At 43.0% G+C, this 72,089-nt stretch overlaps 2 long non-coding RNA genes across 3 annotated transcripts; both read left to right on the top strand.

Moving 5' to 3' along the window:
- The first annotated feature begins 3,204 nt into the window (after positions 1 to 3,204).
- LOC110197353 (uncharacterized) lies at positions 3,205 to 32,797 on the top strand. 2 transcript variants are annotated; one of them, XR_002321464.2, is made up of 4 exons: positions 3,205 to 3,321; positions 16,983 to 17,144; positions 21,259 to 21,409; positions 30,530 to 32,797. It is a non-coding gene; the product is annotated as an uncharacterized LOC110197353 (long non-coding RNA). The 2 variants fall into 2 exon arrangements; XR_002321463.2 differs by lacking the exon at positions 3,205 to 3,321 and adding an exon at positions 13,499 to 13,838.
- Positions 32,798 to 60,023: 27,226 nt separating this feature from the next.
- On the top strand, positions 60,024 to 64,176 carry LOC110197370 (uncharacterized). The gene is made up of 3 exons (XR_002321468.2): positions 60,024 to 60,120; positions 62,567 to 62,777; positions 63,620 to 64,176. It is a non-coding gene; the product is annotated as an uncharacterized LOC110197370 (long non-coding RNA).
- Positions 64,177 to 72,089: the final 7,913 nt, after the last annotated feature.

Genomic DNA, 72,089 nt, shown 5'->3' on the forward strand with positions numbered 1-72,089 from the left:
TATGACAAACAAAACTGAGTTTATCATTTCCCCCCATGAGCTTGCCCCTCCTCCTAACTTCCTTATTTCTGCCAATAGCACCTCCCAGTCACCCAGGCTTGAACCCTCAAAGTCATTCTTGCCTCTTCCCTTTTCCCTACCTCCTACATCCAAGCAATCACCAAGACCTATCAGCCTACTTCCGGAGAGGCTGACGCCTCCTCTCCGCTGCCCCTCCCAAAGCCACAGCCAGCTCAGTTCAGGCTCTTAGTACCTCTCGTTTGTATTATTTCACTAGGCTAACAGGTAATGTGCTCACAGCTTTTAGAAATGGGGGGGGACGGGGGGACGGACCTTATAGAGACCATCAAATGCAAGGCCTGCGGATATAGAGCCCTGAAGAGAAGGAATTAGCTGGACGTCACACCAGGCTCTAGGAAGCCGCGCTGGGATTCAAATTCTGGGTTCTTTCCCTTACCTAAGATACCTTACCTAGTAACAGGTCTCCCTGCCTCGCGTCTTCTCTTTTCCAATCTAATCAGTTAGTCGACAAGCACAGGGTTGGCATTTAATCAGTGTTTATTGACAGCATATAAAGCCTTGATTAAACACTTACTATGTGCCTAGCTGGGAGAGTGGGGAATTTAAAAAGTATGCATAATTGACCTGGACGCCCTTTCTTAAAATAGAGGTTCCAGAACGAGATGATTAATCAGACAAAAGGGACCAAAAGGCCGGGGGGGGGGGGAGGAGGCGGGGGCGGTCTTGCAGGGTGAGAAGACTCCTGAGACACGGTGAGGAAAGAAGTCCAGACAGTCAGAGACCGGGCCCAGAGAGATCCATTACGCCAGATGAGTCTCTCTAAAGCACCAGCTTTCATTAGTTCTCTCCCCTACTCAAAATCCTTCAGGGCTTCCCCATCGCCTCTTGAACTAAATTCCTCCCCTACCTGCCAATCAGATCTTGTAACCTTTTGTTGTAATCTTTCCACCCCCTCCCTTTTATTCACCCTTTGCTTTAGCTAAACTAGGCAGCTACACACCGAGCACCTATCATTGCTCCCATCATTCCCTACCTATACACCTCTGTCTCTTCATCTTATTCATCATTCAATGCTCAGCTTAAATGCCCCCTCCTCCATGAAGCCTTCCCTGATTTCCATCCCCCAGCACCCCCCAAAAAAATAGTATATGCCCTTTTTCTGGACTTCCTTAGCAGATGTTTGTATTTTTCAAGGTCCTCACATTCATCCTCATAGAAGAATGTGTTTACCCTATATATGTTTGTGTTCATATGTCCTGTTTCCCCACTAAACTATAAGCTTCCTCATCTCATTTCACTACCATTTCCAGATTTCACAGCCTCTGCTTCACTCTGGACTTTATCTCTACCTCTCTGCCATTTGGACTCTAGCCCCCCAGAACCACCTTGGACTCCAAAAGATGGACTCTTACTTTATCTTGCCCATATCCAGGCCTTCAGTTCATTTCCTGGCCATCTCCACATGCCACAGTGTGTGAAACATTCCCCCTTTCCAGTATTCTTTTATGTATTTTCTTTTCCTCATAGACTATAAGCTCCTTGAGGGTAGGGATTCTTGTTTCCTTATATTCATATCTCAAGCTCTTAGCACAGTCCCTGGTTAAGTACTAAATCTCTCTCTCTCTCTCTCTCTCTCTCTCTCTCTCTCTCTCTCTCTCTCTCTCTTTCTCTCTCTCTCTCTCTCTTCCTTCCTTCCTTCCCCTCCCCCACATCTATCTATCCAACTGTAACTACACGTCTTTTTCTTTCATCCGTGTACCTTAGAGGAAAGGTGGTACATTACAGCAGGAGAACCAGGGTTGAATCCCAACTCTGATGCCCCCTGTCTTTGTGACTCTGGGCAATTTGGTCTATGTCTCTGATCTGGTTTCATCATCTGTATAAAGGGAATAATAATACTTACACTACCCTCACAGGGTTTCCCAGCTATGTGCTTAGGGAAAGACTGAAGAGGAGGATGCCCTTTCTGGAGTCTGCAGGCCCCCCCCCCATTAAGTCCTCTTCCTAAATGAGTGGTCTTCTACACACACATCCTGGGTCTGCTGTTCTAATAGGGACAGTGTGGCCAGAGCAGGTCTGGATATCTAACAAGTACTCTCCAAGAGACAGGGACCTCTTGCCGGTCCCCTGCAGCATAACGATTGGTCAAAGAGAGAGATGGCCTGTTTCCCTGGAACACTTCCAACTTCGGCAGCTAATGTGACCTAAGGGCTTCAGGCTGCCCGGGCATGCCACCCACCAGCAAGCTTTGCCAAGTCAGTACCCTGCAATAATACCCCAGCTTGCAGTTATCTGGAGGTGGATTTCCTACAGCCCATTTTTAGCCATAATGATACTTTGACTTTTATACAATATTTTTTATCTTCTTTTCAAACTCATCTCATAGCATTTTAACTGGAGGAAAAATGCTTCACTCCCAGAGAAGTTCCAAGACATCTCCTCCTACCATGTGACTCATAGGAGCTCAGGGAATGCAAATTAAAATGCCCTGGGCTGGGAATCAGGACACCTGGATTCAATTACCACCTCTGCCACTAACTCATTTTGTTACCATGCACACGCCTTTTGCCTTTTCTGGGCCTTGGTTTCCCCATCTGTAAAACAAGGTCATTAGACTAATGATCCCAGCCCCCAAATTCTACATTCTAGCTCTGCCAGGCAGCACTGCTTCCCCCCCCCCCCCGGACATTTTATATTCTACCATTCTATCAGGCCTCTTCCTGCCCTTCTAGGTTGTCTACTTCTAAAGGCCCCTCAAAGATCTAACACTCAGTAAAGCTATGACGGAGCTCAGTAGGCTAAGGAAACTGGCCCTTTGTTTTTTAAGCCCTCAATGTCCCCAAATTCTAAATGCCTCATAGAAAGGACATGCTGGTGCTCGGAAGCCCAGGGGATGCTCTGAAACTGTGGGTGTGGCCAAGTCAGGTTTCCAGACCACTGGCCCAGGTTCCTTGCAGTCAAAGCCTGCTGTTGGCAGCTGCGCACATCCCCAGAGGAAGCGCTCCCAAGGCCTCCAGGGGTGTGGGCGACTGTCTAGGCACTGACGAACAAGCAACTCATTTTCCCAGGTTCCAAGCAGGAGCTCAAATACTGAGTCATTGCCTGAGCCACGCCCAGAAAGTCACAATTACCTGCTGCCCTGAGCCCGAGGGTGGGGTGGGGTGGAGGAGGGGGCAGGCCATTCTGAGCTGGATCATGGGATCAAAGACTTGGGAGTTGGAAGGGAGCTCAAGGGTGATTTAGTCCTAAGCCCTAGTTTTACAAGTGAGAAAACTGAGGCCCAGAGAAGACTTGCTCAAGGTCAGACACGTGGTAAATAGCAAAGCTGGGAAGCAGGCCCAAACCCTCTCACTTCAGTCTGCTCTCTCCAATGCATGCTGCTTTCCTGAGAGTCGGGAGCTGGGCTCTCTAGTCCTGGCTCCACCTCTAAAGTGCTGGATGAATTTGGCAAGTGTATGAGACAGGGAATCTGTGGAAAACAGGGTGAATAAAGGCACTCTCTCTCTCCATTCCCTCCCCCTCTCCCTTTCTTTTCCCTTTCTCCTTCCCCTCTGTCCCCTTTTTTCTTTCTCTCTTCCTCTCTCTATCTCCCTCCTCTCTCTCTCTCTCTCTCTCTCTCTCTCTCTCTCTCTCTCTCTCTCTCTCTCTCTCTCTCTCTCTTTCTCTCTCCATTCTCTCCCTCTCTCCCTTCCTTTTCCCTTTCTCCTTCCCCTCTGTCCCCCTTTTTTCTTTCTCTCCTCTATCTCCCTCCTCTCTCTCTCTCCCTCTTTCCCTTTTTCACCTCTCTCTCTCCATTCCCTCCCTCTCTCCCTTCCTTTTCCCTTTCTCCTTCCCCTCTGTCCCCCTTTTCTTTCTCTCCTCTATCTCCCTCCTCTCTCTCTCTCCCTCTTTCCCTTTTTCACCTCTCTCTCTCCATTCCCTCCCTCTCTCCCTTCCTTTTCCCTTTCTCCTTCCCCTCTGTCCCCCTTTTTTCTTTCTCTCCTCTATCTCCCTCCTCTCTCTCTCTCTCTCTCTCTCTCTCTCTCTCTCTCTCTCTCTCTCCTCTTTCTCTTTTTCACCTCTCTCTCCCTCTTTCTCTTTTTCACCTCTCTCTCCCTCTTTCTCTTTTTCACCTCTCTCTCTCTCTCTCTCTCTCTTTGTAACTTCCTATGAAACCTATGACTTTCTAGCTTGCATACCTAAGGGCATCCTGAATAAAAGGAACTGCATTTATAGGCTTCCTTAAGCCTCCCTCTGGATTGAGTCAGTGATGCTGGAGAGATGTCCCTTTAACAGGGATTTTGCTGGAGTTTCCTCTTGGTGCTGGAAACCCAAGATCCTCCATTTAACCTTCCATCACCCTAGCAATATTATGCTTCTGCTCCTGCTGCTCCTGCAATTCAAATCCAGGTCCTCTTCAGGCAACAACAAATCCCTAACCCCTCTCCAGGCTGAGAAGACTGGACTAGATGAGTGATGTAAGACATCTGTGCAGCTGTACCTTATTTTATTGCACATCACTTTATTGCCCTTCACAGATATTGCATTTTTACAAATCGAGGGTTTGTGAAAGCCCCTCGTTGAGCAAGTCTCTGGGCACCATTTTTCCAACAGCATGTGCTCACATCCTGCCTCTGTGTCACATTTTGATAATTCTCGCAGTGTTTCAAACTTTTTCATTATATCTGCTATGATGATCTGTGAACAGAGATTTTTGACGTTACTATTGTAATTGTTTTGGGGTACCACCCACAAACTGCACCCATATAAGATGGCAAACTTAATCCACAAATGTGTGTGTTCTGGCTGCTCTGCTGATCAGCTATCACAGCCTCTATCCTCCTCCTTGGGCCTCCTTATTCCCTGAGACATAATAATATTGAAATTAGGCCAATTAATAACCCTATATTGGCCTCTAAGTGTTAAAGTGAAAGGAAGAGTCCATAGATGGGCAAACTTCATTGTTGTCTTATTTTAAGAAATTGCCACAGCCATCCCAACCTTCAGCAGCCCCCATCCTGATCAGTTAGCAGCCATCAACATTGAGGCAAGACCTTCTACCAGCAAAATGATTATGACTCACTGGAGACTCAGATGATGGTTAGCATTTTTTTTTTTGCAGTAAAGTATTTTTTAATTGAAGTATGCACATTTTTTTTGGATATACTATTGCCCATTTAATAGACTACAGTACACTGTAAACATAACTTTCATATGCACTGGCAAACCAAAAAAATCTGTGTGACTCACTTTATTAAAGCAATACCTGCTTTATTGTGGTGGTCTGGAACTGAACCCACAATATTTCTGAAGCATGCCTGTAGAATGTAAGCTCCCTAAGGACAGGGGCTGTTTAATTTTTGCCTTTGTACCCCCAGTTCACAGCATTGTGCCCGGCAAACTTAAAAGGGATAGGTATTGGAACAGTATTTCATTGCTAGAGGCAACTCCCAGGTGAGGAAACTCACTCTACCAAAGCAGATTAGCATGTTCTCTGCCTGGATTCTGAGAAAAGGTCAACACAGATAACATGTGTCAGAGGTGAGACTTGAACCTGGGTCTTCTTGGCTTCCAAGCTGGTTGGACTTTTCTCTAAAAATGCTCCCAGCTCTGATAGTCTACAGTCCTAAGATTCTTCATTTGAGGGGCTCAGTTGTGGAAGTTAATAATGACATACTATGCTGGTGCTATTGTATAGGGCATTATGCTCCGGGCTCTGGGAGATATAAAACCACACAAGAGCACCTTTACGATCAAGTAAGTCACAGGTCAGTAGGGTGAATAGGATCACACCCTGATGCATGTAAGGCAAATTAGGACATGATGAGGGGTTGGGGGGTACTATGTTATGGCATCTTAGAGCTGAAGGCCCTGACCTCTGAGGCTCTGGGGTTATTTAGTCCAACCTGACCTGATGAACTTAGTGGTCATCTACTTAAAAACTTCCAATAAGGTCTTCTCACTATCTCCCATTCCACTTTGGGGTAGATCTAATTTCTCAGGAGTTTTCCTTGCATTGAGGTGGAATGTGTTTCATGGCAACTTCTATCCATGGCTCCTGATTTTGTCCTCAAAGACCAAATCCGATCCTTCTTCCATGGAACCCTTCAAATATTCAAAAATGGTTATCGTGTCCTCCCAAAATCTTCTATTCTTTATGAGAAAGGGGACAGCATTTATTAAGTACTATTTTGTGCCACACTTTGTGATAAGCACTTTACAAATACGATCTCGTTTGACCTTCACAACAATCCTATAAGGCCGGTGCTATTCCCATTTTACAGTGGAGGAAACTGAGGCAGATAGGGGTTAAGTGACTTGCCTGGGGTCACACAGCTAGTAAGTATATGAGGCCATATTTAAACTCAAGCCTCCCTGACCTCAGGCCCAACACTCTATTCACCTAATTCACCAATTCCACTGAACCATCCCCAGTTCCTTAAGCCATTTTTCACACAGCATGTCTCAAGACCTTTCACCATCTTTGTTGCCCTTTGTCAGGACTATCCTTCCCTGAGTCATCATATCTCATTTAAAAAGATACTAGTTTTTTTTAAAAAAACTTCCACATCACATTGTTCATTCTTGGGTTGGCATCCCTAGGTCTTTTTCAAAATATTATATAACTTGATTACTCTATCATGTACTTGTGAAGTGGTTTTTTTTTCAAACTCAAGTGTAAATTTGTCCATTTATCCCTATTAAATTTCATCTAATTAGATTTATTTAGCCCAGTCTCCTAGCCTGTCAAGATCTCTTTGTATACAAATTCCATCATCCAGCATGTTAGCTATGCCTCCCAGTTTGTTAATATTTTCAAAAATGTTTTTTAATTATGAATTTGACAAATACCAACAAACAAGAAAATTTCTATATACAAAGAAAGACAGAAAAAGAAGATTGTACATGAAATCTCTATTATATGCAACTTATTTTTTAGAAGTAAATAATAACTTTTCACAGTAACACCAATACTTCCCTGCTTGTCTATGTTATCTTTTGAACTTCCTTCCGCTCTGTTCTGTGTATTTTAAAAATATTTCCTTGACATTCTTCTTTTCTTCTGTTTTGGCATCATTATCACTACCTCCTTTCTTCCCATAATTCTCCTCATTACCAAAATAAAAGCCCTTCCTTGTAACAAATAACTATAGTAACAAAATATAATTGGTTGCATCACAAAATGCATGTCTCGATCTTTGTTGCCTGCTAGGCAATCATTTCTTTGCCAAGGGGCAGGAAATATGCTTCATAATCAGTCTTCTGGCTTCATAGCTGGTCATTTGTACCTTTTCACCTGCTGCTGTATCCTGCACATGGATCCTTCTCTCCTCCTCTCCTGCTTTCCAGCTCCCTTATAAATATTACCTTCTCCCACATTAGAATATAAGCTTCTCTGTATGACCCTGGGCAAGTCATTTAATCCCAATTGCCTAAAAAAAAAAAGAATATAAGCTTCTAATAAATTTTTTAAAAGAATGTAATGTCTAATGTAAGTTACAGTGAATAGTCAATAAACATTTATTAAGCAGCCCCAATTTTTTTTCTGTCAAATAAACAAATAATAAAAAGGAAAAAGAACACAAGTTTCTGGAGGATAAGGACCATCTTTTTTGCTTGTTTTTGTGTCCCCAGCACTTGGCACAATACCTGGCACATTGTAAATGCCTTAGTGAATAATCTATCTGTTTGTCTGTCTGTCTGTCTGTCTATTTATCTAGTGACCAGGGTTCAAATCTAGGCTCTGTTACCTAGTACCTGTTTGATGATGGAAAAACCACTTCCTTTCTCTGGACTTCAACCTCTGTATAAAATGAAAGGGTTGGACTAATACTCGATGGGTCTCTAAGGCTCCTTCTTGCCCTAACATTCTCTTGTTCTATGATTCTAAAGTCCTTTCTACCACTTCTAATATTCCATAATGTTCCAGATGTGATACTCTGTGTTCTAGGTCTTCTCTCGTTGCTGTCGTTCAGTTGTGTCCCACTCTTTGTGACCCCATTTGGTTTTTTTTTTCTTTTTGGGGGAAAGATATTGAAGTGAGTTTGCCATTTCCTTCTCCAGCTCATTTTGCAGGTGAAGAAACTGAGGCAAACAGGGTTGAGTGACTTGCCCAGGGTCGAACGGTAAGTTTATGAGGCCAGATTTGAACTCAGATCTTCCTGACTCCAGGCCCAGAACTCTATTCATCACATCACCTAGCTGACCCAGGTCTTATCTTATCTTTCATATAGGTTCTGAAATTCCTTCCAGTTTTGACATTCTTTGATCAATGATCAATTGATCAATTACCTCTGTTTGGGCTTTGAATACTTCGGTGACAGATACAGAAGCTCTAGCTTCACTCTCTCAGGGACAGGCCTATTACATCACACCTCTCCAGTTCTCTGCTATCCCAAAGGGGTTGATGTATCTCTTTTTCTACTCTTTTCAGCTTCAGCTTTAGCTATGCTTTGTCCATTTATAACGGGGCCAGTTCCAATAAACCATTCAATACTAGGTAGCTTTTACAAAGAGATATTTACTTCAAAGACATGGCCAGGACAAAATACAAACCTGTCAAAACCTGAGGACGTAATTCCCTGCCCACCCCCCTCAATCCCCACACATACATCTCAATCTTATGGCGGGGAAGAGATTAGGTTCAAAACTTAGGTCAGGCCGTACATAGCAGTGGTCCCACTAAGTTCACATCCAAAGGCAGCATCTCTGTGAGCTTCTGCTGGGCTGGAGTCCTGGCCCTGTGCTCCTCAGGGCATCAATACCAGCCTAGCTGCAATATTCTACCTGGATTCCTAGACTCCAAGATACCTATGCAGGAGACTCCATCCCCTGTACCCAGAAAGAAAAAAGAATAAACAAAAAGGCTAAGAACACTGTTTTTAGGGGAACCATATGGCCTTAGGGAGAGAGGAGGCAAGAAGGCCCTCTTTCCTAACCACATGGTCTCATATACCATGATCAAGAATCACTTTGCTCCCTCAGACTCTAATATAGCAAAGAAAGACAGCAAGAACTGTGGCAGGCCCTTTTGAACACACTATTTGGGCAAGGGAAAAAGATTCTAAGCCAACTGGAACCTGTTACAGATATTCCATACGTGCACGTCTCTCACACGTCATCCTGGTTTCCCTGGAAGGAGTTCCCTTTCATCTTCCAACTTAGCATACTGATGAAGTCTATACATATGCCCAATTCTCATTACACTGTTCTAGCAGAGACATCCAATGGTGCACGCTGGTTCCAATCTACCATGTCGGTACTCTGAGGCTTGCTTCTGGTTAGGTGATGGCCCAGCCCTGGGAGGATGTGGCATTTTGGCATGACATGACAAGCCTGAGTAGTCCTTTAGGCCTCTCCCCACTCCAAAAAACTTAAGAGAAGAGCAGTTTCTGGCCTGGCCTCTTGCTTTAACCACCATTTAGCAGGTTAAGGAACTGTCTCTAGGCCCCCAGTGAAGGGAGGTGGGGTGTTGGGTGGCACCCTTTCCCTCCAGCTCAACACTGCTTCTGCAAGGAGTATGGACTGAATTAAGCAGGCTTGAACCTGGCCCTGTAGGCTTCCTTTTCTGTTTTGTGTTTCCTTTCTGAGTAGTTGATTGAAATTCATTCTCAGGGCACATGTGTTTAGACTTGGAGGAGTCCTTGTGAAGTGGCATGGTCCAGAGTAAGGGATTTGTTCTGTGAAGTTTGGATTCAGCTGAAGGGCAGCACTTGAGGACCTAGAGGGCCACAGGTGGCCTTGAGGCCACAGGTTTGCCATCCCCGGTCCAGAGGCTCTGTGGATCACTTTGGGTTGGAGCTGGTTGGAAGCAAGGGTAGTCCCTGTGGAAGAGAACAGCGAAGATGGGCCCAAGTCTAGGTGCTGTGCTGGCAAACATGTCCTGAAAATTACTTGGACAGTGAAAAGCTGAAGGGAAATGTAAAATGCCTAATTAGCAGCCCTACAAACTACTTTTTGTTCTGATGAGGTTTAAGGATCAGCCTCCCAACAGATTGTAACAGTAGTTATAAGTTAAGTTACTTAATCCCATTTAAGTCATTCTTTCCATTAATGCATGCTGTGAGTCCTGTATGTTGCGTGTAGGAATAAATTACCTGTACCGTACCTGATTGATATTCATATTTACTAAGTACCTTTTTCTTTCCCCTTTTTTGGGGAATCCCTGGACTTGAGCCAACATCTAAGCTTCAAATAATTTATCCCCAGGATTCCAGGGAAGGGTTTTAATGAGCTGATGAGTGTGAGAAAGGGGAGCCTAATGACTCTGTTTAGGAGCAGACTCCCCCAGGCCTGAACCTGGTCCAACCAAATACCTAGATCCAGAGTAGAGGGGCCCCATGAATGGAGAAGGGAGTGCTGAAGCCCCTCAGCCCTGTGGGACCAGCAGAGTTTCTCTGAAGTTAGACTCTGAATTTATAAGTTGGTTGTGGGGGCAGAGGGCCAAGAGTCCCCATATAAGCAGAAGGTTGTAGAAGATGCCCACCCAAGGTCTGGAGATGTCAGTTTCCAAGCTGGACACAGAAGGAATTTCTTACTGGATGGAACCTCCCAGAAGTGAGATGCTGGAAAGGAACAGGAAGGTAATTCTCCCTTCAGAAGGAAATCCTAATATTTCAGAAGGAAATCTTAATATTATTGGGAAATAGGGTTTATAGATCGACACAAAAAGACCGTTTCAGATACTGAAAGAAGCAACATCAGCTGGTTCAACTACCTTACTTTATCAAGAGGCAATATGGCAGAGAAATAGGAACTGGTCACAGAGGCAAAGGACCTGAAGTCAATGCTCTTCCACTTGCTATACGGCCTTGTCACCTATGCTACCTCTCTAAGCCTCGGCTGTCAGATCGGTAGAATGAGAGTAACAATGTTCTGCTGTTGTTCAGTCATGTCCCTATTTGGGTTTTCTTCATGACCCTATTTGGGTTTTCTTGGCAAAGATACTGGCGCAGTTTGCCATTTCCTTCTCCAGCTCATTTTGTAGATAAAGAAACTGAGGCAAACAGGGTCAAGTGACTTGCCCAGGGTCACAGAGCTACTAAGTGTCTGAGGTCACATTGGAACGCAGGTCTTCCTGACTCTAGGTCCGCTGCTCTATCCACTGTGCCACCTACCTACCCTGAGAGTAATAATAATTGAACCATTTGCTGTATAAATTACTATGAGGAAAGCTACAAAGTGCTATGTATATTAAATAGTTATGATTATCACTATAAGGTTAGATGTAGTTGGTGGCTGCATTAATACATAGAAATGCTGCTCAAAGCTAAGAACAGAGGAGGGCCCAGGTGGCACCACCAGCAGCACACCTGGGGTTGGAGGAGGCATGGTCCAGGACTGCCGAGGCTGGGTAATCTACCTTCTAGTCTCCAAGAGGAGCCTTGGGTTAATATTCTATCTATCTTCCACCTTTCAAATATCTCTAGTCTAGCAGTACAAGTCTGGCTTCAGAACAAAAGGCACTCTCTGGTCTCTCTCCAGGGGGAAGGTAGCCCTTAGCTGAACTCCATAGCTTAGCCTCTTCCTACCAGAGACTCATTACACAAAAGACCATCATAGGCAGCAAATAATGAGTAAAACCATTTATCCTAGAAAAACATTAAACAGAAATTGGAGAAGTTTTTACTGTGTGACAGAGAAGTCATATGGTATAGGTCAATCAATCTACCAGTATTTATTGGGTACCTGACATACAAAACTGAAACAGTCTCTGTCACACAAACTTCATGTTCTATTGGGGAGAAAAATATATATATATATAATATACATACACATACACATATACATATATACATATACAATATAACATATACATATACACAATATATTATATGTGTATGCTGTGTATATTTTATATACATATATGTATATTATATGTATATTGTGAGATATAGGTATACATACACACACATACACACATACAGGCCTGAGGCTCTATCTACTGAGCCACCTACTTGCCTAGATATATAGATGGGCCTAGAGCCAAGAAGAAGATTCTTCTTCCTGAGTTTGAATCTGGCCTTAGATACTTACTAGCTATGTGACCTTGGGCAAGTCACTTAAGCCTGTTTGTCTCAGTTTCCTCCTCTGTAAAACGAGCTGGAGAAGGAAATGGCAAACCATTCCAGTATCTTTGCCAAGAAAACCCCAAATGGGGTCAAAAAGAGTTGGACATGCTTAAAAACACACACACACACACATATACATATACATACACATGCACGTGTACATATATACATGTTTAGGTACATATATAACATGTAAGTATACATGAAATAGCTACAAGGTGGTTTTGTGGGAAAGGGACTAGTAACTATGATCAGGAAAAACTTTGTAAAAGCTGGTAACTGAACTGAGTCTTGAGGGAACTAGATTCTTCGAGACAGAGTTGAGGAGAAAGAACATTGCAGTCAGAGGAGAGAGCCAGCAGAAGCTCTAATACATAGGTAGGAGATGGGTGATCGTGTCTGAGTAAGAAGGCCCGTTTGAAAGGAATATGGCGTTCCTGGGGAAAAGTAGGTTGGGGTAAGTCTGTGAAGGTCTCCCAAAAAAGAGGGATTTATATTTGATCCTGGAAGTAATAGGGGGCTCTATGGGAGTGTGGGAGGTGGGAGTGGGTGATATGGTCAGACTTGTGCTTTAATTAAGTTCCTTGGCAGTGATTTAGAGTATGAACTGGAATGTGGAAAGACTTGAATCAGGGAGACCAATTAGGACTCAATTGTAAGCATGTAGGCAAGTGATGATGAGGGCCCGAGGTTATCTCCAATTTATCCTGTCTATATCTTGTTTGTATATGGTTATGTGCTTTCTCCCCCATTAGATGATGAGTGGCCTGAGAGCTGGAACTGTTTTTGCCTTTCTTTGTACCCCCAGAGCTTAGCACAGTGCCTGGCACACAATAGGCACTTAATAAATGTTTGTTAACCTGATTTGAACTCGGGTGGTGACTGTATGAGTGAAGAGGGGGACAGATGGAAGAGATGCTATGGAGGTAGATTTGGCAACTGAGTCGGTATCTTTGCCAAGAAAACCCTAAATGGAATCATGAAGAGCGGACACAGCTGAACAACAAATTGTGTGGACTTGGAGGGTGATGCCTGGGAAAACCCTGACATGGAGAACCTTTTTGGTAACTATGGAGCAATGAAACATTGCTTATCTGTTCTGGGTTTAACAGTAATGTGAATTCTGATTTCTCACTCTGCGGCACAGGTGAGTCACTTCACACCAGGGGACCCTGCAGGAATCACTGAGAGGCTAGAATGAGTAACTGAAGAAGGTAAGTCAACAACCACTGAGAGCAGAAGATAGAAGCTGAGTCCAGAAGAGACAAGCAGAGTGATCTGAATCAGAAGAGAGAAGCAGCTGCTTCAAGCTGAATCCAGCCAAGACCAATTTTGCAACTGCTGCTGGGAACTGATCTGACTGGAAGAACCCTTTGTTGTTTGAAGATCTGGTGGGGAAAAGGAAAGAGCTAGGCTGCTCTGCCCTTAATTGCTAATTGCTACCTATGGCTTAAGTGGGTATAAACCCTGGGTATAAGCCCAGGAAGGAAACCTGAATTACACTGAAGATGCCAGACTAAATGGAATTGTTTTGCTAAGTTAATGCTGCTCAGAGTCCAATAGACCTCAATAGCTCTGCAGACTCCAGTCTGAGGGTCTTCTTTCTTCTTTCATTATAAGAGCTTCACACTGTGTCAAGTGAGCTTGGGGTAGCAGCCAGCAGAGAAGTGGTTTCTCCCAGAAAGAGAATGGAGAAGTCCAGAAAAAGAATATCCTCATCTAGCAGGTGGCACCTGGTAAAGACTATTCCCTAAGGAGATGAAGGAGGTAAGGCCTGCAGTCCACAGTTGTGAGCTGTCCCAAGCAAAGTTTCCTTACTTATTCATATGCGTCCTTTTTAGGTTTCTCTAAGTCTGTGCCTACTCTTCTCCTACAGACCCTGTGTGCATTAAGGGGAGAATGTGATTCAGGTTTTTTAAATTTAGAATTTTATTCTCCTTCCCTTACATGTAAAAACAATTTTAACATTCTATTTTTTTTCAAATTTTGAGTTCCAAATTCTCTACCTTCCTCCCTTTCCTCCTCCCCCCCCCAACACCTTGAAAAGGCAAGCAATTTGACATAGGTTATACATGTGTAGTTATGCAAAACACATTTCCATGTAGCTCATGCTGTGAAAGAAAGCACAGACCAAAAAAAAATTAAGACAGTAAAGAAAAAGCATCTTCAATCTTTCATCATAAGTCCTTCAGAATTGTCTTGGATCGTTGTATTGCTGAGAATGGCCAAATTATTCACAGTAGATCATCATACAATATTGCTTTAACTGTGTACCATGTTCTCCTGGTTCTGCTCATTTCACTTTGCATTAGTTCATATAAGTCTTTCCAGGTTTTTCTGAGAATGTCTTGCTCATGTGACTCCGTTTTATGTGTGGACTGTTTTGTTATGATTACTCTTACTTTTGCCTTCTTGTTTAGTAAATACGTAATGATTAAGAATTAATGGTATTTTCTCAGTTGATTTTTTTTTTAATGGGAAGCATAATGGTTGGGGCTTAGGAGCTACAGTTGTGAGTAGTAGATGTCTAGCTTCTCCATACCAGGGTTACCCCTAGGACCCTGAGAATGAGTAAGTAGCAGCAGTATGGAAACCTCCTGCCACGCCAAACCCATCAGCATGAGTACAGTGGGGTGAGCAAGCCTGCCTCCAATCTAGAGAGGAAGAAGAGTTGGGGAAGGGGGTGATGCCATACCCATACTACACTGGCAGGTTGGGCCAGTTTCCCAGAAAGGGCAGATGATCGTATTAAGCTGTTGGCACCTGGGTAACCCTGAGCCCCCCTGGCCTAAGTCATCTGACCTGGCAGCCCTGGGGGTACTAGCTCTCCCATTGGGCCATGCAATTTGGGGTCTCATAGCATAGAGGTTGAGTGACATGCAATGGGACGGAGAGAGCAGAGATAACTCTTAGCTGCTAATTATAACTCCAGCTCCATAGCTTAAGGCATTTAAAATCAAGGCAGTTTTCCAATTCTTTTTATTATTGCTGTTGCTCCAGACCTGTGATTTAATTGGCAAAAAGAACTCCCAGTAAGAAACCCCCTCTACCAATCCAGACCCACAACTCTTTTGTGATTTATAATGTTGAAGACCTGCCTGGATCACTGAGAGTTTAAATTACCTGTTCAGGATCATTCAGTCAGTAGTATGTCAGAAGTGGAACTAGAACCCCAAACTTCCTGACTATTAGTTGGTTTTCTGTGTTGCCTTTCCAGTCATCTAATTCTTAAACACATATGTAAGAGGGCTTTGCACACTGTAAAGCATTATATAAATACTAGCTATTATTATTAGTGTAGGAGATCTATCTACGGGAAACTCTCTTCACCAGCGCAGTTTTAGCAACTTTGCGGTCTCTAGTCTTAAGAGAGTTGATTAAGGCACTAAGGTTAATTGACTTGCCCATGGACACATAATTAATATGTATCATAGACAGGACTTGAACTCATGTTGACTTCCAGCCTGGCCCTCTATCTACCATGTCAGGCTAAGGCTTGAGCAATCAAATTATCATTGCTTAATAGGAAGCAACATAGTACAGTGGAAAGAACTCTGGGTTTGGAGTCAGAACCTGTTTGAATCACAGGTCTGCCACACTCTACCTGTGTGACCTTGGACAAAAAGGTGTTGGGTTTTTTTCTCTAAGCCTCAATTTTCCCATCTGTAAAATGAAGAGGCTGGAGCAGATGGACTCTAAGGTCTCTTCACAGAGCCCTAGATTGCTAGAAAGCCTCCTTAATGAAGTCCATGGTCTTTTGAATTTGCTTTCCCTAACCACCCAAAGTGCATACAAATGCCAATGACGGCATGCAGTCAGAGGAGATAGCCCATCCCTTCAGTGCCTTGATACATGTATCTCAGCACTGCAGAATTACCAGTAAGGTTCAGGATTAACTAGGCAGAGCCTGACTGGCTGGATCACAGTTGGGAAATTAGCACTTTCGGTTTTCCCGAGTGACTTGCTTTCGTAAGAGTCCATCCTTTAACCACAAATGCTATCTTGGTGTTGCCATATGACTGTGGATCATGGAACACCATGATTTCAGAAATTAGAATTGTAGGTGACCAAAGGGAAATGGAAACCAAAAGGAATGGTAAGGATAAGCAAGATACAAGCACGTTTCCAACAATGACTTGCATTTGAGATATTAAGACAAGGACTTGTCCAGAAGAAAAGGTGTGTTGGTCATATAACAAGGATGAAGAAGAGCAGATGACTACTCTATATATTGCATTAGCATCCACAAAATAGTCAAAAGGAAGGCCTCCATCACATTGGATACAGTGTCTAGAGAAGTTAGAGAAAAATATAGATAAGCATCATTCAGGATAAGAAAATATATAGATGGGTTGTAATCTATTAATGGAGGGAATATGAAAATAGATTAACCAGTCAAAGTATCAAATCAGTGAGATAAGTTACTAAACACTTTCCCACCCATTTTTCTTCATTTGATCCTGTGAGAAAGTAATAATCAGATTTCATGGATGAACCCGGGGGTTAAAGAGGATAAGTGTGTAGTGAAGAGGTCCCATGGAGCATGTGCTCTGGCACCTTGGGGATGAATTGGCTTTTGCTGAAGGACAAGAGCTTCCTTTTGCTAAGATAAGTAGCAATGCCTATGTTAGCAGCCCCATTCCTTGTTGTTGTTTGTCCTTCATCCTTCATTTTCAAAGAGCACCAATGACTTCAGGAGGGTGATTTGCAAGTGAATTGGATTTAAGTGAGGCAGGGCAGTATAAAGTCGTCAGCCTCACTCTCTTCTCCAGAGTCAAGTCCAGTGGCAAGACATAGGTCAGCCTGGGGTTTGTATAAAAGAAAATTATTAACAGAAAGTTATGGAGGATGGATTGTTTTACAGGGATCTCCCCGCTATGGTTACAAGAGCTGTGCTCTTCTCTCCTTTAGGCAGGTACTCTGTCTTGGAATAGATCAGCTGGCTCTAGCTCCCAGTCTCCCTTGGACTTTCAGCAAGGACATAATGGTGGAGATATTTCTCTGCACTCTGCACCCAGCAGTAAGGGGGTTTACAACAAGAGCACGTGGCATTGTGAACATATGGTTATCTAGGTAAGTCTGAAACCGGACCTCAAGTCCCTGGCTGGCTCTTTTGTTTGGTGTTTCTTTCCTTGAGCCTATTTTCCAGCTCTGGCAGCAATTTTGTGAGTTTGAGAAATCAGGAGTTCCCAAGTAGAGGCTGGGAGCCCAGCAGGAGATGCTTCCATATCACCTCTCAGGACAAGACTACCATTACCAACGGAGCTCCGGTGTCCACTGGGCAGAGGTCATAGTCCAGAGCTCAGAGAGAGAACACAAGTTTGCTTATCCTTGTATTCAGATGCATTGTTAGACCCAGGAACTGCCCTTCACACAATACATTTTAAAGCCATCTCTCCATGCTGGAGCAGGGATTAATGTTGGTGCTCCCCTACCCAGATAAGGGACAGGCTTTTAAAACAATGAGCTTGATCTCATCCTGATTAGTGATGGAAGAGAAGTACATACACATGTAATAAAGAGATATACATACTCACTGAGAAACATACATAACTAAATATACAGAAATACCTAGAAGATATACTCAAATACAAAAATATGCCCACAGACAAATAGATATTATTACACTCACATAGAGACCCCCCCCACCCTCATAAACATAAAAATGGAAAAACACAAAGATATATACTCACACATACACACACAGATAAGTGATCTTTTCTTTCTAAATACTCTCTCCTTCCTTGCCTTGTCCAAGATGCTACTCCCTTCTGACTCTCCTCCTACTTGGCTGAACATTCCTTCTTAGTCAGCTTTTCTGATTTACCCTCCTCCTCCCACTCCCTAAGGATGGATGTCTTCTGAGCCCTTTTCTCTTCCTCTGTGCTTCCTTGGCAAATTCATCTGCTCTCATGAGGTCAACTATTATCTCCATACAGATGGTTCCCAAAGCTCTGTCTCCAAGGCTAATGTCTCTCCCAAACTCCAGTTCCACCAGCAGGTGCAGCAGTTCATCAGCTGCCTGCCCACTGGACCTTTCCACCTGGATGCACTAGCAGAATCTTAAATTCGAAGTGTCAAAAATTGAATGCATTATCCTTTCCCTAACTGATGGCTTCACCATCTTCCTACTTACACTGATTCGAAGCTTCAGACCCATCTTTGAGGGTCCATCCTTTTTTTGCCCCCTTATATCTACTCATGTGTTGACTTTACCTCCAGAATTCTATCTTTTCTACTCATACTATTACCATTCTCATCACTTCCTATGTAGACCACTGAAATAGTTAGCCTAGCTGGTCTCTTTGCTTCCAGGCTTTCCCTTCTCTAGACTGGCCTTTGGAGAGATGCCAAAATAATCTTCTTAATGCACAAGTCTCAGTCTCCTGCTCAAAAATTTGCAGCAATTCCATATTTCCCAATGGATAAAATGCAAAAAAAAAAGGCTTGAATTTTAATACTCTTTACATCCTGATTCCAATCTGCCTTTCAAATCTTATTGTGCAATATTCCTTTTCACATGAGGCAGCTAGGTGGCGCAGTGGATAGAGCACCAGCCCTTAAGTCAGGAGTACCTGAGTTCAAATCCAGTCTCAGACCAAACACTTGACACTTGCTAGCTGTGTGACCCTGGGCAAGTCACTTAACCCCAACTGCCTAAAAAAAAAATTTTTTTAAATAGTCCCCCTTTCACAAACTAGACAACTGATTGTTCCCTAACCTCTGCCCTCCCCTATGTGCAATGGCATCCCTCCCCATCTCTTTATTCTGCGTCTGGTTTCCATGGGCAAAGCTTGTAAGAGAGGGAGAAGGGAGAAGGATTGAGCAAATAAGAAGCTGAATAATGAGAAAGAAATCATGAAGGTGATTTTGAGAGGTTTGGACTCATGAAGAAGGCCAGAGGTTAAATTTGGAGAAGAAATTTGGAAAAATTGGGTAGAACTTGAGAATAATCTGTGGAAGGGCAAATTGAGTGGAAGGAAAAAGGATTAATCAATTTTAAATTAATGAAGGATTCAATAAGAAGGAAGAAAAGGACTAAGAAGTCAGGCCCTGAAGAAGGAAAAAGAGAAGGGAGTTAGCTGGGAAGACAAGGTAAGTAATATAAATACACAGAATAAATGGATAAAGAAAACAAAATGGTTAAACAAATAGGAGGTTAGGGAGAAAGGAGAAGGAAGTAGGGTGAGGCTATAAAGTTACTAAGAGTCAATAAAAGGTATAAAGGTCTTAACAGGTGCTTAGAAAGTGAGGTATAAACACCCACGAGTAGTTCAAAAACAAGGCTGGGAAGCTCATTCAGAAAGGAAGGCAGGAAGAAATCTCCAGGGACAGCTGGATGTGCCATGTTTACATTTCTGTTGCAGACAGACAAGAGGCTTGCTATTTATATATCAGCAGTGGTCTAGTCTCCCTCCTAGAAAAGAAAGGATGGGACTCAAGGAATAGCGCTACTCAATCTCTGTTATCAGGCACAACAAAGCATTCCTTTAAAACAAACAACAGCAAAAAATTTACTCAGGAGCCTGAGGAAGAGGGAAAATCGTTTTGAAATGGCAGAAGGGAAATCTGACCCTTACGAGGAGGTTGGAGGGTAAGAATGTCACACAGCAGAGGAAGGAAAGGAAAGGGGAAACTGTAACCTTGGAGAGCAAAAACTAATTTGCGGCTCTTCCTGGAGAGGAGAGGGCTGGGTGTGTTAGGGATGAAGAGGCTTCCTAAGAATAATAAAGGAAAGGCAAGGAAGCTACCAGGTAAGAGATCATTCAATAAGAAACAGAGGAAGAAGGGAGTAGTGAAGCAGTTACTGGTTTGGCCTGATAAGAGAAGACTTTTGCCTGATAATAGAGAACCTCCCAAGACCTGAATACTCGACTACTCCCTACTTCTGGTGATTCACATGGCTACAAAGAGTAGTGCCAGAAGGAACCCAGGAAATATTGCCACATATTACAAAGTGTTGGGCAAGAAACTGAAGACATAAAAGGTATAGTTTATGTTTTCCTCACTGCAGTTAATTGAAGGGAAGATGTTCTGGGCTGGGCCTGACTCAGGCCAGTCAGTTCCCTGGTAGTTTATGTTTTATGCTAGAATAAAATGAGACACTTGTAGATCATTCAGCAATTAACAAAAGCAGATTTACTTAGATACAGCAGGAGAAGCACATTTAACAAGGACAGTGGAGAGAAAGGGGAAGCTCAGACAAGCATTATGAAGGAGCTGCAACTCAGTGCCAAGCACTACGATGAGTACTTTACAAATATTATCTCACTGAGATCACCCTGAGCAGCCTTGCCTAACCTGCCCGTCGCAGTCTTCGAGGCACCAGGCATCAGAAAGCAGCTGGCTATTTCGTCTTTGGGCAATCCGGAAGTACTGTCAACAACCAGAGCGCTTGGTTCTCTGAGCCAACCAAGCCTCAAGGATGATTTTAATACCTTTTGTGGAAAAACTAGTCTGCCATGCATAGGGGACAGGGGCAAGGACATTGCTCCCACCACACAAGCGTGACGAATGAAAAGCCCAAGTGACAGAATTTCTGGGCAGTTAATAATCAATTTATTAATTAGGCTAGCAAATAACCAATAAATTGGTGGTCAGTGGTCTCTCTCAGTCGTCAAGAGGAAACCATAGAGATCCCTGAATGCTTAAATACCTTTGGAAAAGGCGGTGCCTCTGACAGGTGAAAATCAGCCCTGATTGGTGAACAATTAATGAGGGGGTGGACCTACTAATGAGGAGGTGGGCTAAACGTCTTTAGCTCCTCCTGCTGAGAATGTGACTTGATCATGAGGCTCAGCTGCCTCTAGAAATCTGGACAAAGCAATCCATCTCTACCCAGACTGCTCTGGTTGGTTTTCTCTTTCATTAGTTGGGTCACCCTAAATTCTAATGGAGGGTTCCAAGAACAGTGGCTCATCTCCTTGGAGCAGAAACCCACCTAGACTGGATTCTGTTTACACTTTAAACAGAAGTAAGGTCTTCTAGTTGGGTGGGGTCCTGCCCAAGATGGAGGACTATGAAACTGGAGGATTTGGGCAATCACATCTATCAGCAATGTCCCTCACAGACTGACTGAATGACCTGCAAGGGCTGGTCCCTGAATAAGGAAATAGAAAGAAAAACCCAATCCTAACTTAATAATTGCTTATTAATATAATAGAAAAATAATCATTTCTCTCACCAGGAATTCAGAAGAGAAAAACTGATGTGAGAAGTAAACAGCTAGCTGGCTGAGAAGGTGGTGTCCGAAAATGAGATTTGGATTTCTGGACTATGACTGAAAATATAGGAGTGACATTCCCGACCAGGAAATAGAGAGCATCTATAAAAGAATGGTAAGAATGTCTTGCAAATGTAACCAAAAAGTTTTTTATTTTTTATTTTTTAAGGATAGGGGAGGGAGAAAACTGCCCATTTATATCCACCAAATTAGTTACAATTGAAAGTAGCTATGAGGGGCGGCTAGGTGGCACAGTGGATAGAGCACCACCCCTGAAGTCAGGAGCACCTGAGTTCAAATCCAGCCTCAGACCAAACACTTGACACTAGCTGTGTGACCCTGGGCAAGTCACTTAACCCCAATTGCCTTAAAAAAAAAAAGTAGCTATGGTGAGGGAAGAAGAATAGCAGTTAGGAAACCTAGAAGTTTGAAGGAAGCAAAAAAGTAAGAAAAGAGCTAGTAGTAAAAGCCATGAGAATTTGTAAAACACTTAAATTTCTTTATGAGCCAAATAGGAACTCAGATATTATCACTGAGGCTTTAGGACTTCAAATAGAATGTTGGGAGGAAGTCAGGCTGGCATTTGGAGGCGACTTGATGTGAAGTTACCTCTCCCTCTGGAAACAGAGAGATGTCATGTGAGAGAAGTTATTCAAATGTTAGCTTGAGAGAAACTGAGGAAGACAGACAGGAAATAGGTGAGGACATCTTTCTTGAAGTAGCTATTTTCACCTTTCTCTTATGAAGAGGATTTCAGAGACTTTATGTAATATCTTGAGAGACAGTGCAAAAGTAACCCTCAATGTGGCTCGAAGTTAAATTTGTGATATTACTGAGGCAAGTAGGTGTCCAGCACATAGCAAGCTCTTAATAAATGCTTGCTGCCTTCCCCCTTTCCTCATGTCTTCCCCTTCCCATAGTCTTGAATGTCTAAACACTAATGCCCAAAGTTTAGACGAGCAAAAAGAATTATAAGTCCTGACACAAGGAGTCAAAGTTGATCTCATAGTTATTACTGAAGTTTGGTAGCTCTAGAATATTACTAGACCATGATTTTCACATTTTTATTCAAATGAAATGAGAAAGAGAAAACAGATCATGGGATACTGCTGTACATTAAGAAGTATATTGTATATACTTCTTTGTAGATTTTCCCCCTCACGATGCAAAATCAAGGAACCAAAAGGAAGAAACATCAATGATAGAAAGCATTTGGACAGATCTCAATGAAGAAAGAAATCAAAGCTTATCTGACATTGTAGTATAATACAGACCACTTGGACAGAAAAAGGAAACAAGCAAGGAATCCTGGGAACAAAGCACAAACATGATATAGTAGTCATGGGGGACTTCAGTTATCCAGACATAATCTAAGCTTTCTCTCTGCCAAAAGCTACTAGTAATACGTAACTTTTTTTTTTTTGGCTAGGCAATGGGGGTAAGTGACTTGCCCAGGGTCACACAGCTAGTGTTATGTGTCTAAGGCCAGATTTTAACTCAAGTCCTCCTGAATCCAGGGCCAGTGCTATATCCACTGCACCACCTAGCTGCCCAAGTATATAACTTCTTGACTTGCCAAAATGATAATTCCCTTCTTCAAAAGGTAGAGAAACCAGCAAGGAAAAATTCTATATTGAACCTAATTCTCAGCAATTGAAAGGACATCATTAATTTAAAAAAAAAAAAAGATGAGAACCTTCAGGGAAAGTAATCACTTTACTTCCTCCTAGAGTTTGTGATAGAGGAAAAGAAGAAAACCAGGCATAGAGTCTGACATGCACCCTAGATTTTGGGGAAGTGGATTTCCAAGGGTTAAAATTAAAGATATGACAGGATTCCCATGTACTAAAATTCTATGGAGAAAATCAGCCTAAGAAAGAGTGAGAAACTCTCAAGAATCAAATTGTGAAGACACAAACTGAAAGGATTCTGAAGAGGAGGAAAAATGTAAATTATAGCATAGGCCAATGTGAATATGCAAGGAACTTATCGACCATATTAGATTTTAAAGATATTTTCGGAAGAGGAGGTAACAGAAGATTTACACAAAAAAGGGTGACATTATTGTAAGAATGTCCAGAGTGACAGAGTTCAGAATGAGCCTTGAGGTTGGATAGGAAAGCTAGGGACAATAAAAAGGATTATGGTATTTTGCATTTCTTTAGAGGCAATTGGGGTTAAGTGACTTGCCCAGGGTTACACAGGTAGTAAGTGTCTGAGGCTGGATTTGAACTGGGGTCCTCCTGACTCCAGGGCTGGTGCTCTATCCACTGTGCCACTTAAGTGCCCCATTTTTTTTTAACTTAACCCTTATTTCAAAGATCTCTGTCACAGTGACTAAGAAGACTGTCTCTTTATGAGCCAAATAGGAACTCAGATATTAGCACAAGCTTTAGGATTTCAGATAGAATGTTGGGAGAAAGTCAGGCTGGCGTCAGAAAGTCAGGAGGTGTCTTGATGTGAAGTCACCTCTCCCTCTGGAAACAGAGAGATGTCATGTGAGAGAAGTTATTAAAATATTAGCTTGAGAGAAACTGAGGAAGACAGAGAGGAAATAGGTGAAGAGATCTTTCTTGAAGTGTCTGTTTTCACCTCTTATGAAAAGGATTTCAGAGACTTTAATATCTTGAGAGACAGTGAAAGAGTAATCTTAAATGTGGAGAGAAGTTAAATTTGTGACATTACTGAGGCGAGCAGGTGGCAAAATGGTTAGAGAATTGGATTTGCAGTGAGGAAAGAGCTGAGTTCAAATCTTGCCCTCAGACACTCACTAGCTATAGTCATTTGCTCTCTCTCAGCCTCAGTTTCCTCATCTGTAAATTGGGGATAAAATAATAGCAGCTACATCACAGGGTCCTTGTGAGGATAAAAGGGAATATATGTAAAATTGTCTGCAAGCCTTAAAGTATTTTATAAATCCAGTTGTTATTACAGAGGCAATGAGGTGATGTAGTGTATAAGAGAACTGAGCCAGGAATCAGGAAGACCTTAGTTCAAATATGACCTCAGACAGGTACTAGCTATATCATCCTGGGCAAGTTCCTGTTTGCCTCAATTTCCCCATATGTAAAATGGGGCTAATAATAACATTTACCTCCCAGGGTTATTGTGAAAATTAAATGAGATAATAATTATAAAACATTTAGCACAGTACCTGGCACATACTATTATATAAATATTATTATTATTATCATCATCATCATCACAGGGTTTTGAAGTGATTTTAGCAATGACATTGGTCATTGTCAAAATATTATAAATTATAAATATGTTTATTCAGTTTGTTAATAAATTATATATTTTGTTATTTTAGTATTTATTTAAACATAAATAAGAAACATTACTAATGGGAAAGGAATTTTCTCTTATTCACTGAATAATTAATATTTAATGAACTGGAGTGAGGGCTCAAGCTAAATCAGTTAATTAATGACAAGAGATTACAGACTTATTAATGAGAAATAAATTATTCAGTATACCCCTGGATTATTATAGAGTGCAAGATTAATAAATTAAATATGCAGCAGCAAGTCGAGTGCAGACTGAGACTGGGTGACTACGAGTGAATGTGGTTAGACCCCAGAACCTCATTCACATCTGTTACATGTGGGGGTCACGTGGAATGTGTTCTCTTTGCACCTGTTACATTTAGCTATATTGGGAGAAAGAGGAGGATCAAAGAACAGACGGGCTGCTTGGGATGGCTGGGATGATCAGAGGCAGAATGGTGTTGTGGAAAAAATGCTTAAGTTGGAGGCCTGATTCCTTGGTGTTACCAGACCTGATTTGGAATCTCAGCTCTGATGCTAACTGCCTGTGTACCCTTGGGAAGTCATTTAATCTCCCTCGGCCTTAGCTTCATCCTCTCCAAAAAGAGAGAACTGGATATCCTATGATAATTGACAACAGAAAGAAAGCAAACCCAAACAATTATTCTTTTTCTTTCATTTTCTCTTCTTTTGCATTGGAAATGATGGAAAAGTGAATGGACATATCAGATAAATTAGGAGATGGTAAGCAAGTACCTACCTACCCCTTGATGAATTCCAGTCACCTGAGTCAGATGAATTCAGGGCATAAGTCTGGAAAGAACTGGCAGTTGTGATTGCTGAACCACTGCCAATAATCTATCTTTCAGAGATCCAGGAAAACAGGAGACGTACCAAGAGATAGGGCAGATAGGTGGTGCTGTGGCTGGAGCGCTTGACTGGAGTCAGAAGGATCTAAATTCACATTTGGCCTCAGACTTACTAGTTGTGTGACCCCGGGGAAATCACTCAACTTTGCTTGCCTCGGTTTCCTTATCTGTAAAATGAGCTGGAGAAGGAAATGGCAAAACCACTCTGGTATCTTTGCCAAGTCAACCTCAAATGGGGTCATGAAGAGTTGGACGTGACTGAACAACAACCAAGAGATGGAAAAAGACCAAATGTTGTCCTGATTTTCAAAAAAAGGGAAAGATAATAGAGTCTGCAAACCGTGTTCCTGGATTCCTGGGGAAAGTATAGAGCAAATCATTAAAGAGATCATTGGGGAACACATAAAAAAGGGAACAGTGATTTCAGAGAGCCTGCTTGGATGGTCTCATCAAAAATAGGTTATGTCAGACTAACCTCGTGTCCTTTCTTGACAGAATTATTAAACAGGGCCATCAGGGGCAGGCTGCAAATACAGTTAAAGCACTTGATAAAATATCTCATACTGTTCTTGTGGAAAACATAAAGAGATGTAGACTAGACAATAATACAGCAAGGTGATTACGAACTAGACTCAAGCAATCTTTGTTAATGGTTCAGTGTCAACATAGCAGAAGGTCTCTAATGGAGGACCACAGGGATCTGTTTAACGTTTTCATCACCGACTTGCAAAGACGGCATGTTTTCTCATTTTCAGAGTGTACAAAGCATGGAGGAATAGCTACCATCTTGGATGGCAGCGTCGGGATCCAAGAAGAACTTGAAGGATTAGATCAGTGATGGCAAATTCAAATAGAAATTGGGCCATTGAACCATACAGAACCATATACAGGGTCTATACTGACTTACAAAACCACATATTAACATAATTCTATGTTGTGTTGTGTTTTTCACTTATTCTGTTAACTATTTCTCAATTACATTTTAATCTGGTGCACTTTGTGAGTGTTGCTGGCACAATGTGGCTGCCATATTTGTCACCTCTGGGCTAGAACATTGGACTGCCTTCATGAGATAACTTGTGAAGTCTTATATTTGGGTTTATTTAAAAAAAAACAGCTTCACAAATACAAGATGGGGGAGTCATGATTAGATAGAAGTTCAACTAGAAAAGATTCTGGCCTTTTAGTAGGCAGCTAGGTGGCCCACTAAATAGAGTGCCTGGACTGGACTCAGAAAGACTCTTCTTCTTGAGTTCAAATCCCAGCATCAGACTCTTATTAGCTATGTGACCCCGGGCAAGTCACTTAACCCTCTTTGCCTCAGTTTCCTCATTTGTGAAATGAGCTGGAAAAGAAATGGCAAACCAGTCCAGTATCTTTGCCAAGAAAATCCCCAAATGGAGTCACAAAGAGTGGGACATGATTAAACAACACAAGTAGACAAGTCAGGAACGCAGAACAAAGCTTTTTTTTTTTTAAGGCAGTTGGGGTTAAGTGACTTGCCCAGGATCACACAGCTAGTAAGGGTCAAGTGTTTGGTCTGAGGTCAGATTTGAACTCAGGTCCTCCTGACTTCAGGGGTGGTGCTCTATCCACTGTACCATATGAGTAGCCAAAAAAATAAAAAGTTTGAGTGATCTAGGACTACATCCAGGAAGCCATCACTTCTAGGAATAGAGAAGTAGTAGTTCCTCTGTCCTCTACCCTGGCTGTATCACATTTGAAGTGTGTTCAGTTCTGGGCACCATAGTTCAGGAAAGTCACTACTACTAAGCTGGAGAGCCTCCCAAGGAGAGCAACTAGGAGCATAAAGGGACTTGAGTCCATGTCATATAAAGATCAGTGGAAGGGGATGTTTTGCTACAGAAGATAAGGGGGTGGGGGAGGAGGATGATCTCTCTCTTCAAGTATCTGAGGCATTGCCATGCGCAGGAGGAAGGAGGCTGGTTCTACTCGACCCCAGAGCACAGAACCAGTAGTAATGGCTGGAAGCTACAAAGAGGAAATTTTAGGCTTGATTTTAGGAAAAAATTTCCTAATGATTAGAGCTGCCCCAAAGTGTAATGTGCTGCCTCTGGAGGTGGAGTGTATTTCCCGTCCCTGGAGGTCTTCAAGCAAGGGCTGGCTGACTGCTTGTCATACAGATTATGGTCAGAATTCCTTTATGAATATGGGTTGGAATAGATGACCACTGAGGTCCCTTTCAGCTCCGAAATTCTGTGATTCTGATCTGCCCCTTTAAATCCTCTTCCTTCAGTTGCTCGGCTGAGGCTCCACCTTATCCATGAAGCTTTTCCTCATGGCCCCAGCTGAAAGTGTTCTGTCCCTTATCAGAGCTCTCAAAACCTTTTCATCTAGGACTCTCCTTCACTTGTATCTCTAACCTCACATTGCCCTTATCTGTGTACAGGTCACATCATAACTCCTTCCCAAAGTAAATGGTAAACTCCCTGAAAGTAGGGACTGAGCCATATATTAATGCTTTTATTCCCAGCACCTAGCATAGTGCTTTATCCAAAGTAAGTGCTTATTAGATTTTGAATTGAACCAAATCTATAAAACAATCCGTTTAGTACTAGCCTCATTAGTAATAGAAGAGAGACACACATAAAAGAACACCTGGACGTCGCTCATCCCTAAACAAACATACCCAGATCAGGGGCAGATTTTTAAAGCAATCAATTTAATCTCATTCTGGATTACACCCAGACAGCCATACCGGAGACTTCGCCAAAGGGGTGGAGCAAACCCTAATTTTCAAGTCTTCTTCACATCAGCCTCAATTGTTTGCTGTTGTTTCTGGCCCTTAGCTAAGACTTTAAGATGACATTGTCATCAAGATGACAATAATAATAAAAGTTAACATTTTACACACTATATAACATATATTTATATGTATATATGAAATACACATATAGACACCCACACACACACACATGAATGTTTGATCTAATTTGAGCCACACAACGACCCTGTGAGGTAGGTACAACAGGTGTTTTTATCTCCATTTTACAGATGCGGAAACTGAGGTTAACAGGTAAAGTTCCCTGTTCCCAGTCACACAGCTAGTAAGTTGTCAAAGATAGGAACCCCAGCTCTTTCTATTCCCTAGGCTAGCAGTATATCCATTTAGGCAGAAGGAAATAGGAAAATATTTTCCAATCAGGGGCTGGTTCCCAAAAGCAGCTTTCTGGGACTCAAGGCAAACTCAATCCATATCCTCTACCTTTCCCATCTCCATCTGCAGCCTAAGATAGTAATGATGATTTTTTAAAAAAACATCTTTCATGTATATTTCACTTTTCAGTCTTCATAGTACTTCAGAGTTTGTAGTGAATTTCTCCATTATCTGTTCTTTATCTGGAGTCTCACAACCACCCGAGAAAGTTCACTTTAAAGATTGAACTTCCCGGTTAGAAGGAGCCTCGGGGGAGATTGAGTCATGTGATCATAGATGTAAAGCTGAAAGGTCATCTAGTCAAACCCCTTCTTTTTACGGAAGAGGAAACAGAAGCTCAGAATGAAGTGATTTGTACAAGGACCCACAGGTAGTAAGTGGTAGGATTTGAACCTAGGTCTGCTGCTCTTATTACCCAGATGCTTTCAGGAAGTTTTGTGGTCATCCTATTGAGCCTATTCATCAGTATCTCTACCAGTATCGCTATGGACAACACAAGTAGACAAGTCAGGAATGCGGAACAAAGGTCCTTAATCCGTTGTATATCATGGACTCCTTTGGCAGTCTGGAACATAAAACATGTAGGATAACAAAGGGAGCTGGTCATTTTGAAATACAGTTATCAAAATGTTTAAAAAAGAAAAAGCTCATAGACTCCAGGTTCAGAACATTTCATATAGAGGATCATAGGTTCATAGATTTAGTGACAGAAGGGGCCTCAGAACTTATCTGGTCCAACCCCCCTCATTTTGCAGATTTGGAAACTGAGGCCTGTAAATGACTTGCCCAAGGTCACACAGATTGCAAGGCAAAGAACTAGAATTTGAACCCAGATCCTTTGACTCCAAATTTATGCTTTCCAATGTATGGCACTGCCTTTGCAAATCCAAACTCTTCAGTTTTACAGATAGGGAAAGTGAATCTCTCAAAAAAGAAGTGACTTCTCCAAGATTACACAACCTGGAAGTAGTCAGACTTAAACCTAGGCCTCCTGGCTCCAATCTAGCCCTGAAAGGTCTTGAGGCCTAAGAAGACCTGCCATCGGTAAAGAATGAGCCAATGATTGATGTGACTGAAATCAGAAAAGGACTCAGATATTCGGGAAGATTTGTAGTCACTGGATGTTCCCACTGGCTCTGAGTTAATAAGAAAATTTAGTTCACAAGTACTCTCTATCCCTGCTAGTCAGCAGGTTAATTAAAGCTTGCCTTTGACAGCGGGACACAGTGTGAGAAGGGCCTTATCACAGGATCCTAGCTTTAGAGATAAAAGGGACTCGGAATGACCCCTTCATTTTACAGATCAGGAATGAGGAGCAGGAGATTACGTGCCTTGCTTGAGGTCACCCAGATAACTAGTTAATGCCAGAGACAGGATCTGAACCGGATCCTCAGAGCTCAAAGCTCATCTTCTTTCCAATGAATTACAACAATGCCTTGTTGGTTAGATTTCATAAGTTTGGCAGGCTTCTCATTTAGAGATGGAAGGTAACTTAGATAAAAGTTCTCTAATGCTGCCTCTTCATTTTATAGAGGAGGAAGCTAAAGCCCACAAACTCTTCTACTAACTCCAGCTGGGCCAGTTGATAAACATTTATTAAGCACCTACTATGTGCTAAGCACTGGGCTAAGTACTAAAGATAAAAAAAAAATCTAAAAGATCCTAATATCAGGGAGCTCACAGTCTAACCTGGGGGACAACATGTAAACAACTATAGACGGATATGCTGTATATATAGGATAAATGGGGAATAATTCACAGAGAGAAGGTACTAGAATTAAGGGAAATTGGAAAAGGCTTTCTATAAAAGGTAGAACTGGGATCTGCCCTACTGGGGATTATACAAGAGGCCCTTAACTGAGGAAGACCTTGCTTCAGAATAAGCCTTGACTTGATTTACCTGTTTGTTCACATTTCAGACCTCTGATCCATTCTGTCCTGTGACCCACGTGTTGCCTTCTCTACCGAGATCCCTGAACAATCCCTAACTGCCAGCAAGTGAATGCTCCTTAATCCTTGCTTTCATCTGTTTGCATCTCTATTATAACCTTTAATAACTGAGTACTCCCTCTAATCATCATCTTCCTCATTACCATCATTATTGTCATCATTGCCTCCATTAAAGACCTTGTCCAACTTCTTAGCATGTAACCCTATGTTGGGTTACTCTGAGCTAGAGAGTCTCCTAGTCTGAGCCTGGAGATAAACTATGTATCTATCACACAGAGCAAAATGCAAGCTCCCCTGAGGGCAGGGACTGTTTTATTTTCATCTGTATCCCCAGAGCCTGGCTCATAGTGGGTGTCAAATAAATGCTTGTTGCATGAATGAATGTCACCCAAGAAGCAACAACCTGGCTAAATGCAGAGTGACTGAGAGGGTTTTTGTTTTTATTTTTAATATTTGCAGCTTATAAAGAACTGCACAGGAAGGCATCAAGGATTTTTTAAAAATAATATTTTTTCTCAAACATGAGGGTTTTTTATTTCTGCTGATGGATAGAATCCCCACACCAATAAAATCACAGATCTTTTGAAATAAGTATTAATAGGGGCACTAGGTGGCGCAGCAGATAGAGCACCAGCCTTGGAGTCAGGAGGTCTTGAGTTCAAATCCAGCCTCAGACACATAACACTCATTAGCTGTGTGACTCTGGGCAAGTCACTTAACCCCAAGTGCCTCACAAAAACAGGCAGAATGGCATAGAATAGAGAGCCCTCAGAGGTCAACTAGTACAAGTCTTTCTTTTTATAGATCTGAGGAAACAGAGGTCCTTAAAGGTTGGGTAATGTGCCCAAGATCACACAGCTAGTAATTAGCAGAACGAGATTTAAACCTATGTCCTCTGACACCAAGTCTGGCTTTCTTTACATCTTACCATGTTTCCTGATTTGTCATGTCGTAGAAATCAAGTATCTTTTTTTTTTTAGAAGGGAAAAAAAAATCATATTATAATCTTTCTTTGGTAAAAATTCTCACTTGCTCTGTCCAAAATGGATGCGGACAGTCACCAAATAAGGAGAGATCTACAGCATCTCTGGTGTCAGCATCAGCACCATGCACAGAGAATATTCCTGTTCCAGAGACAGAGCCCACTGTGACATTGCTCTAAGGTCACAATGGGCCCTGTAATGGGGGATCCCATTGGCATGTCAGCACCAGCCAGACAATGCTTCTGGTAGTATGCTCCATGATGATGCAATAAATACCATCCCACCCACAAGACTTCACTTTCTAGGCACTTTTCTGTTCCCAAGAAATATTTTGTTGTTGTGTTGTTCAGTTGTATCCGATTCTCTATGACCTCATTTGGGGTTTTCTTGGCAAACATACTGAAATGGTTTGTCCTTTCCTTATCCAGCTCGTTTTACACATGAGGAAACTGAGGCAAATAGGGTAAGTGACTTGTCCAGGTTCATGCAGCTAATAAGTATCTGAGGCCAGGTTTGAATTCAGTAAGATGAGTCTTTCTGGCACTCTATCCGCTACAACACCTAGCTGCCTCAAGAAACATTAGTTATCAAGATTGATTTCTGCATTCTCAAAGACTTTCAGAATGAATGTATCAAGGATGACAATGTTTTTTCCATCACATTGTAATATCAGGGGAGTGCCTGACTTCTCTATCCCCCTGTGCTAGATGTTATGGGAAGCAGCCTTGGCTAATTTTAACATCCCAGCCAAATTGGCCACAGAGTGATCTTTAGGGCCTAAGGAATAACTGGAGGTAGGGAGAAGATGGGGGCAGAGTGGAAGTGTCTTGCTGGGCTTCTAGACTCATGGGAAATCCAGACGCAGGTGTGGGACGCACGCCATCCGTCAGCTGGCAGAAACAGTCTGCCTCCAGCCTGGCGCTAATGACAGAAACTTATTCTATTGTAGTTTCAAGGTGCTCGTCATGGCGGGCTTTCCTTCCTGACTACTGGGTGAACTATTGTATGAAGCCAGAGATGGGAATAACAGCACTTAAAAAGGAGTTACCTTCCTCTGGTTTAGTATTCAGAGCATCTCTGAAATAAATGTGCTGTCGCCATCATCTGCTGAGCTAAGTCCAGGGAGAGGTTTTTCCTCTGGAAAAAGGGGTAGTGGTAGGTTAAGTAATAGGTAAAAGTGAAGTAGAGGAGTCAGGAAGGACAGGAAATAAGAGAAACACACAAACATAAAAGTAAAGATCAGGAGTAGAATTTGTCAGGGAAAAGATATGTCTATGTATGTATGTATGTATATATGTATGTGTTTACATGTATATATGTATGTATATATCTATATCTATATATAAATATATGTGAGCTTAATTGTAATCTTGGAGGGGGAGGAAGTTGGGGGAGAAAAGAAGTAAAAATTACACAGCAGAAAGCAAAAGAAAACTTACAAGGAAGCAAAGAAAAGATGGACAGCTCTCAACACAATGCGTAGTATTTATTATATTGGCTTTCCTGAAATGGAAATTCATTTCTATATATTTTGAATCCTCTCACATTCTGCTGTGCACATGACATGCTTTTTAAAATTTTTTTATTTTATATTTAAGTTTCAATATTTAAGTTTATAATAGATTTCTTTTTCTTTTCTCTATTGTGTATTTTTTAAGTATTTAAGCCTAAAATTTAAAAGAAGAAAAGAAAAGAAAAGAAAAAGGGTAGTGGCCCTACTTTCTACTAGTTGTAGAGAACTACAGGAGGTGTGACGGGTGCCACCTGCTGGAAACTATGGGTTGCCTATTGGAAGCTCTAATTGATGCATTCTAAGTAACTATACCTATACAGATCCCCAGGGAAGGTTTACTAATGCATTAGCAAGTGTTGGTATTTTCTGTAAGCTCTGATGAGAATTCTACTTGTTTTCTTCAATACACAAATAAACCATTTATTCTCCGAGCTTTGTGAACTGTGTGCTTGCAAGGGGAATTAGTGACAACATATTGGGTAGGTGCCATATAGTGAAGTTCTCAGATTTTCAGCATATAGGTAATAAGCCAGAGGTGTGAGAAATCCCCCAAAGTATAATAACGGTAGCTCACACGCAGACAGCCCTTTAAGGCTTACAAAGCATTCTCCTCACAACAAGCACATGAGATGGGTGGTACAAAGATTATTCTTGCCATTTTACAAATGAGGAACCTGTGGGTCAGAGAAATTATATGACTTGTCTATGGTCACATAGCTAGTTAGTGTCAGAGGCACGATTCAAACTCAGGTCAGCATTCATTCTGCTACACCAAGATTTCTCTCTTGCAGGGATGCTACCTCCACCTTGTTCTGTTCTGTTAAAGAAGGGTGTGTTCTTCTGAAGCTGAGGTATGGTGATGAAAGAGGAAGTCATATACACTTAATTCTCCATGCTAAGGGGCCCAAGTGGCCAGAGCTGGCATTCTTAGACTCTCCACTAATAACATATGTGCTTAAGACAGAAGCAAACAGAATGCTTTGTGAGGACCCAGGGGGGAATTATAATAACTTGTGGGGATTGAGGATTACTCCCTTAAGCAGGTGGCATTTGAATTGAGTTTTAAAGGATGGGTAGAAAAAAAATTAAAAAGGATGGGTAGGTGTTTAAAGCAGGAAGTGGGGTGGGCATTCCAAGTATAGGGAGCAACATGGGGTCAGGAAAACACAGGGCAAAAAGCCTGGTTTGGCTGGAACAAAGGAGAGTGGTATACAATAAGACTGGAGGAGAGTTATGAGTTGTCTTAGCCACACATATTCCCTGCATGTGTGCCTCGCTACAACTGTACTATAAGTTTGTGTCCAATCTTCCCATTGACATCATGTATACTTGTGGGAAAATACACCCCAGGTTTGTGGGGGACGGGGAGAGAATGTTCTATAGATACTGGTTTTTTACAATGTCATCTTAATAAATGCCTTTCGGAAGGAAGAAAGGAAAGAAGAAAAAGAAAGAAAGGAGGGAGGGAGGAAAGAAGGGAAGGAGGAAAAATGAAAAGAGGAAGGGAGGGGAGAAAGGAGAAAAGTAGGGAGACAGAGAAGGAGGGAGAGAGGGAGGGACAGGAAGAAGGGTGGGGGGAAAGGGAAGGAAAGAAGAGAGGAAGGGTGGAAAAAAGAAGACTGGAGAAGAAAGATTGTGGAGAGCCAGTTCAAAAAGTCTGAGCTTTACTCAGTCAGCAATCGTCAACCACTGAAGGGTATAAATGGAGAAGTGGTACAATCAGGACAATGCAGAAAAGGTCATTATGGCAGAGTATAAAAGGTGAATTAGAACAGGAAGAAAATACAGGTGGGAAGTCCCATTAAGAGGGTGTAGTGTTCATGAAGATGATGATGACAGCCCGTATGTCAATCTTTGGTTATGTCCTAAAGGGTTCACGTCAGTTGACTTTAGGCATGTTATATGTGTAGACTGTTCTATATGTGAAAAAGGAATTAGACTTATTTTGCTTGGCTAGGCTATCATACCCCTCCCTCTCACCCTGCCCTAACCCTTCTCTTCTCCAGGCTAAACACTCCCAGTTCCTTCAATCATGACCATTTCTTGTATGGCCTACTCTCCATTTCCTTCACTATCCTCGTCATACTCCTCTGGATGAGTTCAAATTTGTCAAGGTCCTTCCTAAAATATAGCACCTGGAACTCACCAAGACCGAGAATCACAAAGCGAGAAGCAACCTTAAAATCCATCAAATCCAAATCCCCCCATTTTGCAGATAAGGAAACTGAGGCACAAACAGGTAACTTAGCCAAGGTCACACAACTAGTAAATATCTGCAAGAATGGAACCCAGGTCCTCCTCTCCCATTCTAGATACTTTCTATTATTATAGTTTAAGAATGCATTAGACTAGCTCTATTTTTTCCCCTCTAGGATAATAGTCTCACAAAATAAGTTATTTTTTTGCCTTTAGAATATCATATTCCAGTTTAGTCAACAAACATTTAATCTCTGCCAGGCACTGTGCTAAGCACTGGGGATACACAGAAAGGAAAAAAAAAGACCAAACCAAAAACCAAAACCAATCCTTGCTGTCCAAGAGCTCACAGTCTAGGGGTTGACAACAACATGCAAACAGGATAATGCATGTGGGATAAATTGGAGATAACAAAGAGAGGAAAGGCACTAGCGTAAAGAGGGATTGGGAAAGACTCCCTATAAAAGGTGAGATTTTAGCTGGGACTTGGAAGCCAGGAATCCAGGAGGCAGAGAACCTTAGGTGTAGCAGCCAGCCAGTGAAAATATAAGTCAACAGAGATAGGAAACTCTGGACATGGAAAAGATGATCTTTTATTTTGTGAATATTGAGTTTAAGATGTTGATAGAACATGTGGGGAGAAAGGTCCATCAGAAAGCTGATCAGTGCTGAACATATAGATTTGAATCGTATACGTAGAACAGGGGTTCTTAACCTGAGGTTCACAGACCAACGGGTCCTGGATGGATGTTAGAAGAGGCATGAACTTGGATGGGAAAAAAAAATTGTTGTTTAGTACTGCCCAGTTCTCCATGTCTCCTTGTTTGGGGTTTTCTTGGCAAAGACACTGGAGTGGTCTGCCATTTCCTTCTCCAGCTCATTTTATAGATGAGGAAGCTGAGGCAAACAGGGTTAAGTGACTTGCCCAGGGTCACACAGCTAGTAAGTGTCTGAGGCCAGATTTGAACTCAGGTCATCTTGACTCCCAGCCTGATGCTCCATCTATCCACTGTAACATCTAGCTACCCAAACACACACACACACACACACACACACATTAACATCACACATATACCAACAATTCGTGGTTGCGGCTTAGTCCCTTATTCCAGGCCCAGCACTCTTATCTACTGAGCCCCCTAGAAGCCTCAGAAACAGAGAGAGTATAGAGAGAAGAGGGCTGAGGACTCACCCACTTAGGAACTAGGAAATGGTGAATCCGCAAAGGAAACAAAGTGGCCAGAGGTAGAAGAGAATCTGGAAAAAGAAGCATCATGGATGCCAAGAAAAAGCATCAGGAGAAGGAAGAGGTCAGATGGGCCAAAACACTGCAAGAAGGCCATTGGATTTATGTAGTACTTCAAGGTTTGCAAAGCACTTTCCAAATGTTATCTCAATTTGTTCTCATAACAATACTGGGAGGCAGGTGCTCCTATTATCACTCGCATTTTGCGGATGAGGAAACTGAGGTTAAGTGACTTTCCCAGGATCACACAGCTAGTAAGTGTCTGAAGCCAGGTTTGAACTCAGGTCTCCCTGACTCCAAGCCCACCTCTCCAAACATTGTGTCACCAGTTGTCACTAGGCAGGCTTAGAATAAGAATGGAGAATAAGAGTAGATGAAGGGGTTGAAGGTCAAAAAGTAGGGATGGGGGCAGCTAGGTGGAGCAGTGGATAGAGCACCGGCTCTGGATTCAGGAGGACCTGAGTTCAAATCCGGCCTTAGACACAGTGACCTGGGCAAGTCACTTAACCCCATTGCCTAACCAAAAAAAAAAAAAAAGGAGGGATAGGCAAAGGGTTGGGAGGTTGTAGTCCAGATCTTCTAAGAAGTGGAGAATTTCAAGGTGCGATCACCATGCCAGTGTGGGGCTGATAGAGAATGGAAAAAGTCAGGGGATGAGGTAGAATGAGAAATGGGTTGCTAGAGGAATCATTGACATTGATATTGAAGTTCCTAAGGATAATTGAAGGAGATAAGCACAAGAAGAAGGCCGTGAACCAAGTGTACCAGGGGCACAGAAAAAGCTGGAGGAATAAGAGAAAGGTTGGCAAACAGTCAATAAATGTGAGGTAAGAGGGGTACGATGGAATTAAATGAACTTCAAAAGAAGAAAGGTCATTGAAGGAGGTTATGAAGAAAGGATTTGGGACCAGCCATGGGGAGCAAGGTAAGACAATAATCGTCCATCTTCCTTAGCCCTGCCATTCTGGGGCAGGGGTAGGAGAGGTCTCCACTGGAGAATATTGCACAAGATATGGTACCCTAAAGGGAAAGCCAAGGAGCATTGTTTGAAAAATAAGAGCTTGAAGAAACCCTTAGATATCATGAAATCTGACCACTCTTATTTCAAGATGAGGAAATGAAAGTCCAGAGAAACTAGACTCAGTCAAAGTGGCTCATAGTAAGTGGAAAAGATGGGATTTGAACTCAATTCCTCTGACTTCTTCCACTGAATCACTCTGTCTCCCTCAGTCGAGTCTGTTGATTTGATTTTGGGTCCAGAGCTGCTCCTAGGTCATTTCTTTATGGAATTGTTTCAGTCAAGCCTCACTCTCTGTGATCTGTGATCTGTGATTTTGGAGTTTTCTTGGCAAAGACACTGGAGTGGTTTGCCATTTCCTTCTCCAGCTCATTTAGGCAAACAGTCAAGTGACTTGCCCAGGGTCACACAGCTATTAAGAGTCTGAGGCTGGGATTTGAACTTGTCCTCCTGACTCCAGGGCGAAAGCCACTGCACCATCTAGCTGCCCAATTCAGGGTTAACCAAATATCTCTGGATTTGGGTATCCAACATGTCCCTCCCAGCTCCACATAATCTGCCCTCTAGATCAGCATGTCCCACCCATGCCTTCATTTTAGGCAGAGATAGAAAAGGTGAGCTCTTTTTATTTACGTGTCTGTGTATTTCTCTTGTGGAGGTATATGTTTAGGCTTGTGATGTTCCCTTGTCTCTCAGCTCCTCCCAGCCCTGATTAAGCACCTACGCAGTGAAATATGAGATGCTCCACCTGTCACAATGCCTGAAATTCCAGCATTATAGCCTCATTTGGTTTGGTCTTGCAGAGTCTTATGTGAATGTGGCAATTCCTCAGGGAGGAGAAGCACCTTTAAGCGGAGATTCACTCTCACTGTAGTGGGTGCCTGGGCACAGGCAGGGAGGGAAACTCCCAACATCATCAACTTTTCTAGGGTCACCTGGTCTCTGCAGAATGGCGGGATCCTTTGGGGAGCTCTGAGCAAGGCAGGGGGGCAGGGCTTAGGGGACCAGGAGGATGAGGGGAGGTAGAATCCTCAGGGACACTTCCCACCCCGTGCAGGAGGGGAATGAAGGGAGGGGTGGGAACTAAATGGGTGGCACCCTTATTTTTTTCTGCATTCTCACTAGTTTCTTGGCAAATGAGGATTAGGCCTGCTTCCTGCCTCCTGGGGCTGCGGTATAAATGAGTCTATTTTTAGAGCTGCAGAAGAGCTCTCTCTCAGGGAATGAATTCACTGAGCTAGGAATGTTCCTAAACCCCAGGGGGAAGGAGGGGCTAGAGAAAGAGAGCCCAAGCAAACCCTAGAGTTCAGAAGAGATTTTTTTTCTGAGATTAATATTGTATGTGTGACCTTGGGCAAGTCTCTGCCCCTATCTAGGTGCCAATTTCCTCTGCTATCAGAGGAAGGAGTGATTTGGAGGATCTCTATAATCCACTCCAACTCTGTGATCTATAAAGAGCCCAACGATGCAGACCCATGTGCCACCTCCTCCATGAAGTTTTCCCTGACTATTCAGTTTTTCTTACGAACTGACTGCCTTTGATATTCATCTCCTTAAACTGCCTGTTTTGTACACCCTCCCACCCCCACTAAAAATTGTTTCTGTCTGCTTCTCTCCCTCTCTCTTTGATAGCTTCCATATTTCTTTTCTCCTCTCTCCATCTCTCACCCTGTCCTCACTCCCCTCCCCCACCCTATCCTTCTCCTCTCCTCCCTCCTTTTCCCAACTTGCTCTCTCTTCCCTCTTCCTTTCTCTCTCTTTCCTTCCCACTCTTCATTTCCTTTCTGACATTTTTCCACCACTCTCTCCCATTTCTGCCACCCTGAGCATGGTAGGGTAATTGAAAGAAAATCAGGACGCTTGGATTCTACTCCTACCTCTGCTGTAGGCAGAGCAAGCTGTCACCTTGAGCAAATGAATTCCTGTCCCTTTGACCCTTAGTCCCTTTCTCTTTAGAATTAGGAGGTCAGACCAGACTGGACGCTTTCCAAGGTCATTTCCAGTTCTGGCAATCTGGGTTTCTTTGTAAAAAGCAAATTTCCTTGAAAGCAAAGAATGTTTCAGTTGCTCTGGACATAGCTGATGCTTTAAAATGTTTGCTGATCACTGAATTCCTTCAAATGACTCAGACACTTAATAAAGCATTTATCCTGAATATAGCTTGCCTTGTATATATTTGTTTTCATGTTGTCTCCCCCAGTAGATTGTAAGCTTCTTGAGGGCAGGGACTGTCTTTTTCCTCCTTTTGTATCCCCAGCACTTAGTACCTGTCACATTAATAGGTACTTAATAAATGTTTGCTTATTGAGTGATTGATTTACTAAGTGCCAAGCAATAGTACCTGTCAGTAGGTACTTAATAAATGTTTACTTATTGATTGAGTGATTGATTTACTAAGTGCCAGGCAATGTGTTAAGTACTGGGATACAAAGAAAAGCAACCCCACAAAAATAGTACCTGTCTGCAAGGAGTTCACAGACTAATAAGAGAGAAAACATGTAAATAAATAGGTATGTACATGATGCATGTAACCAGAGCCCCAGAGCCCTTTGGTATAGGACTGCCTCCTTATTGGTGGAGATCAATGTCCCCAAGGCGGGCAAATTGTGATCTTTACTCTCCGGATCCAGCAGGAAAGACACTGTCTCAGTTGCACCAGTCTGACAAAGTCGATCAAAGGAGGCTACTCATAACCACATGGTCACTGGGTGCTTCCAAGCACAAGGTGAACTGGGCATACTCCAAAGGCCTCATATTTAGAGTGGAAGGTAGGTATTGTTGTAGTTTGTCCTTCGTTCTTGAAGAGGATCATGGCATCAGGAAGGTGATGTCATGACTTATAAGTGAATTGGATTTAAGTGAGGGAGGGCTGTGCAAAGTCACCAGCTTCACTTTCTCCTCCAGAGACATCTGGGTCCAGTGGTAAGACATAGATCAGGATGACTGGAGATGGCCCTGGATGCAGTGGGAGACCTTTTTAAGCTAAGGTTTTTTCTAGGCCTCAGTTTGTGTGAAGCAATACCCATTCAGTAATTAAGGCTAGGTAAGAAAAGAGGCAAAGAGTGGCCTCTTTTACCTAGTTCAAAAAAAAAATCAGTCTGGGAGGGGAAGACCCCCAGGGTTTCTGGCCAAAACAGAAACAATTGTCATTTACATTCACTCTGAGCCATCTGAGCCCAAACAGTGATGAGGTGGGTCTTGGGCTGGGACCTAGTATTGGCCAATCAATGAGAGAGTTAGGGTGATTTGTGTTTAAGGCATGATCCTTAAGAGGAAATCTACCCATAAACCCCAAGATATCTTGGGAGGTTTCAGTGACCAAAATTTATATTCATTTGGACAGAGCACCAGCAGGGGGTATGATTCCCTAGGTGGACAGAGGGGAAGAAGGAAGGCCGGAAGCCAGCGAGCAAGCAAGCCCTCCAGGAAGGAAGGGAGGGAGGGAAGGAAGGAGAAGGTAAGTAATCTTAGAGAAGAAAGCTCAAATGGCTGGGGATGAGGGGGAAGGTGGGACTGGGAAAACCTTGTTTAAAAGGTAGCTCTGGGGGCAGCTAGGTGGTGAAGTGGATAAGCTTGGAGTCAGGAGAACCTGAATTCAAATCCAGCCTCAAACACTTAACACTTACTAGTGTGTGACCCTGGGCAAGTCATTTAACCCTGATTGCCTCACTAAAAGGCAAAAAAAAAGTAGCTCTGAGCTAAGTCTTGGAAGAAGCCAGAGATGTCAAAAAGTGGAGATGAGGTCAAAGAGCACTCCAGGCATGGAACACAGCCAGTATAAAGGCGTAGAGATGGGAAATGGAGAGTCATGTGTGATGACCAGCAGTCTGGCCTAGAATTGTAGAGAACAGATGAAAAAGCAGCGTGCAAAGTAGAAAGTATTCTACAGAAAAAAGGACCTTCCATTCTTCCTTTCTTTTGCTGGAGACCCCATCCAGTCCAACTCACAAGTCCTGCTTCCTTTACTCTTTACTTTCCAAAACCAGATTAGAAAGAATAAACCCTCTCCATCTACTCTTGTCCCTATCCTCAGTTTCCCTCAGGTGACATTTGCCTCTAGCCCTGGGGTCTCTTATGGAAAGGAGATTCCTGAGTATTCCCCCATCCCACCCCAAGCGTCTGTTGAAATAGTTCCTTAGGAGAATAGGAACAAGGCACACCGAATTTGGAGCTGAGTTGACATTGACTGAAGCCACTCCCTTTCTTTGGGGCTCAGTATCCTATTCTTCCTAATAATAGCTAACATTTATATAGGGCTTACTGTGTGCCAGGCACTGTGCTAAGCGCTTTACAATGACTATTTCATATGATCCTATAACAACCCTGGGAGGTAGCTACTGTTATGGTCATCCCCATTTTACAGATGAGGAAACTGAGGCAAACAGTGATTAAGTGTCTAGGGTCACAGAGCTAGTATCTGAGGCTGCATTTGAACTCATCTTTCTCATTCCACATCTAGCTTTCTATCCACTGCACCTCAAATGAAGGGGTTTGTACCAGATGATTTCTAAAGACCCTTTTAGCTCTGAATCCTATAATCCTACAGCCTTCCCCACTGGTCAGACTGCTGTCTGCTTTCTCCGGGCAGAGCTCTCCAAAGTTAGGTTGACAGAAGCATGACAGGGCCTCTGTTGATGAATGGAGGACTCTTACCAGGTAAGCAGCTGGCTCCAGGTCCCTCTCCCCAAGATTTGCCCCCTCCCCAGCTCAGACACCTGGTTTCTAGATCATCCCATCTCACAACTCCTCCCTGGGACTGGCCCCCAGACTCTCTCCTCCCCAGGCTCAGCACCCCCACGGCAGTCAGGGGGATCCTGTTTCCTCATCAGAAATAATGCAGCACATATACCTCCCTCCCGGACTTGTGCTGTTGTTAATTAGACCCTAAGGAGCCTCCTCTGCGTCCCAGAGCAGAGTTTGGGGTAAAAGGTTGTCTAGCAGCTGCTACCGAAAAGAAACAGGGAATGAGGGGAGGATGAGTTCAGCACTCCAGGCTTGGCTTGGGCCTTCCACCACCACCTGGGAGGAGTCCTGGAGAGGCAACCACAGGCAGGTAGGCAGGCTGGCTCTGAGGACCCCGGTTCTAGATAGTTCAGCCAGAGGTGTGCTGATAAATATTTAACAACCAGGTCTCAAAAAAAAAAAGTGCCCACAACAGACTCTCATTTAATTTGTGTTACTAACGTTTAAGTCTAGGCAATCAACAAAACAATAAATCAACCCCTGATTTGTAGTATTCACTAACTTTCAAAATGTCAGTGCTCATGCTGAATATTTAACCATCAGTTCAAGCTGACTTCAGCACTCTCTTAAGTCCAGTACACAAACCTGTAACTAGCATAAGGCCAGCAGAGCTTTGCCCCAGGAAGAAAGATGGGGGAATAGGGAGGGGACTTATTCTGTTAAGGAGCAGGTAAGGGGTTATCCCTGGCCCTTTGCCTTGTCTGATATCTTGTCTATGGCATCTTCCCCCCTCCCCCCATTCCCACCCCAAACCTCGAATGTGACACTGCCAAGGTCACTATGCCCAAAATCCACATGTCCTTGTTGCCTGTCCCCTCCCCTAGCCTAGGCTTCTGATGCCAAGGCTCTCCTTTCTCCTATCCCCTTTCACAAGTCCCCATTCTGCTTCTCCATTAACATCTCCATCCTTGACTCAACAAGGTTTGGACGTTATCCCAGAATCTGGGAGCCGGAAAAGATGACGTCAGAAACCACCTGGTCCAACCTGTCCCTGAACAAGAATCCTTGTATCTGCTAGGTACCCTTCGAGGGATCACCCAGCGTTGGCTTGAAGGGAAGCCGCTGCCTCCGGAGGCAGTCACTTCCGCTTTGGGATGGCCTTTCCAACCTTTCCTTACCTCAAGTTTAAATCTGCCGCTCTGCATCCTCTACCCATTGCTCTCAATACAGTGTGCTGGGGCCAAGAACAAGGCTCATCTCTCCTTTCATGGGGCAACGCTTTACGTACCTGAAGATGGCGATTAATCAGTTCTACCTCTTCCTCACTCACCCTGGGCAAGTCCCATCTTGGGTTGCTTTGTCTGTTTTCCCACCTGCAGTGTGGTGGAAAGGAAGGGGCCCTGGATTTGGAGTCAAAAGACTTGGGTTCAAATCCAAGCTCCACTACTCATCAGTGGTTTGACCTCTGGAAAGCCCCTGAATCCTCGCTCACCCACCTCTTATTTTCGCCTGTCACAGGACTGAGAGACAATTTGGGAGAGATTGAAGGGATCCTCCCAAGCATCTAGACTTATGGGAGGCAGATGATACATTGTCATGCACTAAAGGTAGAGAGGAAGGAAGGAAGGAAGGAAGGAAGGAAGGAAGGAAGGAAGGAAGGAAGGAGGGAGGGAGGGAGGGAGGAGGAAGGAAACTAACATTTATTTAAGCACCTACTATGTGCCAGGCACTCTGCTAGGCACTTTACAAATATTATCTCATTTGATCCTCACAACAATTCTGGGAGATAGGTGCTATTATTATTCCCATTTTACAGTTGAGGAAACTGAGACAAAGAGAGGTTAAATGAATTACCCAAGATCACACAGCTAATAAGTATATGAGGATGGATTTGAATTCCATCTTCCCGGCTCTAGGCCTAGTGCTCACCTAACTGCCGTGAAAAATATAGTAAGCCACCAGGGGCCAACACAGAAATAGGGAGAGGCTACCTTATAAGAGATGAAAAAGGGAGAAGTTTACTCCACCCCCTGGGAGATCTTTCATGGCCTGGGGACTTTGAGAACCACAGAATAAAATCAGGCTGCACAAAAATGGAGGAATTCTGCTCACTGGGGTGTTTTGAGGTCTGGGAACTTCGTGGGGAAAGAAGGGAGGGATTCTGAAGCAGGCTTTCCCTGTTGGCCTACTAAGTGGGCTTACCTCCTGGGAAAAAAAGGGTCATTTGCTAGAAAACTGGGGAGACCTTCAAGCAGAGAAATGTCAGGTCTGCAGAATAACAGAAATTGGCCGGCAATCAACAACTTCCCCCTGCTGGGAGTTGTTGAGAAACGAAAGAATTAAGAGTTGTAGAGAAAAAAGGACACCAAGACTGCGGCTGGGGCTGTGCAGCATCGAATTAGATGGGCCCTTATTGGTCACCTCATTCCAACGCCCTCATTTTAAAAGATGAGGAGGACAAAGGTGACTAGGGTCACATAGCTGGTAAGTGTCTGAGATAGAATTGGAACCCAGGTCTTCCTGACTCTAAGACAGGTGCTCTAGGAAGTAGTGGTCCAAAGTACTAAGACTTTAACCATTAATGTAGTTTCCTGGTGGCTTTTATTATTTTTTTTTTTAGGCAATTGGGGTTAAGTGACTTGCCCAGGGTCACACAGCTAGTAAGTGTCAAGTGTTTGGTCTGAGGACAGATTTCCTGGTGGCTTTAGTACAAAAACTAGCTCACAAGGAGTTAGGAGCTCCTGCCAGCCAGGTGACTGTGACAATTATAGTGGCCAGTGAACCTGTGCCCAAATAAATCAATGTTGTGTCTTTGCTGGATTGCCTTTGGATATTAAGGTTAAGTCAATCTCTTTTTTGTACTACTAGAGTCTTATGTCATTCCAGTCCCAAACCTGAATCCCCAGATGTGCCTGAGTCAGACCTGGCCTCTAACAGCTGTTGTAATCCTCAGGATTAGATTAGAATGACATCCTTGAAGTGGGGGAAAGAGGGAGGCAGAAGAAGAGGAGCCCTGGGTGAGCAGAAGCCCAGACTGACCCTGGACCATGGCTTCCTGTGGCCCCTGTGGTTCAGCACTTAGAGCGCATACCTTGCCACTGGGCCCAGATGGCTCAAGAGGAGAAGGTGAGGCTGGTGACTTTGCACAGCCCTGCCTCACTTAAATCTAATTTACTTGCAAGTCATGGCATCATCTCCCTGATGTCATGATCCTCTCTGAGAATGAAGAACAAACAACAACCTGTGAGTGGTATGAGCTGCCCTACTGGGGACCCAACTGACCAGTTCCAGTTGGGCAATGCAGCTCCTCCCCTCTTCTCTTCTCCCCCCTCCCCTCTTTTCTCCTCTCCTCTCTTCTCCACTCCTCCTCTTTCCACTCCTCCCCTCTCCTGTCCCCTCCCCTTTATTCTCATCTCCTCCCTCCCCTCCCCTCTCTTCTCATAGGATATAACACCCTTGCCTGCGGGTGCTCTGTCCAAAGGAAGGTAAATTTTGATCACTGAAACCTCCCAAGATATCTTGGGTTTACAGAATAGATTTCTTTCTTAAGGACTTTGCCTTAAACCCATTCATTCTAGCTCTCATTGATTGGCCAACAATAGGTCCCAGCCCAAGACCCACCTCATCACTGTTTGGGCTCAGATGGCTCAGAGTGAATGTAAATAGCAATTGTTTCTGTTTTGGCCAGAAACCCTGAGGGTCTTCCCCTCCCAGATTGATTTTTTTTTAACGAGGTAAAAGAGGTCACTCTTTGCCTCATTTCTTACCTAGCCTAGATCACTGAATGGGTTTGCTTCAGACAAACTGAGACCTGGAAAAGACCTTAGCTTAAAAAGGCCAAAGTCTCTCACTGCATCCAGGGCCATCTCCAGTCATTCTGATCTACATCTTACCACTGGGCCCAGATGTCTCTGGAGGAGAAAGTGAGGCTGGTGACTTTGCACAGCCCTCCCTCTTTTAAATCCAATTCACTTGCAAGTCATGGCATCACCTTCCTGTTGTCATGGTCCTCTTCAAGAATGAAGGACAAACTACAACTTAGAGGCAGATGTGAATAAATGCTGTAGATTATCATTTGTTGAATTTGCATAACTTTTGTCTTGGGGTAGATTGTGACATCCAGACTGATCTATAATAGACCTGGACCCTCCCTAGAGACCATAATTTGGAGGTTGTCTAAGAACTGTACTGAATGAACTCTTCAGGACTTAATATGGCATTTAGGAAGCTACTAGGACTTTAGTGGAAGGCGGTAGGGGAGGCACTTGAGAAAACAGTGTTTGAATTTCCCACGACTCTGGAAACAATTCCAAAATTGAGGATATGAATAAATGTGCCAATTGTACCCCCAGGAGTAGCTGAGTCACCCTCCCCATATCCAATGGTCATCAGTGTGACATGTGAATTGATTGAAATGACTGAGGAAAAAGGTTCATTTATTAAGCAATGCATGCCAATTTCCCAGATCAGGGCCAGGTCTCTTCAACCTAGTATTGGACCCTGAATACAGGGGTAGACAGATTTTTTTGCATTAAAAAGAAACAATTAACAGGATATAAACCAAGATATAAGATTAAATAAGCTGATTTCTAATTGGAGGAAAGATTAGGGACTTTTTGGGTTGGGAAGAGGATGAATGAATTCAAGTTGGGAGGGGAAAGAGCAAACAGATGCAATTCCCTGAAATCAAAAAAAGAGGTGTCTCACTAACCCCAAGGGTCTTATTCAATCAAATGAACTAGGAAAAAGCAATTGATTGACCAGTATAGGGCCCGTTTTCAGATAACACATATGGGTTTCTTGAGCTGTATAATTGTGAGAAAACTCCTTGCATCAGTCTTTGGATCTGACTGGGTTTCTGGTCAGCACAACCTAGGTCCTTAATTAAGCATTGAACAAATTTGGTCTCTAAACAACAGGCAGAGGTGGTCCAGCTTCCCAGCCAAGCAGGACTAGGTTCAAACAATGTAATAAAGTTTTTCTCTCTCTCTTTTTTTTTAAGGCAATTGGGGTTAAGTGACTTGCCCAAGGTCACACAGCTAGTAAGTGTTAAGTGTTTGGTCCGAGGTCATATTTGAACTCAGGTCCTCCTGACTTCAGGGCAGGTACTCTAGCCACTGTGCCACCTAGCTGCCCCTAATAAAGTTTTTCTCACAATTCCTATAATTGAATAGTTTTCTTACAAGGCAGAAATTGGACTAGATCCATAATTGAATAGATACAGAATTGAGTCACAAGATGGAGTCAGTGGTTCACTCCATTCCCATACCAGATGACTTCTCAGAAAAAGCCTGGAGAATCAAGGGTTAGAGGTGTTCTCTGATACCTTGCTTTTTTGGTAACTGGTGGTAAGTAAAACTTTCAACCCAGCCTTCACAGAATAAATGGGTTAGCCTCTCAGCAGAGATCTCTAAAGAAACAAAGATTAGGTATTTTGTCCACTGGTGGGGCTGTCAGATGGGGAGGTCCTGGCTGGTGGGCTGGGGAAGACTGAGTGGGTGGTAGTACAGAGTAATTCTTGGTATTGACCTTGGCACAGGAAGGCAATTATTTCTTAGCTACCTTACTACCTCGCTACAGATGAACATGACTCTTGATTAGGTGACTTTTTTTTGGGGGGGGGGCTAGGCAATGGGGTTAAGTGACTTGCCCAGGGTCACACAGCTAGTAAGTGTTATGTGTCTGAGGCTGGATTTGAACTCAGGTTCTCCTGAATCTAGGGCCGGTGCTCTATTCACTGCACCACCTAGCTGCCCCTGAACATAACTCTTAATGAAAATTGGTGACTATGCCAGAAATGTCATCATCTATACTGTGGCCCTGATGCTCACTGATGTGACCCTGGGCAAGTCACTTAACCCCATTGCCTAGCCAAAAAAAAAAGGGGGAATGAAAATCCTGGGATTTCTGGAATTCATTCTCCTTCACATTCTGTCACTCCTTCAGGGAGTTGTTACAATGCTTATTGTCACTTTTGCTATCTTTATTGTTCTAGTTTTTATTTTCCAGGCTTCACCTCTTCATCCTTGAGATCATGATTGTCTAGTAACATCCCTGCAGCTTTTTAAGTGATAGAAGTCCTCGTCCTTTAGGACCTTGCCACCAAGAGATGGCATGTGGTAGGAGCCACAGCTGCCCAACACAGGGTAAGCCAGTTTCTCCTTAAAAGATATTGAAACTGTCCTCAAGACTTAACTGTTTTCAATGGGAGAGGGGAAGAGAAACAGGAGGAAGAAAAATCAAAGCTGAAAATAAAATTGAATTTTTAAAAAATTGTTTAGGGAATAGTTAACAATGGCTAACATTTATCTAACTTTTAGGTTTGCAAAGCACTTTACAAATACCTCATTTGATCCTCACACAAACCTGCAAAGTAGGTGCTATTATCTTCTCCATTTTACAGATGAGGAAACTGAGGCAGAGAAAGGTTAAGTGACTTGCCCAGAGTTACCCAGCTAGTGAATATCTGAGGCTGACTTGAATTCAGGTCTTCCTGACTCCAGGTCCAGCACTCTACTGAACTAAAGATTTCACCATTGACAGGGATCATTGACAGGGATTCCTAGTGGTTTAAGTACAAAAGACAGTCCATGAGGAATTCGGACTTCCTTCTTCAGGCTTGACACCAGGATACCACCATAGCAGTTACAGAAGCAAGAAAGCTACGCCCATCTGCATCAATGCTTGATCTTTGCTGGATACTTTTTCCATGCCACAGTAACGCACATCTTTTGTTTGCTGCTAAATGATCTACAAGAGTCTCATTTCATTCCAATCCTGAACCTAAACCACTGGACTGGCCTATATCTGGCCTACCTTATAATAGTCAGTCAATGAGCACTAAACTGTCATCTCCGGGAGAGCTGCCAGAAAAGTAAAAAAGAGGATGTAAAAACATGATGGAACAATTTCCTGATTGTCCCCTGCTGAAGCCTAGAGGAAGTTAAGGGACTAAAACAGTACAGGCCTCTGCTATGGTGGTGACAAAGGCCTTACTTGCTTCAATACTTGATCTGTGATCTCAGAGCCATACAATGGTACGTACCCTCCAACAGTGCAAATTGCAACCCATCCTGTGTGACTCTCCGTGTCCTCCCATCCATCTTCCACAGTGGGGTCCACCTTCTTTCAAACTGCTCAACATTTATGGGCTACTATATGGTACAGTAATGCCAGGGAGACTTGGATTACAATCTGGCCTCTGACATTTATTAGTTTAGACATTTAACCTCCATCTGCCTCAGTTTCCTCAACTGTAAAATGAGGATAATAGCACCTGATTACCAGAGTTGTTGTGAGGATCAAATAAGGTAATATTGGTACAGCACTTACCATAGTGCCTGGCTCATAATAGGTGCTTAATAAATGCCAGTTTCCTTCTGTCTATGGATAGCAATGGAGCGTTTAAGCTGTCCGTCAATTATCCATCACTCTCACTCCACACTTATATTTGCTTCATTTTCTAGTCCTACAGCTCCCAGATGACATCCTTTATATGCCACTGCTACTGAGCAATTCATCACTGCTAATCGGTTGCAGCCTTCCTGTGCCCAGCATGCTCCTCTCCACTATTCCGTAATCAATTAATGTATTTTGAGCCTTGTGAGCCCTGGTGCTTATAAAAGGAATAAGTGACTGCCCCCCAGGGGAGGAAATGTCGGATGCTGATGATCTCAGTTTATCTAAGTGGAGGCAATGAGTCAAAGGAGTATGAAACACCAAAAGTATACCCAGGCCCTTCATGTAGGGTCATGGTTGACCCTGATATAAGAGTCAAACTTTAAGTAAGTTCAGTTCTGCTCCTTACATATAGGGATGGTCATTTCACTGCTCTGCCTTAAACCTTGAGTAAGGTTTGAGTAAGTAACCCTCTTATCTAACTAATCAAATTCAGACCCCTTCCTTGGCATGCAAGGCCATCCACTATCTGGTACCACCCTAAGTTTTATATCATCATTTCATATTATTACCCTCCATGCAATCTATGCTCTCAACTGGACTACTCTTTGCCCTCAGAGCCCACTCTACACACTCCCCATTCTATGTCTTTGCTCACAAGTTTCCCTATACTTTCTCCCTCTCACCTGATGAATTCCTACCTATCCTTTAAAGCCCAATTCAATTGCCTCCTCCTCCAAGAAGCCTTCCCTGATTCCCCTGTCAATAATGATCATTTCCAGTTTACAACATCACCCAACATTCTGTACCATTCTTGTGCACTCACTATTATTTGGTATCATAGATATGTGCATATGTCACATTCCTCCCCCACTCCACCATCAAACTGTGAGCTCTATGGCCAAGGAGCCTACATGATTGTAACTGTGTATCTCCCCCAGTGGCCAAGCACAGTCTCCTGTGCATAAGCATAATAAATATTTGTTTAATTAAATGAGCCTAAGGGACTCCCTGTCCCGTACAAAAGTACGGAGTTGGGAAATTGACCGTCATGTGTGACTGGTCCAATTTGGTTGCAATGTGGAAGGAGTTGGGGGGTGAGGGATGGTGTGGTAAAAAAAACCAGCCTAGAAAGACAGTCTGGAACCAGATTGTGAAAGGCTTTACATATCAAATAGAGTATTTTATCCTAAAAACAATGGGGAGCCACTGAAGCTTCCAGAGCAGGGGAGTGACATACTCAAACTTTATTTTAAGCATATTGATTTGGCTGCTGCATGGAAGACAGATAAACAAGGGAACAGATAGGATTCAGGGAGACTAATTAGGGGGCTATTGTGATACTCTAGGCAAGAGGTAGTGAGGACCTGAAACTAGGGTGATTTTTATGTGAGTGGAGAGAAAGGGGTGGATGTGCGAGTTATTGAGGAGGTAGAATTGTCATGACATGGCAACTGATTGGCTCCTAGGCTGTGAATGTGGTAGACTCAACATTGCTGGGTTTAGTTTCTTCATCTGTAATGGGAGAGAATCAAGCCAAATGACCTCTAAGATCTTTCTCTGACATTCTATGTTCTATGAATCCAAGTTCTACGATTCTCTTGTTCCCATCATCTTTCCAACTAGATTTCAAACTCACGAAGGCCAGAGACCATGACCTCTTTCAGGTTCCCCAAAAGGGATCACATACCTGGGGACGTGATAAGGGCTGTTGGGAATGATTTCATTGTTGACTCTGATTCTGACATCCCATATTCTAGGATTCTCAGGCCCTTTCCAGCTCTGACATTCTATGTTCTGGGATCCTAAAGCCTCTTCCAGCTCTCATAGTCTGTCCTATAAGGCCCCTGGGACCTTTCTGTGTTCTCTGATTCTAAGTGCCTTCTGGATTTGACATTCCATGCTTTAAGGTTCCTTTCAGCTCGGACATTGTACAGAAGAGAACTCTGCTCAAGATGTTTGTATAGCTAGCTCTTAGCAGGTGCTAAGTCTACAGGCCTCAAACCACAAATAGTCTCCCTGCTTTCCCCAGAGCCAAGGCTGTCCTGAAATACCAATTTGGTAGATTCTATTCTGTGCAATAATTGTCACTGTGCTAATTGCTGGGGAATGTGGGGCCGGGGGAAGAGGCAGGCTCCCAAGGGAGGGGGGAGGACCCCATCTGGCTTGTTATTCAGATTAAGTTGTTTTCTCCAAATCTGCTCTGATTTAAACTTTTCAGGGCAAAGTGTGAGGAGGCTGTTGAGCACAGCAGACTTCGTTACCCAGAGGAATCTGTACAGACAGGTCAGCCTGTAGATGGACAGGAGGCACACACAGACAGACACACAGACAGAGCTCTGGGAAATTCCTTGTCTCTTAATGACTCCTAGTTTTCATGCTGGATTTAAAGTCATAGAACCCAAAGGACACTCACAGATCATAGCACCGTGTCACAACTAGAGAGACTTTAGGATACAGAACTCAGAACATCAGGGCTGGAAAGGGCCTTAGAGATAATGTAGTCCAATACTCAAATTGCACAGAAGGAGACTGGGGCTCAGGACAACTGACTTGCCCGAGGTCATGTGTTGAGATAGTGCCTCATGTGACTTCTGGACTTTCTGAAAGGCCCCTTGTGTATCTTGGGGAAGAATATCAAAGTAATCTTGGAGAAAAACCAAGCATGGTGCCCAACACATAGTAGGTGCTTAATAAATGCTTAATGACTGACTTGGCTACCTGACCATTGATGGTGATCCCTACCCAGTGCCTCATCTATGTTTTCCTAAATCCTTCTTTTCCTTCAAGCCTTCTTTCCAAAGTACCATCTCCTCCAGGAGGTCTTCCCAAATGTTCCATCCCATAATGCTTTCTCTCTATATTACACTTACAGGCACTATCCTGGAGCTGAGAACTTAATCATTTTTCTGATCATTCCATACTGCTTCCCTCTCAGCAGCAAGCTTGTGGAGGGTGGGACCTTCTTATGATTCTCCTCCAGGAAGCATGCCCTTGGGTATGTAGCGGGCACTCCGTAAAAACTTGACAAGCCAGAACATTCTCTGACTTTCCCACAAGACTTGGGGAATCCTGGAAGGATTTATTACAGACACAGAGCTATGAAAATAAATCACTCAAATACTGGCTACCAGCCAACTCAAGCCATCTCTTAACCATCTGTCCGATGTTGCGGTGGGAAAAGAGTGCTCTTTCCTGCTACTCATTACCTGTGTGACCATGGCCAAGTCCATGAACCTCTCTGGGTCTCAGTTTCCTCCTCTGCAAAATAGGGCAATTGGACTTGATGATCTCTAAAATCTAAGTTCTATGACTCTATCTTCCTTTCTTTCTTCTTAGACTCTACGCTCTAAGTTTGGCTTTCTGGGAAGCCTTCCATCATTGACCCCTGTTTCAAGTCCCTCTAGTCTCTAGGAAGCTAAAGAGAGGGAACTTTCTGTAAAGCTCCCATTTTTTGTTGTCAGGTCTGATTCTTTGTGATCCTATGGACCACAGCACACCAGGGCCTTCAATCCTCCACTATCTCTCAGTCTGTCCAAGATCATGTTCATTGTTTCCATCTCATCCTCTGCCATCCCCTTTTCCTTTTGCCTTCAATATTTCCCAACATCAGGGTCTTTTCCAAGGAGCCTCATCTTCCCATTACATGGCCAAAGTATTTAAGCTTCAGCTTCAGTATTTAACCCTCCAGTGAATAGCCTGAATCAATTTCCTTAAGTATTGACCGATTTAATCTCCTTGCTGTCCAAGGGACTCTCAAAAGTCTTCTCCAGCACAATTCAAAAGTGTTGATTCTGTGCACTGAGCTTTCCTTATAGTCCAACTCTCACAGCCATACATTGCTACTGGAAAAACCACAGCTTTAACTATATGGACCTTTGTTGGCAAGGTGATGTCTTTGCTTTTTAGTATGCTGTCCAGATTTGCCATAGTTTTCCTTCCATTGACTCCTAGTTAAGGTTATTTTTCCCCTTATATATCTAGCCTCTCACTCCTCCTTTACAAATATGTTTAATATTCTGTTCAGCTTTTATGAAGTTTTGCAGGTGGTCTGGTCAGGACACCTACTTACTCTAATTTCTCATTCACACTAAGCCTCTCCCCTACCACTTCCCCTCCTTCCTCTAGCAAACAGTGGGACCTAGATCTACAGCTCATCCTCCCAACCCAACCCAACTCTGGCTTCCCCTGCCTCCTCAACAGGCCTTAGTATTCCTACCAGCTAGAATTCTTTGACCACCTGACATTCTACCTGACAATCACCCCTAGGTAACCCCTATTTAACATCTCTCCTGCCTCAGGGCTGCTTAATGTCAATGGAGAAAAATCATGAAATCAAGCAAATTACAAATTCATGGTACCCTTGCAACAGCTCAATAATCCTTAGAAATAATTCTAACACTTCTTCAATAGGTCTGGACTATCACTGCCGGCTATGAGCAGACAGGTGCCCTTAGAACTTTTGCTGTTCTCCATTTGTTCAACCTCAGCTCAGACTCACTGCTTTAACTCCTTCTTACCTCATTCCCTATAGTAGTTAAGAGTCTGAGTGCACTGAACAAAGGGAGAATAACTATGCATCCAAAATGATGCTGATGTTAGAGACGTGGTGGAAGAAACTAGTCCCTGAGCTTGGAAGGAATACAAATGGACAGCCAGCTTTGCAGTCAAAATGACAGTCCCTCATTGCAGATAACTTTATCACGAGCGTGAGGAAGAAAGAGAGCAGCAGCCTGAATAAAAGTCAGTCAGTTTATTATGTGTGGGAGTGTCAGGAGTATAGGAGCCCTGGTGGTTTGTGGGTAAAGGTAGGGGCAGTGAGTCTGTGCATGTGAGAGAGAGAGGAATGGGGTTGAAATAGAAGCCAGAGGAAGAGATTCCAGTGTGAGCTCAGGCTGGTCTGCAGCATGAGTTTCTGTGTCTGTCTGTCAAAAACAGCAAAAGAAAACATTCCGTCTTGGCTGGACTTCCGTAGTAACCTCCTAATTGGTTTCCCTGTCTCTTGTCTTTCCTGACTCCAATCTAACCTCCAATAGATGCTAAAGAGTAAACTCCTGTGCCTGCCTATTATCTCTAAGATCAAATATCAACACCTCTATTTGGCTTTTAAAACCCTTCACAACTTGGCCCCAATCTGCCTTTCCACTGTTGGTATATATTCTTCCCTTTTACCCACTCTATGTTGCAGCTGAACTAGCCTTCTCTCTGTTCCTCATGTACAACATCCCATTTCCCAGGCTCCATACCATTGTTCTTACTGCCCCCCATGATTAGAATGTACTCCCTCATTACAGGACCCCTCACTTCCCTCAGGATATAGCTCAAGACCCACTCTCTTCACAAAACCTCTCCTGATTTCCATAACTGCTAGTGTCCTCCCTCACTAACTACCCCATACTTGGGGAATATGGGGTGTTGAGGGAGGACTAGCATCTCTGGTGTGAGGGCCTGCCAAGCACTTTTGGTGTCCACCTGCCACCCAACTCTCACCAATGGCTCCAAGAAATTGTAGTATGCACAGTGGCCACACCCTGGTAAAACATCTGGGCAGATGGATAGTAACCAACAGGCTTCACTTCAAGCCCATGGGTGAGTTAGGGGGATGCCTACCCCAAGCATGTGAAGACTTCCCCTGATGGAATGGGTGAATGAGGACAATTTGTTTCAATGGCCATGAAGGTGGCTGAAGTAGGTGCTGTGGAGGCCTTGGAACTTAGATAGAAAGGATGCCAAGGTCATCAACTGCACGCCAGGCCGCCAACAGTCATCTTGACTTTTATCTTGCCACTGGACTTTGATGACTCTGGAAGAGAGAGTGGAAGAGACAACTTTGTGCAACTCTGCCTCACTTAGAGCCAACACACATGCAAGTCAAGACATCACCCCACGATGTCATTAGTCCCCTTTAAAAATGAAGGATCAGCAACAGCCCTATACTTAATTTTCTATTTACTTCATGTTTATTCTGTATATGCCCAACACACATTCTTCAATCCAGTGACACTGACTTTCTTTCTGTTACATGAAAAAGACACTCCATCTCTTAGCTCCAAGCATTTTCTCTGGTTGTATAGACTTTTATGTGTACATATTGTCACAAACACAACTGGAATGTACCTCCATGGGAACAGGGATTATTTATTTGTCTCCCCAACACCTAGCAGAGTAACTGGCATACAGTAGACATTTAATAAATACTCATTAATTGATGAATTGATTTTGATGTCCCAGAAAATGACAAGATAGCTGATTGTTAGAGAACTTCCACCCTTTTATACCAAGGAGGAGGAAGACTAGGTAACCTGTCAGTCTACAAAGAATGGTCGGGGCCATCCAAAGACAATGCATTACAACCATCTTTTGCCTAGTGGGGAGTTAATCAGACTTCCCAATGAACAGCATAGAGGGATATAAAAGATTCAAGGAACTGAGCTTCAAAGAGGACCTGTCCATGAGTTGCAGATCACAGCCCATGTGGTGAGAATCTTGGTCAAACTCCAGATTGAGGGGAACCCCATAGGGTCCCAGGAGGGATCCCAGTTCAATTCAATAGGTATCTGTCAATCACCTACTCTATGCCAGTCATTGGGGCAAGCACTGGAAATACAGTACTAAAGAAAATAGTGTGGAGGGCATGGGGGACTCTGCCTGGATAGGGCAGAAAATAATAATTTAGAAACCCAGCACTTTAGCCACAGGTGTCTCAAGGGAACAGAAACCAAATATACAACCTGACATAATAAGGGCTTGCACTTATACCATTCCACCTGGGCCATCTGTGGGCCCAGACTTGAAACTGCAGACCAGTAGGCTTGAAAATATCAACTTGCCAGAGAGGATGAGGAAGTTGAGAGTACAGAAGTAACCAGCTTACTCCTCTTCCTAGGGCTGAGAACTTCCTGGGGATGTTGGTACACAGACGATAGAGTACTTATAACATCTAGTTTGCATGGTATAAGTAAGTTTCTCCCATTCCAATCCATTCTCCATTCAACCATTAAAGTGATTTTCCTAAAGTATAGATCCGACTACATCATCTCCCTACTCAATAAACTTCCTATTGCCTCCAGGATCAAATACAGAACGCTCTGTTTGGCAGCCAAATCCCTTCAAAACCTAACCTTCTACCTTTCCAGTCTTCTTACACCTCACTCCCAACATGTACTTTTCAATCCAGTGACATTGGCTTCCTGCATGTTCCACAAACAAGACACTCCATCTCTTAGCTCTGGGCTTTTTCTCTGCCCATCTCCCATGCCTGGAATCTGCTCTCTCTTTAACTCTACTGCTGGTTATCCTGGTCTTCCCCTCCCAGATTGATTTTTTTTTAAAGTAGGTAATAGGGGCCATTCTCTGTCTCATTTCTTACCTAGCCTTAATCACTGAATGGGCAAACTGAGACCTGGGAAAGACTTTAGCTTAAAAAGGCCAAGGTCTCGCACTGCATCCAGAGCCATCTCCAGTCATCCTGATCTATATCTTGGCCCTGGACCCAGATGGCTTCAGAGGAAAAAGTGAGGCTGGTGACTTTGCACAGCCCTTCCTCACTTAAATCCAACTCACTTGCATGTCATGGCATTACCTCCCTGATGTCATGATCCTTTTTGAGAATGGACAAAAGAGACCCTAAAATCCCATTTTTTAGAGGAAGCTTCCCCCAAACCCTCTTAATTCTAGTGCCTTCCCTCTATTAATTATTTCCCATTTATCTTGTACATAGCATATTTGTATGCAATCATTTGCATGTTGTCTCCCCCATTAGATTGCGACCTCCTTGAGGGAAGGGATTGTCTTTTGCCTCTTTTTGCATCCCCAGCACTTAGCATAGTGCCTGGCACATAGTAGGTGCTTAACAATGTCTATTGATTGATTACTGTGTTATTGTATTATATGTAGATATGTATTTGACATGCTTTGCACATAACTAAATACACAATTATAATCTGATAGATATTGTCCATAGGTACCCAGTCTAATTTTCAGTGCCTGGTTAACTGGCAAAAGGAGTGTGTGTGCGTGTGCATGTGTGTGTGTGTGTGTGTGTGTGTGTGTGTGTGTGTGTGTGTGTACACACATGTATTTATGTGTGCATATATATACACATACATACATATATACATAGAAAGACAGAGAGGGGGGAGAGAGAGAGACAGAGAGAGAGAGAGAGAGAGAGAGAGAGAGAGCACAAATGTGCTATTTGGAAAAGTTTTTCCTAAAGCTAGGGGTTTGAGATTCATGCACCAATCAGAAAAGATTCATTTTCCCAGAATGCCATAAGGCAGTGATGCCGAACTCAAATAGAAAGGAATCCCTGCAATCTCATATATAGTTAGAAAACCATAAATTAGCATTATCTATGTTGTATTTTAATGATATTGTTAAACATTTCCCAATTACATTTCAGTCTTGTTCCCTTGAGAGTTTTGCAGACCTTGAGTTTGACACCTAGGCCATAAGAGATAAGGCTGAGATGTAGAGGCTTTGGAAAGAAGGAAAGCCATGTGCAGAAACAGTAGTAGGCGCTTGTGGTGAGGACACAGTCCCAGTAGTGGTGTCTGGCTCTTCATGACTCCATTTGGGGTTTTCTTGGCAAAGATACCGGAGTCATTTTGCCATTTCCTTCTCCATCTCATTTTACAAATGAGGAAACTGAGGCAAACATGATTAAGTGACTTGCCGAGGATCACACAGCTAGTAAGTGTCCGAGTCTGGATTTGAACTCAGGTCTTCCTGACTCAAAGCCCAGCACTCTATCCACTATGCCACCTAGCTACCTCTTTATGTTAGTTCAAGTGGATAAAGGGCTGCCCTTAGAGTAATGAAGGTCTAGTTTTAAGTCCTGCTTTGAAAGATACTGGCTTCAGGGGGGCTAAATGGTGCAGTAGATAAGGCACCAGCCCTAGAGTCAGGAAGACTTGAGTTCAAATCTGGCCTCAACACTTATCAGCTGTGTGACCCTGGGCAAGTCCCTTAACCCTAATTGCCTCCAAAATAAAATCAAAAAATAGAAAAATACTGGCTTTGAGACTCTGGACAAGTCAATCAGCCTCTTAGGGCTGCAGGTAACTCTGTAAGTCTATAAACTGCAGAGAAAGTGTTCTGACCTGTGTGTTAGCAGCAGAAGTTTCTTCACTGGCACCAATTAAATTGTAGGTCCAGTTCCTATCCCCTGTCTATTTATTGTTTCCCCCTCTCCTTCACAGTAGGGATTATCTGAGTTTTTTATGTATATTCCCCAATGCATATCACAATGCCCCGCATAGAGTAAACAATTAATGCATTCTGATTGGTTGACAAAAGCAATAATCAGGGAACAGTTGGTTTGGCTCACTAGCTGTCTCCCAGCTACAGGGAATAAAAAAAGCCAGAATCTTTTCTCTCCTTAACTCCCTCTCTCTAGAAAGAAGAAGAGTTGGGAAATGAATGGTCGGGACAGGCATGGATGACTTCTCTTTGATCTGGAATGGAGTAGGTGTTAGGGGCTCGGTACTCTGAGTCAGCTCTTTGCTGTCTTTCTGGCTCAGCCCCTCAATCCTGATCATTATTGTCTGTAATTACAACGACTACAGTCCCAGTCACAGGTGCCGTGGAGTGGGGGGTGGAGAAGGGCCCCTAATGAGGAGAGGTGCCTCCCTCACACTGCCCTGTGCTTCCATATGGCTTGTGGCAAGATGGAGTCCCTTCTTTCTTTTCCAGAGTTTTCCTCCAAGTTCAAATGGCAAACGTTTCTGTGACTTCTGGGTAAAAGTCTGTTTCGTTGCCATAGGTACTAAAAGAGTCTTGAGCATATAGGAGAGAAAGGGTTACATTCAGAAATGGAGAGCTGCCACCCTCCAACCGATGACTGGCTTGATGGTACCAGATGGAGGGTGAATCGCCCCAAAGGGCTGGGCTTGGAGCAGTTCACATTAAATTAAGGAACATGCCAAGGAAGTCGTGCCTATTTAGACTGACTGATCATAATTTTCAGCATAGCTGAATGACGTGAGGCACTTTGAGCTCAGGGGTGGAAGAAGGAGGAAGACTCAGGAGGTAGATATTGCTAAAAGAGTTGTCATTTAACTGTTTATGTGCCCCAGGTTAATATCCTCCAAAAATAGCCCACCATTGAAAAGGGACATAGCAAGGTGGACAGATTTACAGGACATGACCTGGAACAGAGGCTAGGCAGGAGGCTGTCTGCACACCTTTACTCTTCCATCATGGCCCCAGGAGGCAGAGAAGGCTTAGAGGCTAAGGATGAATTATTATGTGCCTTGACTCCAGTTCACAGCATGACATTCACCAAATATGACCTTTCAACCTTGGCATCCAGCTTCACCAGCTGCCAGCGGGTACACTCTGCATCAAGCCCCAGGCGTGGCAGAAGTGTTCATCCAGGGCCATTTGCCACTTGGTGGCAGATTGTGTCCATAAGGGAGGGGGAGGGCTTTGCTCTGGCTGATAACTGACATTTCCTCAGGCTTTGACTCTGCATTCCACCTAGCCGCGGCAGGAACAACCACGCCTTGCCAGTGTGCCAGGTAACCCCCAGAGAAGTCCTGTTTTACCACTAAGGAAGTCCAAAAGTGGGCCCGGGAGCACAGGATAGAATGGACTTTCCACCTAATGAGTCACCCTCAAGGGGGTGGCATGAAGGCACACCGGGATGAGCTGTGAAAGACGCAAATAAAATGGCTTTTAGGTGACCAAGACCTATAAGGCTAGGGAGAGGTAGGTGGCAATTTAGGCTCTTAATCAGCATTATTACATGGCTCATCCTCCTCTTTGGCTAGGACTTCTGGGTCTAGGAATCAGAGGTAGACGAAAAGGTTCACAGCTTTAGAACCAGAAGGAACCTCCAGAAGTCGGTGAGCCCAACCCTCTCGTTTTACAGATGAGGAGGCTCTGGGAGGGGAAGTGGATGCTCCCAGCAGGTTCTCTGAGGCTTGTGCCGGTGGGGACTCCCAGTGGCTCTCCACTGCGGAGACCAGGGCAGAGGAGGGAGGGACAGCTCTGTCCATCCGCTGTAAGCCCCACTTTTCAGGAGCCTCCTGCGCCGGGTTGCAAGGACGGGAGCGGCCAGAAGGTGGGGGCCTTGCACTGTGGTCCTGTACACTGGTCCGGTCTGGGTGGGGTCGGGCTGATCTGGCTGGGCTAAGCGGAGCACTTGCTGGTGGAACTCAGGCTGCTCAGACGTGAACCCCGGCGTAGCCTGGGACCTGAGAAGGGTCTAAGGATTTAGGGGTTGGGATGCCCGGACTAAGCCTCCCTCACCTTCCTTTCTACCTCCTCTTTCCCGTGCCTCCTTTCTTTCTCCCGTCCCTCCTCCGCCCCCCTCTCCTCTCATATTCTCCATTCTCTCCCCAGCCTCTTTCTTCCCCTTCCTCTTCTTTTCCTTTCGATCCTCTCTTCTCTCTCGCCTGGTGGTCTGGAAGTTAGAAAAGCTGAGTTTTTATCTGTGAAAAGAGGAGGGTGGGTGGACTAAATGATCTGTAAGGTTCCTTCCAGCTCTGACATCCACGTTCTGCTACACCTCCCCCAGTCTCAGAAAAGGTGTAAGTGCTTCTCTGAGCTGAAAGAGACTACCTAATTTAACCTCTTACTCTACAGAAAGGAAAATTGGGACCCAAAGAGGGGAGGTCATTCGCCAAGGTCATCTCATCGAAATTTTCAAAAACAGATTGGACATGATGCCCTCTAGCTGTGAGAGTCTGTGTGACAAGGTTCCTTCCACCTACACCAGTCTGTGAATCAGGGTGAAGCGCTCCCCTCCTTGGGCACTGTGGCCTTTCCTCTGGAGGTGACCACTTCTTCCTTCTTCCCATTTCCCCCCTGCCCATCTACCTTCTCTGGGGAGGTATGACTAAACAGTCTTATGAAATAAATCTGAGCATTTCAATAGAGTGAATGCTCAAGTCAAATGAATGTTCTCACAAAAGAAAAAACAAAATTTTAGGAAGATTTTGAGGCACAGAATCCCAGGATTAGGGAATCAGACCTCATTTGCATAACTATGCTCTGTGCTGGACACCACATTTTAGAAAAGCTGGATTTTAGGATAAGCTGGAGTTGATTCAAAGGAGGGGGTGGAATAAGCATTTATATACCACCTACTACGGGTCAGGGACTGACTGTGTGCTTATTAAATTTTATCCTCACAACAACCCTGCAAGGTAGATGCTATTATTGTCCCCATTTTACAGTTGAGGAAACTGAGGTTATGTGACTTGCCCAGGGTCACACAGCAAGTTTCTAAGGTCATGTCTGAACTTGGGTCTTTCTGATTCAAGGTCCAGTACTCTACCTACTGCTACAGGCAAACCAGGAGGGAGAGGTGACTGGATGGACACCATGCTGTACTAGAACTGGTTAAAGAAATTGGGGGTATTTGGCTAGAAGAAGAGAAGACAATGGGGATATGCCAGTGAGCTCTTCCCACAAGCTCCCCACTAGGCAGCTCTTAGCATCACCTTACCATTCTTTCCTCCCATGAGGAGTCACCTTATACATATGCAGCAGCATGCAAAGCACCCTAGGCCTAGAGGTCCAGGTTATATACATTCTATATTCCAGCCAAACTAAGGTCCCCAAACTCAACTCCATTTCTTAACTCCATGCATTCAAGCACTGTCCCCTGTGTCTAGAAACAAAGCCCTCTTCCTTTCTGTCTTCCTTATCTTCCTTTAAGGCTCAACTCAGATGTTCCTGAGAGTCTTTACTGGTACCTTTACCTGAAAGTCTTCTCTCCCTTCCCCTCAAATATTACTAGAGCACCTGGTCTGTGTCTTTTCCCCATCACACTCCCTATCTGTGTAAATGTCATATCTTGCCCCTATCTACATTTCCCCCAACCAGTCAATGTAAACTCCTTCAGGAAAGGGAGTGCTACTTTTGTTTTTGTATCCCCAACACCTAGCATGGTACCTTGAACATAGAAAGCGTCTAATAAATGTTTGTTGAATTTGATTTTTTTTCCTTTTCACTTAGCCCCAGAAGGAAAAGCAAAATGAAATGGATGCAAGTTGCAGAGGTAGATTTTGGCTCAAAGTAAGGAAAAACTTCTAACAACTGGAGAGCTATCCAAAGGTGGAATGAATTACCCAGGAAGTAGTGAGTTTCACAACACTGGAAGTTTTCCAGTACCAGCTGAACGGTGGACGACCTATGGGAGATGTTATAGATTCCTGCTCAGGAGTGGGTAAGAATAGATAACTTCTGAGGTTGCTTTGTCCTCTGAAATTCGATAGATATACAAAAATTAAAACTACTCCAAAATACAATGGGCTTCTTTTGAGGAGTTCAAGTCCCTAGTGCTCTGAGATTCTAGGATCTGATTTCAAGCACTCCATTAATTAACCATTAGGTATTTATTAAGAGCCTAAAAATCAATCAATAGGCATCTACCATGTATGAGGCACGGTGTTGAGTGCTAGGACAATGAAGACAAAAATGAAACAACTCTTACCCTTAAGGATCTTACCTTCTACTGGGGAAGACAACATGTCCACACTGTTAAGTGTAGAAGGCCCAAGATGTTGTGTACTCCCCCTCTGATTAACGTAATGTAATCAGTGTAAGAACAGGATGAAATTAAAAATGTGTAAACAGGGTGGTTTATGGCTTATGGTCTTTTAATGAAGTATGAAATTCAATTGGGTCAAGAAGGGAATAGCTGATTGTCTAACCAAACAGGCTAAGCATGCCTCTGGGGGTTTTAAATGGGTGGAGGAATTTCAGCAGAAGGACAGAGCAGCAACCATGCGACCAAATGGTAGATCAGAGCTGGAGGCAGGCGAGTCCCCAGAGAGGGGATTTACCTTTGGGTGACCAGCAGGAGACAAAGCCTCTAACCAGGCGCACAGAGAGCGGCCCGCTGAGTGCAATCCAACGCAGACAGATGAAGGACAGAGAACCGGGAGGGGTTCCGCTCAGTCTCCAGGCCACCAGTGGAATTCCACTCTTTTGATCATTTTTTTCCCCCACTTACATGGTGAGGCCCAAAAGGGCTCTCCCTTAGAACATGAACTATTATCTCTTTAGCAGCAATGGGGAGATGAAGTACCTGGCCCCAGACTAGAAAGCATTGGCAGTGCTGGAGCAACAATCAAAAAGACAGACTGAAAAGGAGACACTGAAAGGAAGTCTGAGCCATGACCAAAACGAGAGATGGAGGGGAGGCGTCGGTGCTGCAAGCATCTCAGAAGGTTCAGATCGACTGGTGGTGCTCACTTCTTCCAAGATTCTCTGTGCCTCTCTAGAAACAGACACTGTAACACACTCTGCTTGATTTCTTTATATTATAATTTTTTTGTTAAATATTTCCTAATTACATGTAAACAAAATTTAACATTCTTTTTTTAAACTTTTGAGTTCCAAATTCTCTCCCTCCCTCTTACTCCTTCCTCTCTTTCAAAAGGGCATGCAATTTGATACAATTATACATGTGAGGTCATGCAAAACATATTTCTATATCATCCATGTTGCAAAAAAAAAAAAGAGAGACAAAAAACCCAAGAAAAATAAAGTTTAAAAAAGTATGCTTCAATCTGCATTCAGGGTTCATCAGTTCTGTCTCTGGAAGTAGATAGTATTTTTCATCATGGATCATTGTCTTGATCAGAGTAGCTAAGTGTTTCACAGTTGATCTTCCTTACAATGTTGCTGTTACTGTGCACAATGCTGTCCTGGTTCTGCTCACTTCACTTTGCATGAGTTCATGTAAGTCTTCCCAGGTTTTTCTGAAACCATCTGCTTGATTTCTTTTTAACCTAAAACATTTCCTTTATCCTGATTCTTGCCTCAAACAGAAGTTAGCTAAAAAAACAAAAACACCCAAACCTCTACCTAAATGTTGGAGATTTTTCTAACTAGGAGCTCCAAGCTAATGTGTATTGATTTAATTAATACTTATTTATATATTATATATAATAATATTAATTAACATATTAATTTCTTTTCATCTTATGTAAACTCTATAAGGAAGGAATCTGAGGGCCATTATTTTGCCCTAGGCTAAAAAGTAAGCTACCTGATTAAATAGGATGTGGCTGATTAAATAGAGAGAGAGAGAGAGAACCAACACTTGTGAAAAGATGAACACTAAATGCACCCTCCTTCCCCCAGGGAGGAGGAAGGATTCAGCTCTGTCTCCATTCAGCTGGTAGGAGGGAAAAGAAAGGATTGAGTACAGGTCAGCTAGCTGTGCCCTCCACAGTGAAACCCACTTGTGTGACAGAAGTATATAAAAGAAAATACAAAAAGGAATTTAGGGAAAGAGGTAACAAGCAATTGGAGGGATCAGGAAAGGCTTCATGTAGAAGGTGGTATTTGAGCTGAGTTTTAAAGAAAATAAGGGTTTCTAAGAGGCAAAGGTAAGGTGGGAGTGTATTCATATCACAGGGTACAGAAGAGAGACAGGATATGGAGTGTCATGCGTGACAAACAGTAAGAAAGCTAGTCCAGATGTACTCCAGAGTATAAGAAGGGGAATAATATCTTTATAGGTGTTATCACTGTTGGAAAGGTAGGTAAAGGCTTTAAGAGACAAAAAGACATTTATATATGATTCTAAAGGTAATATAGGGAACCCCTGACATTTACTGAGTCGGGGAGAGTGTAGTCAGGTCTATACTTTAGGGAAATCACTTTTGCAGTTGTGTGGAGGAAAGATTAGAGTGGGGAGACTTGAGGCAGGGAGGCTAATTAGGAGGCTATTGAACTAGTCCAGCAAGAAGTGGTGAGAGAATGGGCTAGGGTAATGGGTGAGTAGATAGGATTGGACAGATACAGAAAGATTTTCAACAAGATTTGAGAACTTTTTGGATGGGAAGGGAAAGTGATGAGTTGCTAATAACACTAAGCTTGTGAATCTCATTACTGCATGGATGGTACAACAGATGTAGGGAAATTTCGAAGTGACCAATTGTGCTTAACCCATCTGTAACATTTGATACCATCGATAACCATTTCATCTTAGATACTCCTTCCTCTCGAGGTTTTTATTTCTTGGTTCTCCTTTCTGTCTGACTCTTCCTTCTCAGTCTCCTTTGCTAGATCTTCCTCTGGGTCATGCCTCTAAACACAGGTGTTCCTCAAGGGTCTTTCCTGGGTTTTTTCTCCTCCATACAATGTTGCTTGGTGATCTCATCAGCTGAATTGAATGATCATCACCAATTGTCTTTTAGACATACCTAATGGGATATTCATAGGCATCTCAAATTCAACATATTCTAAACAAAAATCACTATTTTTCCCATAGCCCACCTCCCTTCCAAACTTTCTATTAGTGGGTTCTAAAAAAAGTTGTATTGACATATTTTGTGTTTACTTTACAAACAGATCACACACACACACACACACACACACACACACACACACACACACAGAGCCACTCTGTGAATGCTCACTTGAACAAAGTAAAACAACCAAAGAAAAACTATGAATAGTGACTCATCTGAAAGTGCAACATTCCACAACTGTAGGACCCCCAACCTCGCTTTTTAAAAAATGTTTTTAATGAACAGAAATTTATTTTCTATCCCTCCTATCCTCTACCCCATTGGAAGGAAAAAGAACAAGAGAAAAACAAATTACTTATAACACATAAGTAATCAAGCAAAACAAATTCTCTCATTGGCTATATAAAAAATATATATATGTCTCATTTGTTGTCGTCGTTTTTCAGTCATGTCTGACTCTTCATGACCCCATCTGGGATTTTCTTGGCAAAGATACTGGAGTAGTTTGCTATTTCCTTCTCCAGCTCATTTTACAGATGAGGAAACTGAGGCAAACAGGGTTAAGTGACTTGCCCAGGGTCACACAGCTAGTAAGTGTCTGAGGCCAGGTTTGAACTCAGAAAGTTGGGTCTTCCTGACTTCAGGCCCAGCACTCTATCCATCTAGCTGTACATATATCTCATTCTATGACCTAAATCTATCACTTCTATCATGAGGTGGATAGAATGTTTTATTATCAATATTCTAGAATCAGAGATGATCATTATATTGATCTTAATTCTTATTACTGTTAAGGGCACCATCATCCTTCTAGTAACCCAGGCTTGCAATTTCAGTGCCATTTTCAATGCTTCCCTCACACTCATTCCACACATCCAGTCTGGTGGCAAGTTTTGTCTTCTTTGCCTTTACAACATCTCTCATAGATGTCCCCTCATTACCCTAGTAGAGGTCCAGATACCTCACACCTGATTATTTCAATAGTCTTCCGTCTTCAACAGATCTTTGAGCCTCAAGTCACTCCTCCTCACTCTAATCCATCCTTTTTTTTTTTTGCATTTTATGTAATACACATTTATTATCTATTCTTCCTATTTTCCCTTCTCAAAACTGAATTAAAACAAAATGAAAATAAAACCCTTATAAAAATATGCATAGTCTAGCAAAACAAATTCCCACATTGGCCATATCCAAAAATACACATATCATTCTTACATATTGAGTCCATTATCTCTCTCTCTCTCTCTCTCTGGAGGTGCAGTAGCATTCTTTATCATCATTTTTTTGGAATCCTGGCTGGTCATGCACTGATCAGAATTCTTAAGTCTTTATAAGTTGTTTTTCTTTATAACATTATTGTTATTATATAAATTATTCTCCTGGATCTGCTCACTTCATTCTGCATCAATTCGTATAAGTGTTCCCAGGTTTCTCTGAAACTGTCCCTTTTGTTATTTCTTACAGAATAATAACATTCCATTACATTCATAGACCATAAGTAGTTCAGCCATTCCCCAACTAATTGGCAGCCCCAAACTTTCCAGTTCTTTGCTATTACAGAGAGAGAGAGAGGGAGAGGGAGAGAGAGAGGTATTATAAACTTTTTTTGTACATTTAGGGTCCTTTTCATTTTTCTTTGATCTCTTTGGGATATAGGCTTAGTAGGGGCATATCTGGGTGAAACAGTATGCACAATTTAGTGACTTTTTGGTCACAGTTCTAAATTGCTTTCTAGAGTAATTGGACTAATCCACAGCTCTACCAGAGGATATATGCTAGATGTACCTGTTTTCTCATAGTCTTTCATCACTTGTCATGACAATACCAACATCTGTCATTTTTCTTTTTTGTTAACTTTCCCAATTTTATGGGTGTGAGGTAGAACCTTAGAGTTTTTTAAAATTTATCTTTCTCTAATTATTAGTGCTTCAGAGCATTTTTTATATGGTTGTTAATAGATTTCTTCCTTTGAAAACTGGTCTGTTTGGAGTCAGAATGGAAGGAAACAATGTAGTTGAACTCCCTATCCATAACTCCTCCAAACAGACCTAAAAATGCACCAGACAAAATCACGATGGAGAAATTCAGAAAAAGGCACACTGAATCCTTTGTCCAGCCCAGGTCAGCATAGGAAGATAGACAAAGAGATCTGCAGACGCTGGGGACAGGGTCAGGGCAAGAGCACATGGTGGGCACTCCAGTGTCCAGGGAAAAGATGTATACCAGTACAAAAGGAAGGATCCCAGACCCACACTGGGGCAGCTGTAATGGGGACAGGTGCCAACTTTGTCACCCACTATCCAGTCACAGGTCACAGATCCAGGGTAGAGTGAGAACGGGATCTGTGCCCAGTGATGGGAGGCCCCAGACAAAGGAAGCTCAGAAGCCAGCATCAATAGCCACAGACCTCAGGCTCAAAGCAGGATCTCACTCCTAGCATGTTGTCCAGCCTGCAGAGGAATCACCAGGGTGAGAAACACAGATCAAAGAGGATCCTACAGTTCTGTCACTCTGTACCAAGAGTTTTTCAGTTGGCTGATAAGACTGAGTCCAACAGTCTACTAATGCTCAGACCCAGTCCCAGGTCAGGAGTTTGTAGAGCTCAGACCAAGCAGGAAGCAATCAGATTTTGCCCTGGATCAGACCACTTGGTGAGCACTGAAAATTTGCAAGTCCCCAGGCTTTCCCTCAGATCCTGGAATAACACATTATAACACCCCACAAAAGTAGCAACAGAACCGGCTCAGACCTGGCCTCCAGAAGTGTGGCAGAGCCCAGCCCTAACATCAAGTCTGAAGTCAGGAAGCAGGCTAGAAGAATAAGGATTGCTTGCAGATTTTTGGAGTCACTCTCTTCTGCATTTATTTATTTGTTTGTTTATTTATTTATTTATGGCTAGGCAATGGGGTTAAGTGACTTGCCCAAGGTCACATAGCTAGTAAGTGTTATGTGTCTGAGGTCAGATTTGAACTCAGGTCTTCCTGACTCCAGGGCCGGTGCTCTATCCACTGTGCCAACTAGCTGGCCCATTCTTCTGCATTTATATCTTGAGTGTCAACTGCCACCTGTTATGGTGACATTAAGGTGGGCTTCTCTTCCCATTTAGTAATCACCAGTTATCTATCAAATTTATTTTTTTCAGGTCCTTAACTTCTTTCTCATTTATCTTTTTGTTAGACTTACTAAATCTAAAAGGGGTACATTGAAGTCCTTTATTTATTATAATTTTACAAGCCATTCCTCCCAGTAAGTCAATTAATTTTGCCTTTAAGTATTTACAGACTACACTATTTGGCGGTATATAGGTAAGTATTGTTACAGGTTCTTTCCTTATGATACCTTTAAGCATGAGGTAGTTAACCTCTTTTTTATCATGTATATACTAGGTATTTGTCTTATACTCACATAGTTATTTGTATATTGTCTCCCCTCCCCAATTAGAATTCTTGCTTCTTGAGGGCAGGGATCTATCTTTGTATCCCAGCACTTAGAATAGTGTCTGGCACATAGAAAACACTTAATAAATGTTTGTTGACCGATTGTTTGAGGGGTAAGTTTGGTAGGGAAAGATAATGAGCTCAGTTTTGGCTACATTGAGTTTCAGATGCCTAAGAAACTTCCAGTTGGAAGTATATGACTAAGGGGCAGCTAGGTGGCACAGTGGATAGAACTCTGGCCTTGGAGTCAGGAGGACCTGAGCTCAAATCTGGCCTCAGACACTTGACACTTACTAGCTGTGTGACCCTGGGCAAGTCACTTAATCCTGATTGCCTCACTAAACAAAAAAAAAAAAGGAAGTATATGACTAAAGCTCAGGAGAGAGACCAGAGTTGGACATATATATAGATACATAGAGATATAGAGATAGATAGATAGATAGAAGATCGAGGATAAATATAGATATATATGTAGATTAAGGAATGATCTTCAAAGAAATCATAATTAAACCCATGGGAATTGATGAAGTCACCAAGAGAGTTTAGAAGAATTGAAGAGGGTCCAGGACAGAGCCTTTATGGGTATGAGCAGCGTAATGAAAACCTAGAAAGAAAAAACAGCAGTAGAAGAGAATAGTCAATCATGTCAAGTGCTGCAAGGAATGATAACTGAGAAAAGGCCACTAGATTTGGCAACCAAGAAATCATTGGCAACCTTAGAGGGAGGGATGAGTGATGAGGTCAGAAGCCAGATGGCAGAGATTGACAGTGAAAGGAGGAGAGATAGAGAACAACAGCTTCAGGGGATGGCAGGGTCTTGTGAAAGTTTTTTCAGGATTGGGGAGGTTTGGGCCTGTCTGTAGGCAGCTGCAAAGGAATCAACAGGGAAAGATTAAAGATTAGAGGGGATAGATGTGGGGCCTATTTTTTAGAGAAGATATGACAGGATAGGAACAAGGGTACAAGTAGCCTTGGTGGGTCATCTCTTCATCAAAGGATGACATCATTCCATCAAGCAACAAGGATTTAAGTGCTTACTATGTTCCAGGCAAGGCAGTTAGGTGGCACAGTGGATAGAGCACTGGATCTGGAGCCCGGAGGACCTGCGTCCAAATCTGGCCTCAGACACTTACTAGCTGTGTGACCCTGGGCAAGTCACTTAACCCCATTTTCCTCAGTTTCTTCATTTGTAAAATAAGCTGAAGAAGGAAATGGCAAACCACTCCAGTATGTTTGCCAAGAAAAACCCCATGGACAGTGTGGGCATGCTATGAGTCCATGGAGTCACAAAGAGTTGAACACAACAAAACAGACTGAACGACAACAGCAAAAATTCTAGGCACTCTGCTAAGCTCTTGGGATACCAATAAAAGAAAAGAAAAGAAAAGTCTCTAACCTGAAGGAGCTCATATTCTAATGGGGAGAGAACACATAAATAACTAAATGTATGCAAGATGTTGATAAAGTTATAAAAAGCTCTAATTTTTACCTTGAAGAGACAGCAGATAGTCTCAGGAACCTAAAAATCTTATTTTAATCTAAGAGGCTCATTGTCCTAACTACGTAACATCTTTTATGGTAACATGAATATGATATACTTTTCAGACAGGGATTCTTAACCTGTGCAGAGTCTAGAGACCCATAGATTACAGAGCATCCTTATACTTGCATGGGGAAAAACATTACAACATTATTTCAATCTAACTGGTTTCATTGGTCATCTAGTGTATTTCATCTTATGCATTTAAAAACTTTATTCTGAAAAAAGGTCCATAGGACCAAAAGAACCCATCTGTCAAAGGAGTCCAGGACACAGGAAAGATGAAGAACCTCTGCTCTAGGAAGTAAGGAGAGCTGTACTTTCTATTGTTCCCTTCCTTTAAAGAGACCCCATGTCAACCTGAATTAAAAAGAAGACAAACAATATAGCAAAAATTATGATCTTTATCTGGGACAAGGAGGTGCAACTGGGGTACCATGCAGCAGCAAGTTCTGGGGGGCCCAAGGAAGGGGCTGGGTGCAGGGTTCTTATAAATACTAGGGTAGAGGGAGAGGGGCTGCAGGTGCTAGGGGATGGGGACATCTCACAGTTTCACAAGGTAAGTTGTTTTTATTTTATTTTTTCATTAATTTATTTTGATTTATCAACAATTACTTCCACACGCTTTTGAGTTAAAAATTTTTCTCCCTCTCTTCCTCCCTCCCACCCTCCCCAAGATGGCACACAATCTGATATAGGCTTTACATTTACATATGGCATTAAACATATTTTCACAGTAGTGAAGTTGTAAGTAAAAATTAAAACCATTAGGAGGAACCATCAGAAAGATGAAACAAAACTCAACAGAAGGTAAAAATAAGTGAGAGCGATTCGACTTCCATACTTCTTTCTTTGGATGTGGACAGCATTTTCCATCCCAAGGCCTCTGGAGATGTCCTAGAACCTCATAATGCTGAGAAGGGTTCAGTTTAACAATCTTAGTCATTGCATAACGTGGCTGCTATTGTATACAAAGTCCTCTTGGTTCTGCTCACTTCACTCAGCATCAGACACATAAGTCTTCCCAGGTTTTTCTGAAGTCAGCCTGTTCATCATTTCTTATAGCACAATAGTATTCCATTACATTCATATACCACAACTTGCTCAGCCATTCCCCAATTGATGGGCATCCTCTCAATTTCCAATTCTTTGCCACCACAAAAAGAGCTGCTATGAATATTTTTGTACATGTGGGTCCTTTTCCCATTTGTTTGATCTCTTTGGGATATAGCCCTAGAAGTGCTATTGCTGGATCAAAGGGTATGCACATTTTTGTAGCCCTTTGGGCATAGTTC

This window comes from Phascolarctos cinereus, unplaced genomic scaffold (assembly GCF_003287225.1).
Source record: "Phascolarctos cinereus isolate Bilbo 61053 unplaced genomic scaffold, phaCin_HiC Scaffold_2;HRSCAF=192, whole genome shotgun sequence".
Classification (NCBI taxonomy): Eukaryota; Metazoa; Chordata; class Mammalia; order Diprotodontia; family Phascolarctidae; genus Phascolarctos; species Phascolarctos cinereus.